Source organism: Pistacia vera, unplaced genomic scaffold (genome assembly GCF_008641045.1).
Source record: "Pistacia vera cultivar Batoury unplaced genomic scaffold, PisVer_v2 Contig347, whole genome shotgun sequence".
In the NCBI taxonomy this organism is placed as follows: domain Eukaryota; kingdom Viridiplantae; phylum Streptophyta; class Magnoliopsida; order Sapindales; family Anacardiaceae; genus Pistacia; species Pistacia vera.
The window spans coordinates 284,466-356,554 of record NW_022196165.1 but is presented as its reverse complement, the minus strand read 5'-3'; the positions used below and the strand labels follow the sequence as shown (position 1 = coordinate 356,554).

The following is a 72,089-nucleotide window of genomic DNA, read 5'->3' as shown; positions in this document are numbered from 1 at the left end:
GTGTGACGCGAACTATCTTGGGTGCCTGAACTGAAAGCAAGTGTTAAATGGTCGCCAAATTTTGCGAGCTCTGACACATGTTCGCTTTTATTTCAAGTACCCAGAAGCGAGCTATAACCATGTCTTCTTCCAACTGCTCCAAAGGTAGCAGACAAAAAGAGTGTCCTCGAGCCCCAGAAAAAAAGCCGATGAAGAAAACTCCCGAGCTGACTAGAAGCTCGAGGAAATTGAAGGCACCCGAGTAGCACAATAGCTTAGGTAAGAAGAAAGCAAACGAGCCTCTAAGGGGCTTGGGCAAAGAAAAGGTGGTCGAGCAGCAAGGTGGCTTGGGCAAAGAGGTCGTTGTTTAGGCTAGCGGCCTAAAGAAAACGACGGCCATAGACTTGGCCAAGAAGAAGTACGCTTCTGCGAGCGAGGCTGGCATTGTCGGGGGGAGTAAATCTGGCTTGTTCGGGTCAAAGAGCAAGAAAATGGATGAAGTGGCCCAAGCTGCAATCAACGCTCTGATCGATCAACTCCCAGACCATATCAGTGTTAGGGCCGCAACGGCCAGGGATGGAATCACTTCGCAAACCTTCATGGCCGTCAGAGATACTGCTCCTACCGATATCCTGGCCTTGGTGTGCAACTACATGGCGAAGGTACCGATAGTTCACTCTTCTTTTCTTTTATCATTACATGCTATCTTCGCTTTTTGTTAACTTTCCATCTTGTCCCTCTTTTCTCCCTTTTTTGTTAGGCTGCCATGGCGAGCAGGCTCCTTTATGATGAGTGCTATGCCACTTTGGAGGGCACTCACAAGGGATGGCAATTGGTGGAGATGGTGAAAGAGGATGTTCTGGCTAGAGCCGAGGTTACAGAGAAAGATAAGGCGACCAAGTAGGCTGAGTTCGAACGGCTCAAGGGGGAAATGACGACCTTTGGGGTCAAGGAAAAGGAGTTTCTTGACAAACTTAACATGAGCGAGGCTGCTCGAGCGAAGGCTGAATCTAAGGCAGTGGAAGTCGAGAAGAATTTGGCACAACAATGAGGTGCCAATAACAAGTTAAACTTTGAGCTTTTCTCAGCTCAGAAGGCTGCCTCGGACTTGGAGACCAAATCTAAGTAGTCTTTGCTCAACCTTGCCCAAGAGGTGGAAGGTAGACGGAAAGCCAAAGTTGAGGCCGGGCAACTTAGGCTTCAAATTGAGGAGCTGAACGAGGCCATCACTACTCAAGCCTAGTATCGGTCTTCCTCGTGAAGAAGCTATGGGAAGCCGATCCCTCGATCGACTTTTCTTTCCTTCCACGAGCTTACCAGAAGGAAGTCGAGAGGAAGAAGGTTGAAGCCTAGGGAATGGCCTATGTGTACTTGGATGACTTCAAGGATGATTGTGAGGGCCAAGAAGAGGTCGAGGAGGGCAAAGAGGAGATCGGGCTCAAGTTGAAAGTCGAGGATCTGATTGCCCTGTCTACCCTTCCCCCGAGCGAGGCTCCCAACCTTGGAGACACTGCTGCCATCCCTCCCATTGAAGAACCATCTCTTCCCATTGGTACTGATCTCCCTAGACCGGTCGAGGATGATCCCCCTACTCCCCAGCTGTTTGAAGCATCATACATTTTTTTTGTCTTTCTTTTGTTGTTGTTTTTCTTTTCTTTTTCTTTTTTAGAATGTAATAGAATTTCATTAATGAAAAAGAAATTTCTCAGCATGCCCTTATTGAGCAACGATTATTATATTTCTGCGAAGTCCTTTCATTCATCCTAGTTGGACTTGTAATAGAAGATCCGAATTCACTCTAAGTTATGCATAAGTCGCTTCTTGAAGAGCTTTTTCGGATGTGTACGAGAAATCCTTTGCGACAAGAAACTCCGATTCCGGATAGTTGTCCGCTTCTAGTTTTAGTCGCCAACTTAAGGCCGATTTCCTTCGATGTGTTTTTTCTTGATTTTTTTTTTCAAGTTTAACTTCGTCGATTTAGGACTTTTCATCCTTAAAGAGTTGGATTTTGGCGTGGCTTTTTGGGATAAGCTACCTTTTCCGGACTCTTGACTCCGAGTTCTCTTTTTGGAATACCATCGCGTAGGTCAAGATCTTTGAGGCGATAAATAAATGTTAAGTAAGCTAAAAACATTAATAGTGAACAAAGAGAAATCATGAATAATATCTCTTTTATTGATCAAGTGTTTTGGCCATAAGCGGCCTTACAACGAATAAAAAAGAGAAACATAAGTAGGACCCGAGCTGCTTATTGGTAATACCTTCGCAAATGCTCGGCGTTCCAGACTCACAGTATTGCTTCGTCATTGGGGCGTTCCAGGTGAAAAGACCCTAGTGCGAGCTTCTCTGAGATCTTGAAAGGACCTTCCCATTTGGGTCCAAGTACCCCCAAGTTTAGATTTTGGGTAACCTGGACGACCTTTTTGAGAACCAGGTCACCCATTTCAAAGTCTATGTTTTTTACTTTGGTGTTGAAATATCGTTTGGCTCGCTACTAATATGAGCCGAGCCTTAGTTCAGACATGTGTTAGTGTATGCCCTAGGAACCAATCATGTTGTCGGTTTTAGGACATTATATCTTGTAAATGTATGATGAATAAAAGAAAGTGTTCTTATTTCACATGTTGACTTACTACTTCGTTTATATTATATTTAATATTGCATGTGAAATGTCTGGATGACCCGAATCTTCAGAAAATCAAATCATCAAATAATTCCCTACGCAAGCAATGTTAATTGGGCAATAACATTGTATAGTAGGCATGCTGAATGTCTCCATTGAATATCATGTGATGGTATTAGTGTGGGTGATTATAAGAGGTATGTCCCTAAGGCATTAGCATGGATAAACGATTAGTGAACTGTTTATCAAATACGACCAATTACGATGAATCACATGGATGTGGTCAATGATGCATCGTGGGATCGTGCTAGTGTACCACTGATCCTTAGACCTGAGACATCACGATTGGAATCAATATAGGATGCATATGGTTAATATGGTGTATAAGCACGAGACTAGTCATGTCTTGTGTAATAAGTCAGTTTGGTCATATGTTATTCATGTGCGAGGACAAGTGATGTCAAGATGGGATCCGTTAACTCAAAATAGTCCAATCTCGAGTTCTAAGACGAATGTCAATAAACATTGGAAAAGGGAAATCTTTGGCCAGAGTATAATGAATGTTAGATGAAAAGTTGTTTCATGTTGATGAGTTCCATTGTATCGATTGACAATTCGATTAAAGATTAAGTTAGGGGTTTTGACATACCATTAACCATTCTTAATCGGGATTAGATGATGGAGGGATTTTACTACACAGTACGTACGATCAGAAAAGGTTCATTGGAGTTTACACTTCATTGTGGTTTAGGGGTTATGAAGCATTGCTAGACGTTTACCATAATCAGTGAGAGTTTTGATTATAAAGAGTTATAATGAAACATATCAGAATCCGATATTGGGCCCATGGCTAGATCACAGTGAACCAAAATGGTCACACATAAAACCAAGCTCAAGGAGAGGGAGTAATACATATCATTGATCAGATTAATTATGTTCGGATGTAAACAGTTGCATCCGAAATAATGTATTGGTGAAAAATGATTATCCATGGATAGCTATCACTTACCAAGGATAATAAGGATTTATTAAATATTATTATTAAATCGGATTCAATAATGGGAAAAAAAGTGCATTGGTTTTATTCTAAAGAGTTAGAATAATTAATAGGATTAAAATTTTGTTTAATTATGAATTAACCATAAAACCAAGGACTTGACATAAATGCTCTTTTCCATGATTAACTTTAAATTGTTTGAGAACTTCCCAAGATAATTTAAAATTACACTTTGTGCCCATGATATATAAATTAAGTATTATACCATTTTAATTCAATTACAACAATTGAAAACAAAAGCACTCTCTCGACTCTCTCTCATCTTTAGCTTGGGTGGATGTCATTTAGAGTTTCTTCATTCTCTTTTGAAGAATCTAGACTCCAAGTTTCAGCATCAAGCTTTTAATAGCAAAAAGAGTTGATAATTTTTTATCATTTTCTTACATTAATAAGTGAATGTTTTAATTGTTTGTTTTCTACTTTATGTCCATCATCTTGATCATCTTTTTCTCTTCATTTCCATGTCCAGAATGCATGAAACCCAATAATGGTATCAGAGCATGTTTAAATTCATGACATGAGAGAAGGCAAGAATTGGAGAAGACTCGGATTTTGCAGTTGGCCACTCATACACTTGATCCTTAGTGTTGCCCTTCAAGAGAATTGCCCTCGTGCGAAGATCCTTTACATGAAAAGAAGATGGTAAAAATTCAAAAGATGCATTATTAGTAGTACAAAATTGAGAAATAGGGATTCTTTTTTTTTTTTTTTTTTTTTTTGCATGTTTGGTATGCAAAGAACATCATTCAAAGTAAAGGTAGTAGTAGGTGTTGGAAGAGAGGCAGAACCGATGTGAGAGATGGAGAGATTTGTGCCATCACCAATCATAACGTCATCGAAACTAGTATAAGGTGCATGAAAAGATAGGTCGCTGTAGTCCGTAGTGACATGGTGAGAAGCTCCACTGTCCAGTAGCCAAGTTGGATTGTTGGAGGCGATGTTTGCAGCATAGTGAGCTTGTGGTTGCCAATGTGTTGTCGAGGTAGTGGATGGTAGAGCTCCTGGATTAGATGGTTGGATGGGTACAAGCTGAAACGATGGGTAGCGCTTGGCTGTGTGACCTTGAACTCCACAGATTTGGCAAAATCCTTGATATGGACGTGGTGGAGGACGATTGTTGAGAGGGGGAGCATTTGAATTGGTGGCCATGGGAGGTCGGCTAGTGTTGTTTGGATATAAGCACCAACCTATGTTACCTATAGGGGATGAATTAATTGGACGCCAGTTATTGTTGGGCTTGTGTTGCCGCCAATTGGTGTTGTTGGTATTTGTTCTGTTTGCAAGATTAGCAGTGATTGGGAGATGTGCCTCAGATTTGGAGTTGGTTGGAAGAGATGCTTCAAAGGATAAAAGTTTATCATGAAGCTCATCAAAGGTGATAGAGGCGTCAGGAGCTTGAAAAGCACGTACAAGCTCTTTGTAGTCATCTTCTAGCCCATCCAAAATCTTCTTTGTAATATCTTCTTCATCCATTGGTGCTCCTAGTATGGCCAGTTCATCTGCACAAGCTTTGATAGAATGAAGATATTCAGTGACATTCATAATCCCTTTGCTTGGATTTTTGAGAAGGTTCTTGACTTGTTTGATGCAACCACGAGATGGTTTGGCATATGTATTGGCAAGAATAGTCCAAGCTTCACGAGATGTGTTGGCACTAGCAATGAATGAGATAATTGTAGGAGAGAGAGAGTCGATGAGTGCATTAAGGATTAGTTTATCTTGCCGAATCCAAATATTGTAGGCAGGATTCGGTGTTGTGACATCGTTTGTAGTTAGAGTCTATGGTGGACATGGTTTGGAGCCATCAATGAACTCAAGGAGATCATAACCAATGAAAAGAGTCTGAAATTGATTCTTCCAAGAGACATAATTATTACCCATGATTTTGGGAGGGGCTTGAGCAGCAACGTTAATGCTGATTAAAGTGTTACTTGGCTCATTGGTGTTGTGAATTGATGGGTATGATGTTGCTGGAGCAGAGGAATTGAGGGTCGTCATAATGACAGGTGTAGAGAGAAACAAAAGGAAAAAGATGATAAGCAACGTAAATTATTACTAATATACATATATATTCAACCTTCAAAAAAAAAAAATCAAATAAAAAGTGATTTCCACAAATACTAATTTTCCTCAAAAAAGAAATATAAATAGTCAATAACAAAGATAGACTAACAAACGAATCTCACAAATTCAACGTTATAGTTAATAATTGGTTTTTGAAGAATTCATCAGACAAAAAATTCATCAAAACTTAATTATCAACTGTCACATTAAGTTTATGAAAAAAAAAAATTATGATATTCCTTTCTAGGTGTAGTATTATCTGCCCAATCAAATTTCATACCCAGCTTTATGTGTCTAAAATATTAGGCAATAAGAAAAAGTTAATAAATATACGCTTGACTTTTTCTATCCTTTTGTACTTTCTAGAAATTATTTGTTTTTCCTTAGTAACGGTGAGGGAAGACCAGCCAGGTCATCGTATGCGTCTTTGCCTAACATGGTTTCTATAATGTTAGGAATTCTGGGCGTATTGGCTTGTGCGTTTTTTAGTGGAGTTAAATACATTTTTCTCCTTTAGATTTGTTAAAAAGTCCTGTAAAATCTAAAATTAACACTTAGGTCTTTATTTGCTGACAACTGTGTGAATTTTTTTTTTTTTTTTTTTTGTTGTAAATTTAAAATACCCCTAATTTCGTAATTTTGATTTTCTTATAATTAAAGGTCATTCTAAATTTTTAATAGAATTATCAGTTAATGGCCATTAAATTTTTTTTTTCTATGATTTTGTTAATAGTTAATGTCTTACATAAGACAACATTAGGACTATTCTACCGGAGAGGCCGCACTTGCGTTTCAAGCAAAGTTTTTTTTTTTTTTTTTTTTTATTCTTTTTGGATACTCGTAACAAGTTCTTTGCTGGTAGGTAAAAACTTTATGTTTTTATATGAATGGACTGTAACTGTTAAATAATGCAATTGTCACGTGTCTTTAAATCTTGTTTTTTTTTTTATACTTGATTTCGAATATATTCATTAGAGATGGGTTTTAGACTTCAAAATCGTCGGTATCGTTTGAAGAAGGATTCTTGTATAAAAGAAGTGAAGAAAACTCGGTTTTCAGTTTTAAAGAAAAGAAAAGAGAGAAGCTTTTACAAGAGGAAGGATGAAAGATAAGGTTGAGTGTGATTTGAATAAGGCAATATTGTCCAAAACTAGTATCAAAGGTCTTGCGTACTAACCAAAACAAAAATGGGACTTTTAAAATAGGTTCTCTAAATAATTTTCTCATTTTTTTTGATACTCATTAGCGGTTGATTTCATCACACATGATGCTTCCTTAAAAAAACTCATAATTGTGGTTCCTCGCAATTCACCCTCGATATATATGATCATTTAGTTAATTTTTCTTCTAAAAACCTAAGAGTAAATTATGGTTCACCCATCAATGTCAAAATGTTGTAAATGTGACATCACCTACTTTATACATTTATGCAGGTTGAAAATAAATTTCAATCTTAAGGGGTTGACTAGTGGTCAAGGAGGTATACTCTCTTTGAGTCTCATTAAGTCACCTATCATAATACATTGTGATTATCTGGTCTTTTAGGTTTATAGAATGTTCAATAGACCCCAATATTAGTTGAGGTGCGAGTAAATAGTCTCCAAAATAAATAAATAAATAGTTTCTACTTTAGAAGTGATGGTCGACAAAGATAAGACATCTTCTATTTCAATGTTCAATAGTTGGTAACCCCACATATTAAATATGTTGTGCAAAATTAAAAATAGTATAAATTATACCAATTCTACAACAGAAGCACCAATAAAATATATGCAAGGAAAAAAAAAAAAAAAAAACTGAGCAAAATTTAAACTAGAGAGAGCACACAATTTTACTAGATTCGGCAAATGTGCCTACGTCCTCGGTTCATGATTCACTAATCACGAGAATTACAATTGTTTGGAAACTTTCTCTTACAAATTTAAAACATTCACTCAAAACATTAAAATGAGTAAATGTTTACAAATTTGTGGGACACTCAAACAAAAACTTAATCCCCCTTGCTATAGCGGCCGAACGACTTATACCTACTCAAGGTTTGGTAAAACGATGATTGATACCCAAAAGATTTTAAAATGACAAACATATACCTTTTGTTAGTGAAAAGACTAGAATGCCCTTTAAGAAATATTAGTCTATCTTTTTAATTACTTTTAGACCCCTTAAGTTTATTAATTCCATCAAATACCCCCAGAAAAAAGTTTAAAAATTAACAAAAACACCATCACCCACCATACTTGCTAGATTCCGATGACCACTACCGGTGGTAGTCGAAATCTGTCACAACGGTCTATGCCACCACCGTAAATGGCTAGTAATTCACAGATCTGGCCTGCCGGAAAAGGCCAGATCTACCATGGATATGACCGGAAAAGGCCAGATCTACCATGGATATGACCGGAAAAGGTCAGATCTGACGTGAAAAGGTCAGATCTGGCCGGAAACTGACGGCCAAAGAAATGGCCGGAAACTGACGGTCAAAGAAATGGCCGTCATTGACTGTCAACGATAGTCAAATCTTGGCCATTGTTGACAGACAATGACGGCCACATCTTTGGTCGTCGGCCAAAGATGGAGTGTTGCGGCCGTCGACGGCCAGATCTGGCCGGAAAAGGTCAGATCGGTGAATATTGTGACAGATTCCGGCTACCATCGGTGGTGGTCGCCAGAATCTGGCAAGTATGGGTGGGTGGGGGTATTTTTATTAATTTTTAAATTTTTTTCTAGGGGTATCTGGTGGAATTAATAAACTTAAGGGGTCTAAAAGTAATTAAAAAATAGACTAATATTTCTCAAAGGGCATTCTAGTCTTTTCACTAACAGAAGGTACATGTTTGTCGTTTTGAAACCTTTTAGGTACCAATTTGTCGTTTCGCCAAACCTTAGGTAGGTGTAAGTCGTTTCCCCTTATATAGCTAACAAAAACCTTAACCTTTTGTTAACCATGCGGGACTTCAAGAAAATTCCACTCTTTTATATAGCCCACCAAGACTTGACTCCTTAGTTTGCTAAACAATGTAGGATATAAGCAAAAAATATATTTTCCAATACTTAGTGTTTGAACCATATTTAATCAGCAATCTCCACCTTGGCGAGAAACACAATTCAACTTAACCTTGATAAGATTATTCATCCTTCAAATCAATGTTTTAAAACCAGGTCCGGCCTGGCTGGTTGAACCGGGAACCGGCCTCTAAGCCAAGTCGGGCTAACATAAAACCCAGAAAAGTGATTTCACTTGGAATAATCTGTGGTTGGACCGTGGTACTGTAGCAACCCGCCGGTCCAACCGGTTTTTGGAAAAAAACCGGGTCAACCATTACCTCTTTTTTATTTACTAAAATCCAATTTTTTTCACCAGTTTTCCCTAAATTTTCATTCCAACAAGCCCCAAACCATATTTTCACTCTCCCATTTTGCGATTTCTTCATTTCATCGATCTCTTCATTCCATCTCTCTTAACTTCTTCATTTCATCTCTCTTAACTCTTGGGTCTTCATTTTGTCTCTCTTACCTCTTGGGTCTGCTGGCCTGTTGGATCAATGTGTCAAAATCAGGTCAAAAAAATAAATCCCTAAAATCCAACTCTGCATCTTTGAAACCAGCAGCTAATTGATTCTTGATTCTTCAATCTTCATTGGAGAGGGATGGTGATGGTGAAACTGAGAAAGTCTACTTCGAGCCACGTGTTTTGTTTGATGATAGCCAACACATATTGGCTTTGAATGACTCTTCAACACCCAACAGTGCATCAAAATGTGAAACTAGTAGATACCTTACAAAGTGGAGAGGCCATTATGCGTATTAAAACAAAAGAGAAAACAAAGGAAGATAAAATGAAAAGAGAGAAGACGGAAAATAAAGAAAAGGAAAATAAAATCCAAGCCCTAGCACAGAGAAAGTGAGAGAGAAAGCGGTAAAAGTTTGGAAGAGAAGGCGGAAAGAGAGTGGGGGCTAAATTGATAATAAAAATTTGGGTTTATAAATGTTTTAATTCGCTGATGTGGTGTTGACGTCAGCAACGGTTTGACCCACCGGTTGAATCGGTTAAACCGCGACCCGGACTCTTGACTAGGTCAAAGACCGGGTTGGGTTTTAAAACATTGCTTCAAATAGTTTCCATATTCCAAAAATCCTCTCATATGCAAACTCTTCATCACAACCTTCCAAAAGTGCTCATTGGCATCAAGCTTTTAGGATATTGATCAAGTTCAAATAATGAGTGAACTTGACCCTTGTCACTACCTTAGTCAACATATACGTAAGATTATCTTCCGTTCCAATCTTCGAAAGAATCATATTCTCATTTTCAATATGATCCCGCGCAAAGTGAAACTTAATGTCAATGTGTTTCGTACATGCATGATAAACTTGGTTTTTGTCCAAATGAATAGCACTCTAGCTATGACAATACACTCGAATGTGTTTTAAAACAATTCCCAAGTTATCAATCAACCCTTGAAGCCAAATTCCTTCTTTTACAACCTTTGTAATTTCCATGTACTCTGCTTCTATGGTCAACAGAGCAACTATAGACTATAGAGTAGACTTCCAACTAACTGATCCTTTAGTAGCTGCAAACATATAACTAATAGCTTAACAACACTTATTCTTCTTTTGCAGCCTTTGTAATTGCATTGTACTCTGCTTCTGTGGTCAATAGAGCAACTGTAGACTGTAGAGTAGACTTCCAACTAACTGATCCTTTAGCAGCTGTAAACATATAACTAGTAGTTGAACAACACTTATCCAAATCATCGACGTAATTAGAATCAACATAACTAACAGCAAGCTGACTACGATCATCATCCTGCTCAAAAACCAAACCAATACTACAATACCTAAAATATACTATATAATCTATTTCACAGCTTGCTAATGTCCTTTATCAAGATCATGCATATACCTACTCACCATACTAACTACTTGTGAAATATCAGGCCTTGTATAAACCATCGCATACATCAAGCTAACTACCACACTGAAGTATGGAACTTTCTACATGTATTCTCATTCCATATCAGTACTTGGAGATAAAAATTCATTAAGTTTGAAACGAGGAGCAAATAGGGTACTTACAGGTTGTAAGATCTTCTACAAATACTGCTTTTAAGTCAAACTAACCTTGGCTCTCAATTTGTCTTAGCAAATCTCCATGCCGAGTGTCTTCTTGGCTTCACCTAAATCTTTCATCAATTTCAAACTCTTGATTCAATTGAGATTTCAATACATCAATCTCTGACTTGTTTTTAAAAGCTATAAACATATCGTCAACATACAAGAGTAAATAAATGAAACATATTGTAGTTTCCGAATGTATGTACAATGGTCAAACTAGTTTCTTGTGTACCCATGACCCATCATACATCGATCAAATCATTTGTACCACTGTCTGGGTGACTGCTTCAATCCATATAGTGATTTCTTCAATTTGTAAACCCAATTTTCCTTTCCAGTAACCCTATAACCATCTAGATAAGTCATGCAAATTTCCTTTTCTAAATCACAGTGTAGAAATGCAGTTTCCACATCAAGTTGAACTAGTTCGAAGTCAAAATGTGCCACTAAGGCTAACAAAATCTGAATGGAAGAATGTTTCACTATTGGAGAAAACATTTCATTGTAATCAATTCCTTCCATTTGAGTGTATCCCTTTTCTACTAATATAGCTGTGTGTCGAACATCTTCTTTGTTAGGAAATCCTTTTTTCTGTGTGACTTTACTAGTTCCCAAGTCTCGTTCTTATTTAGGGATCACATTTCATCATTCGTGGCTTGTTTCCATAATTCACAATTTGAACTTCTCACTACTTCTTTATAAGTAATAGGAATATCATCACATATGATTAGAAGTGCATAAGTCATCATGTCAGCAAAACAAGTAGGCTTGTGAATTTCTCGTCTTAGTCTATTACATGCAATCGATTCTTGTTGTTGTGGATATTCTTGGATAAAATCTTCTCTTCATCTTTAGTATCCAAATCAGTCACTTTAAAATCACTCTTTGTCTCGTAGACATTGTTTGGTTAAGCTTTGGTTTCAAACTCCACCTGTTGTGAAACTTTATTGGTCTTACTATCTTCTCCAAAATCTGTCTTTTCAACTTGTTTCTTTACCATGGCAAGTTCATCAAAAGTCATGCCCAGCTAAAAACAATCTTCTTTGTGTTTGGACACCAAAGACGATCTCTTTTAACACTAGTAATATGACCCAAGTACAATGCTTTCTAGGCCCTTAGATCCAACTTAGGTTCCTATACATGATACTATGCACTGGCACCAAAAATATGCAAGAAATAATAATCAGTAACAAGTTTTCCAAACCATACCTCAATTGGCGTCTTGCTTTCAGTTGCAGCTGATGACAAACGATTAATGAGATGACAAGCATATGTAACTGCCTCAGCCTAAAACTCTTTGCCTAACCAAGAATTGGACAGCATACATCGAACTTTCTGCAGTATAGTTCGACTCATGCATTCTGCCACCCTATTCTGCTACGATGTATTTCTGACTATGAAGTGTCTGACAATTTCTTCATCCTAACATACTTTCAAGAGCAGGTCACTCTTATATTCACCACCATTATCTAATCAGAGATGTTTAATTTTTTTACCAGTACAAGTCTCAATCATCTTCTTCCATATCAAGAAGATTTCTAAAACTTCACTCTTATTCTTTATAAAATACACCTAAACTCTTTGGGAAAAGTCATCAACAAAAGTAACATAGTAGTGCATATCTCCAATTGAAGCCACTCTAGTAGGTCCCATACATTTGTGTGCACATAATCTAGAATCCCTTTTGTTTCATGAATTGCAATAGGGCTGTTAGTTGTAAAACTTAAAAAAACTCAGCTCGAAACAAGCTGAGTTAACTTGGCTTGAAATCAGTATACAATCGAGCCGAGTTCGAGTAGCATGAGGCTCGGCCCGTAGGCTCGCGAGCTTGGCTCGCATACAAAGGATTAGGGGGCGATATGTAATTTTCTAGTTTTTAAAATTGACAAACACACCCCTGTTGACACCTATAAGTTTGAGATCTATCAATGGCACACTTGAGAAGTAGGAAGTGGGAAGTGGGAACTGTGTAGATGGCTAGTTCAGACTTTAGGGCTTGGGCTGCTATCGACCATCAAATCACTAAATAAATGTAAATATTTAAAATTTTTATTAATATATTTTAGCCTTGTCACTTGCGCAAAGAAAGTTTGACTCTCTCTCCCTTTTTTCTTCTCCCATTCACATCGAAACTCTCTCTCCTTTTTCTTCCTCCCCTTCACATCACATCACAGCCACTCATTCTTCACCCACTTTTCTCTCCAACACAGCACAAAAAGCTCATAATCTCTCCATCTTCATCTTCTTCCCTAGTGTCTCTAAGACAAACCATAAGCAAAAACAAACTGGTCTTTCTAGCAAGCTTCGACTAGTTCTTCCTCTTTGTAGACTTTCATTCTCAAGTTTTATTGAACTCAATAAGTTCAAGAATAATTAGCGCCTAGAATGATAATAGATTTCAGAGTTGTTGCTGATTGCTATTAATATTGTTGCAATTAAAATTTTAATATTATTATTGTTGTTGTTGATTGCTATTATCATACATAAAAAATCTGCTGGGTTTTTAAAAAAAAAAAATTACAGGTTTTCTAGTGGCTCGCAAGCAAGCTTGTTAAGCCGGCTCGCGAGCCAAGCTTGAATCTCCCCTCTCCTAAACTAGTTCGAGCCGAGTAAGGAAATTAGAGGCTTGGCTGGCTCGAACTCGTTCTCCCCCCCCCCCCCCCCCCCAATCGAGTCGAGCTCATTTAGCCTAAAACTCAGCTTGCTCGGCTCGGCTCGATAACAACCCTAAATTGCATATTCAAACTTTACTCTTGTTGTTTCCCTACGACCACAAATTCCAATTTGCAGCTTTTAAGTCATTCAATACACATGTTTCACCAAACCTTGCAATGTTTTCTCTCCTCGTTCTAAACGCATATGTCATAATCTAGTTGCTTTTGCATCCACATCCTTCTGAGAGACCATAGCTACTAATCCAATAATTTACTCTTCTTGAAAGTAGTACAAATTATTATTTCTTTTGATACCTTTCATCATCACAAGACGTGCCTGATAAAACTTTAAGAGCACCATCTCGCATATTAATACTTAGTTCTTTAGATTCAAGGACTCTTAATGAGATGAGATTCTTCTTCAAACCTAGAATATACTAGACATTTGTTAGAACTCTAATCAATCCATCAAGATTTTCCAAATGAATTGTATCATTCCCTATTATTTTATACGCACTATCATTGCCCATAAAAACTTATCCCCTAGCTAGTTCCTCAAAGCTAGAAAACCATTCTCTATTATAACACATATGATAGGTGCAACCCGAGTCTATAATCTACTCATCAGAATGAGATACCAAAGACAAACCAATCACAACAAAATCTAACTCATTTTTCTCAATTTTAGCCACACAAACATTTGGAAGATTTTGCCCTTATCTTTCTTTTGCGATTTAGGGTAATCCTTCTTCCAATGTCCTTTCTCACAACAAAAGGAACATTCATCTTTAGCAGGTCTTCCTTTAAACTTCAACTTGCTTCTATTTCTATCACCATATTTCTAACTATGAGATCATCTTCTAACAGTTAAAGCTACAATTAAAGCTTGATCTAATGAATCCCCATTTCCCTTTTGATCAAGTTTTCATTTTTCGTAATTCAAAAGGGCATTACAAACAGATTCATAAGACTTTATCTTTCTCGTGAATCAAAGTGGTGGTTAAGTACTCATACTCATCAGGGAGAGAACATAACATCGTAACAACTTTATCAATGTCTTTTACGATTTCATCTAAATTCAACAAATTAGTAATTATCTTATTAAAAGCATTTATGTGATCATTCATGGACATACATGGTCGATAGTCAAATCGAAAAAGCTTCTTCTTTAAATAGAGTATATTTTTAGTACTCTTTTCCAAATGCTTTTCCTCCAAACTCTGCAGAGTTTCCATGCAGACGTCTCCTTCACGAACGGATTATCCAACATGTCTAACGATTGATCTTTTCCAATATTCCATCCCTCATATCAATTGGTTTCTTTTCTTCAATGGCAGCCTCTAATTCCTGTTGGTATAGGACATCTGCCATATAGTAATGGAAAATTATCCATTGCTCACAACAATCCTTAAGGACAACAAAATTTGTCATCTTCTCCTTAAAAACATAAACTCAAATGTGAAACTCCAATAGCCCTAGGTTGAACTTGGCACTCTTATACCACTTGTTGTGCCCAAAACTAAACATTCACTCAAAACATTAAAAGGAGTAGATGTTTACAAATTTGTGAGACACTCAAACCAAAGCTTAATACCCCTATGGGGGTGTTTGGATCATATAATGTTTTATTATAGGAGTATATTATATTAATGGAAAGAAAGATCACCTTGAAGATTACTGAGATTGTTTAGAAAATGTGTTTGGTTGGTTTGAATGAGTTGGTGAATAATATATTTGGTTGGGAGGATAAATGAGTGGGTATGTTATGTAAATTACTAAATTTCTCTCCTTTTTAAATATTAATATAATAGTATTTTTTTTTTTTTTTTTATTATCATTTCTTCTAATCCCTTACATTTGAAATTTTGCTAAAACACCCCAGCCATATAAAACTTTAATTTGTAGCAAAATCACCCTCGCACACCATAAGCCACTGCTGGCAGCCAACCACCACCATCAGCTACAGCCGACAGTTGACGGAATGGCGCACGATTGGTCGTATATGGCCAACCATGTGCCAGTAAAGCCGAAAATGGTCATGGATCACAAATCCAAGACAAAAAAATAGCCAGATCTATGGCCATTTCAAGGCCGAAGATGTGGCCGTGAAACAGCCACAGATTTGGCAGTGAAAAGGTTAGATCCATAGAAATGCCAGATCTGACCATTTCCGGCGCACGACCAGCCATAGATCAATCCATGGTTGGAAAAAGCCTTACCGACGCACGACCAACCAAATCCTGCTGGTTGTGCACCATTACGGTGATTGACACCGACGATTGGCGGTGGTGAGTCATGGCCAGCGGTGGTCTTGGGTCGCTGGGGGTATTTTGTTAACTTTTAAACTTTTTTGTGGCTCAGGTGTTTTAGCTAATTTCTCAAATATAGGGGGGCTGGGATATTATTTGGTAGACATTTGAGAGCAATTGTGTCTGAAATGGTTTTTAATTAAGGGTAAAATAGGTAGAAAAATCAGATTACCCTAGTAATGTTTTAATAACACCCCCTAATAAAGTAATAAAATTATCTCCTATATTACCAATAGTAAACACTATTTGCAATAAAAGATTATCGTAATATTTTACTATTTGCAATAAAACATCAAAATCTTACAAAATAAATGAAGATTACCCTGTTATCTTATATACCTCTAATTAGTAATAATTAGTAAGAAAAAGATAAAAAAAGATAAAAAATGATAGAGCCACCGAAGGTTGCGCACCAAATCTGTGTACCGAATGACGTGGCAAAATCATGACCGTTGATTGATATTAACTGATAATAAATCAATGGTCAAGATTTTGTCACGTCATTCGGTGCACAGATTCGGTGCATAACCTTCGGTGGCTGTAGCATTACTCAAAAAAGATATCATAAAATATATGCTTTGACATTTTCTATCCTTTGGTATTTTTTTTTTCTCTTTTCGTTTAAAAAGAAATAGAAATTATTACATGTTAAGAACACTAGATTATAAAAGATTTAGCATTTTGTTACATTGAAAATTATATTTTTTTTGTTATTTTATGCATAATATTCATAAAAATAAGTAAATTTTTCGTCTTCTAGAGTTCTTAACTTGCTAAGACAATCCTCTAAAATATTATAATTTTGGGGTATGAGATTGCATTGTTACTACATGTTTCGTAGACTTTATTTTGGTCCTTGAGATTTGGTCTAAAGTCCAGTAAAATCTGAAAATAATATTTAAATTATTATCATCAGTTAACAACTATTTCAAAATTTTTGTTAAAGTCTACTCCAATTCTAATAATTTTGATTTTCTTATAATTTATCCTAAATTTTTAATAGAATTATCGGTTGACGGACGTTACTTTTACTTTTGTGATTTGTTAATTTTTATTGTCATTTACCGAACACAAAATGACAAGTATTATGGACTTTGAAAAAATAAACAGTAAACTGATAAGGATCTAAGTGTTATGTTTTTATTCTATCTTGCCTAAGTTACTTAGACCAAATATTAGGGACCAACATGTAATTCATGTTTCGTGTAATTATTTTTTTGCGCCAAAACATTAAAATATGATGGGAGCTGTAAAAAGCACTTATGAACACGATCTTTTCGAAGATAAGAAAGAATATAAAGATGAAATTTCTCGACGAAGATCCAATTCTCTGCCGTAGAGATCCAAGCCTCCATTTTTGACCAACCAAACTTCTTGACTCCTGTTACAATGTCAATTATATAGAACCATCAACCCACTGTCTCTTTCTTTCAATCGTAACTCAATTAACAGTTTAACTATCAATAAATAACTTTAAATTTTTAGAGTAGATATTTCGTTTGTCTTCATTTTCATACCTTAAATATTTTAGTTGAAGCAGATAAGGATTAAGGACTCTCTGTGATCATATCCTAAATCCAAGATCAACATGGCTGCGGCTCTGGCCGGAGATGATCTGGCAAGAACGTTGAGCAGTCGGCTAAGCTTGGGATCCACCAGTCTCCGGGAGGCGTGGAATGCTCCATCGACTGTGTTCAACCAGAGTGGAAGAGAGAGTAATAATGACGAAGAGGAGCTTAAGTGGGTGGCAATCGAACGGCTGCCAACGTTTGATCGGCTGAAGAAAGGGATGATAAAACAAGTTCTTGATAATGGAAAGGTTGTTCATGGTGAAGTAGATGTTACTAAGCTTGGAATGCAAGAAAAAAAAGTCTTGATGGAGAGTATATTGAAGGCTGTTGAAGAAGATAATGAAAACTTTCTTAAAAGTTTTAGACAAAGAATCGATAGGTAGTTAGCTTTTGAGTTTTTTTTTTTTTTTTTTTATTAATTTTCTATTTTTGAGTTTGATTTTGTTTGATGCAGAGTGGGAATTGAGATCCCAAAGATTGAGGTTCGATATGAGCAATTATCAGTGGAGGGAGATGTGTATGTTGGAAGTAGAGCTCTTCCTTCTTTGCTTAATGTTGCCTTGAACACAGTAGAGGTATTTTTATTTTTAATCTACTTATTTTAAAAGTATAAAAACTATTACATAAACAGAAATGGGGTTAGTGGGAGATCATTCTTTTTGTTTGTTAATCGCCTGAAATTCCAAAAACTGGATTGGTGTATTTACATTTTTATATTTTAATGTGGTTCACATTAGGGGTTACTTTTATGAAAGTTATTTTAATGTTGTTGACATTCTGGGTTTTTTTTCTTTTTTGGCAATTAATTTGTGTGTCTACTTTTTCATGGAAAACAGAGTGCTCTAGGATTGCTTCGGTTTGTCCCATCTAAAAAGAGAAAAATCCAGATACTCAATAGGGTTAGTGGTATTGTCAAACCATCAAGGTAATTTCATATTTTTAGTTTATGTTTGAGATGAGAAAGTAATTCTACCTTTTTTTTTTTTTTTTTTTTTTTTTCAACTAATTTGTTGGTGAAATGGAAATGTTCAGGATGACATTCTTCTGGGTCCCCAGGCGCTGGGAAAACCACGTTGTTGCTGGCACTTGCAGGGAAGCTTGACAGAGATCTGAGGGTCCGTTTTTTTTCATTGCCTATTTTAGTTTCCATGAATTATCTTGTATTATGTAATTGGAAATTCTCAATTGCACCTCAACTCATACATACAAGAATTCACTCTTGTTTACATGAGCTGATAATAGTTGGCAATATTTAGTTGTTTTCCACAATAATTATTGCATACAAAAGTTGAGGTTTAGATTTCAAAAAAAATGTGAACTTCCGTGGGAGGTAAAAACGGATTATGCAATCTCTTGATCACTTGGGAGTTTTGAACAGGCATCCGGGAAGATCACATACTGTGGCCATGAATTAAATGAGTTTGTTCCTCAGAGGACATGTGCATATATTAGTCAACATGATCTTCACTATGGAGAGATGACAGTGAGAGAGACATTGGATTTCTCAGGACGCTGTTTAGGTGTTGGCACAAGATATCAATTGCTGGCAGAACTTTCAAGAAGAGAGAAAGAAGCTGGAATTAAACCAGATCCTGAGATTGATGCATTCATGAAAGCCATTTCTGTTGCAGGTCTAGAAACTAGTTTGGTCACAGATTGTGTTCTCAAGGTTCGATCTCCATTCTCAAGTTCATGTGTTTTTTAGCCGGTTTCGGAGACCAAACATGTGACATTTTGTTTATGTCAACAGATTCTTGGCTTGGACATTTGTACAGATATTATTGTTGGCGATATGATGAGAAGGGGTATTTCTGGTGGACAAAAGAAGCGTTTGACTACGGGTATGTTATTTTTTCTCATATTCAGCAGCTTGGTGCCATCACCCCTTACCAAAAATTGTAGTGTCAATGTATGTTACATGCTTTTAGCAGCATAAAATTTTCATTCATCATTGTGATTTTATTTCTCTAACAATTACTTCTTTAAAGAAGAAGTTTAATTCCACCTATTTAAAGTGTCTCCAATAAAGGCTATCCAGAGCAATTGTAGTTACACAATGAAAGTATAATTAAAAAGTTATTTTCTAACTGAATGCAGGAGAAATGCTAGTTGGACCAGCAAAAGTTCTTCTAATGGATGAAATATCGACCGGATTGGATAGTTCAACCACTTTTCAAATTTGCAAGTACATGAAGCAATTGGTTCATATCATGGATGTAACCATGATTATTTCGCTTCTACAGCCAGCACCAGAAACATATGATCTGTTTGATGACATTATCCTACTCTCTGAAGGTCAGATTGTTTATCAAGGTCCACGTGAGAATGTCCTTGAGTTCTTTGAATATATGGGTTTCAAATGCCCTGAAAGAAAAGGGGTTGCTGACTTTCTGCAAGAAGTAACTTCCGAGAAGGACCAGGAACAATATTGGTTCAGGAAGAACCAACCTTACAGATTTGTTTCAGTGTCAGATTTTGTACAAGGTTTCGGTTCCTTCCACATTGGCCAACAACTTGCATCAGATCTTGGTGTTCCTTATGATAAATCTAGAGTCCACCCTGCCGCCCTGGTGACAGAGAAGTATGGTATTTCAAATTGGGAATTGTTTAAGGCATGTTTTGCCAGGGAGTGGCTACTAATGAAGCGCAATTCATTTGTTTATATTTTCAAGACTACCCAGATAACAATCATGTCAATAATCGCCTTTACCGTGTTCTTTAGAACCGAAATGCCTGTGGGTACTTTGCTTGGTGGAGGAAAGTTTTTTGGAGCATTGTTCTTCAGTTTAGTAAATGTGATGTTTAATGGGATGGCTGAACTTGCAATGACTGTTTTTAGGCTTCCTGTCTTTTTCAAACAAAGGGATCACTTATTCTTTCCTGCATGGGCTTTTGGCTTACCTATATGGGTTCTTAGGATCCCATTATCATTTTTGGAATCAGCAATATGGATCATTCTAACATACTACACAATTGGTTTTGCTCCAGCTGCAAGCAGGTAAGAACTGTTCAAATGCTTCCAATTTCATGACATTAATGACTTTATATGACATCAAATTGGTTGGAAAACAATTCAATGTTACTTTTTGTAAATATGTTTCTATGTTTTGTGTTTTTACATGCCTATAATCAACATCGCGAACAGGTACTAAAGTTTCTTTCACTAACAAATCTTTTCATTTTTTCCCTTCAGGTTTTTCCGACAGTTCTTGGCGTTCTTTGGAATACATCAGATGGCCCTGTCCCTCTTTCGGTTCATTGCTTCTGTTGGAAGAGTAGATGTTGTTGCAAGCACACTAGGTACCTTCACCTTGCTACTGGTTTTTGTGCTTGGAGGATTTATTGTCGCCAAAAGTAAGTAGTTTATCAATTTTTGTTATTTAAGTTATTCCCATTGCTACTGAAAGCTGCTAATAATCTAATTTCTTTTTTGTTTTTTCCTTAAACAAAATTTCATTTAAGAATTCTATTGCTTTAATTTTGTGTCTGCAGATGACATCGAGCCATGGATGATATGGGGCTACTATGTTTCTCCTATGATGTATGGACAGAATGCCATAGTTATGAATGAGTTCCTCGACAAACGATGGGACATAGTAGGATCTAATACACTTTGATCATTCTCTTTTCTTGTAGATAAACTATATATGGTGTGTCTTGTTTTCGAATCTCTCATGTTTCAAACTTATGCAGCCCAATAAAGACCCCAATGTTGATGCACCTACAATTGGGAAAGTACTTCTTAAAAGTAGAGGTTTCTTCACAGATGAGTATTGGTATTGGGTTTGCGTTGGAGCACTATTTGCTTTTTCTGTCCTATTCAACATCTTATTTATAGGAGCATTGACTTATTTAAATCGTGAGTTCTCCTATCTGATTTTGGTTTTGTTGTTTCTTGAATGGAAATCAAATTTCAATGTTGCCAACTCTTCTCATGTGGAATTGTTTTCAGCTTTTGGTGATTCAAAATCCATTGTTGTGGAGGAAAATGGAGAGAAAAAGAAAAAGAATCTAGCCTCTAAACAGCATGGAATAGAAGGTTATTTCATTCCTTTGTTCTTTCTTCCATTATTAATGTTGTTAATTGTACTCTTCAAATGCAAACAAGAGGTTGATCTATTTGTATGTAACCAAAAAGTAGGTGTTAAAATGGCTAGTTACATATATTTATGCTTTGTTTAGATAGGTTGTGAGGTTCTACGTTTAAAATTGCTAGTTAAAATGAGATATTGTAGGAGTTTCTTTTACACCAAAATTGTCAAGTTCTATTTGATACAAGAAAGCTGGTATGTTAAATGCATGAACATCTACTGAATATTGCATAAAGATCTAATGTTAGTATTTGCCTAAGAGAAACATGTAAAATTGCAGAGAATATCTTTTAGATTCTTATAACATGTTGCTGAGCAAAATTTTGTATGCACGAAGTTTGCATAAACTAAGTTGATATCATAATCTTCTAAATGCCTGAAATTTTGTGAACAACTACAGGAATTCAAATGACATCAGAAATTGTTGGGGTTGCTGAAACTAAAAGAGGAATGGTTTTGCCCTTCAAACCCCTTTCACTTTCCTTCAACCATGTGAACTACTATGTGGATATGCCTGCTGTAAGTACCTTTCATTTCTGACCATTTAATTTTCTAAGGTTTTACTATGTATGCAACCTTTCTTGTCAGAAAAGCCGACTTAATTCTAACTTTCTATGTAATTAATTCTTTGGCATTTTCAAAACCATGATTGAACTTTTGATTTATCTAGTAGATTAATTTCAGGCCTACGATTTTTCTTTTCTGGGAAAATGAGACCCTCTGAGAGTTAAAACGAGCAAATCAACATAAATCTAATCACGTGTGGATAATCATTAATGAATCTCTTCCATGCGATCACTAGTTGTTGAACTTTAGAAATACTTACATTGTATTATTCTAAATTACCAGTGATAATTAAGATGGTAGAATAGCTTTTTAAGTCTAAAAATAGTTTAATATTTTTTATTGACATTGTATTTAAATGCACGATTTTGTTGAAAAAGTTCTAATTCTTAAGAGTGAATGTTGAGATGAACTAGTTGATCTTGAATAATACCAGGAAATGAAGAATCAAGGAGTTGTAGAAGACCGCCTTCAACTACTAAGAGATGTAAGTGGTGCTTTTAGACCAGGGATTTTGACTGCACTAGTTGGTGTAAGCGGTGCGGGGAAGACAACTCTAATGGATGTACTAGCAGGAAGAAAGACTGGAGGGTATATTGAAGGAACTATTAACATTTCTGGGTACCCAAAGAAGCAAGAAACATTCGCTCGTGTGAGTGGTTATTGTGAACAAAATGACATTCATTCACCACATGTTACTGTGTACGAGTCTGTCATATACTCGGCTTGGCTTCGCCTTTCTTCAGACATAGATAAAAAAACACGAATGGTATGTTGATAAAATTCTTCTATGATAATCCCTTTTTATTTTCCTCATTTATTGTCAGATATTGAACTGTTAGCAAACGATCCCATTGTTGTCTGCTTCTTCTTTATATATCACATAGATGTTTGTTGAAGAAGTTATGGAGCTCGTAGAGCTCAAACCATTAAGGGATGCTCTAGTTGGCCTGCCGGGAAAAGATGGTCTTTCAACAGAACAAAGGAAAAGGTTGACAATAGCTGTGGAGTTGGTTACTAACCCATCTATCATCTTCATGGATGAGCCAACGTCTGGCCTTGATGCGAGAGCTGCTGCCATTGTAATGCGTACTGTGAGAAATACAGTGGATACAGGAAGAACTGTTGTATGCACAATTCACCAACCAAGAATAGACATTTTCGAAGCATTTGATGAGGTATTCTTAATTTTTATAGATTTAATTGATTTTTTATTTTTACTTTTTGTATTATTTACCATGCATGTATTCAACATTCGACTTGGTATTGTGCTTGGTGCAGCTACTATTGATGAAAAGAGGAGGGCAAGTCATTTATGTCGGACCCCTTGGTCACCATTCTCAACACCTCATAGAATATTTTGAGGTAAGCATTTTCTTTTAACTAATTTTGTGTTTAGTTATATTAAGTAGCAATATGTAATTTAACTACAAACTCAATTACTATGTTTGGTGTCCCAAATTGTATTTTTCATTCAATTGTTTATTTTCAAATTCTTAATGAGTTCTTGATTTTGAAAGTGCATCGTGAACTGAAATCTATTACAGACTATACCAGGGGTTCCAAAAATCAAGAATGGATACAATCCAGCCACGTGGATGCTTGAGGTCACTGCTCCTTCAGTTGAGAGTCATCTTGATATTGATTTTGCTGAAATTTATGCCAACTCCTCTTTATATCAGTAAGTTTGAATAGAATACTGGGTTATGTATTATTTGAATTTTCCCATATGGCTTAGGATTTCTAAGCATTGCCTCAAATCATTTCTTCCTTGACTCACTTTCAGGAGGAATCAAGAACTTATTAAAGAACTTAGTACTCCAGCTCCAGGCTCTGAAGATCTCTACTTCCCTACCAAATATTCACAATCATTTATCACTCAGTGCTATGCTTGTTTCTGGAAACAGCATTGGTCTTATTGGAGAAACCCCAAATATAATGCTGTCAGGCTTGTCATGACAGTGGTCATCGGTATTCTGTTTGGTCTTATCTTCTGGGACAAAGGACAAATGACGTAAGTTTTTTTCTTTAATTCATATTTAACTGATTAGGTTCTATGATTGTTACTTGTTAGTGTTACTGTGGTACAAAGTATTCGATCCTTTATGAGTTGCATATATGTTTCAATAATGTATTTGTTATACTGGATGATAGTTTGGTGTCCTTTTTCAAATTTAACTAAAATTATTTTGTGTATCAAACAGAACCAAACAACAAGATCTGTATAACCTTTTAGGAGCCATGTATTCTGCTGTGCTTTTCCTTGGAGCTACCAATGCTTCTTCAGTACAGCCTATTGTTTCAATTGAGAGGACAGTTTTCTACCGTGAAAGAGCAGCTGGAATGTATTCTGCCCTTCCTTACGCATTTGCTCAGGTAATGAAATGCCATCAATCTCTTCAGGTCTTCTTCATAAATGGGAACTTAATCATTTCCAAACTAAAAACTATATTGTTATGTTAAACTGGACATTCCTTTCTAATTAATGAGCTATTTTTAATTTTGAAGGTAGCTGTGGAGACAATATATGTGACGATTCAAACTATTATGTATACTCTTATCCTTTACTCCACGATTGGATTCGAGTGGAAGGTGGGGAAATTTTTCTTATTCTTCTACTTCATATTGATGTGCTTTATCTACTTCACACTATACGGGATGATGATTGTGGCACTGACTCCGAACCACCAAATTGCTGCCATACTCATGTCTTTCTTCCTCAGTTTCTGGAACTTGTTCTCCGGATTTCTCCTCCCAAGAGTGGTAAAGCGACTAGAAACTGAAATTATTCTCTAATCATCAGCTTATTCCAAATATCCCATAAGCTAAATATATATGCTTCATCTCGAATGTTTCAGCAAATCCCTGTGTGGTGGAGATGGTACTATTGGCTTTCGCCGGTGGCGTGGACACTTTACGGTCTTGTGACTTCTCAAGTGGGTGACAAGGATGATGTTTTAGAGATTCCTGGAGCTAATATGAACATGACAGTGAGGGAATTCCTGAAAGATGGTTGGGGATTCGATTATGACTTTCTTCCAGTTGTAGCTTTGGTTCATATTGGTTGGGTTCTCCTTTTCTTCTTTGTGTTTGCTTATGGCATTAGATTCTTCAATTACCAAACTAGATAGCCAGCCTTGAGCCTACTCTCAAAATATATCTTGTTTGTAATTTATTATTACTCATTACTTGCTCATAGTGATAGGGAAAACATAATAATATATTTTTAATTTCCTTGTGTATTGTTGCTCTTCTACTCAATAGGTTGTCATAATGTAATTCAGTTGTATATCTATGTCAATTTATGACTAATATATTCATTGAGTCTATTAATGCCAAAGCTATTTTGGGAGGGTCTTTCTTCTTTCCTTATAATTAAAAAATATCTCGATTTCGCTTTGTGAAACCGAGTTTGATTCTACAATATTTGAGAAGCAAAAAATAACTATATATAGATTATGGTATAATATTACATTTATGAAATGATATCTTAAATTCAAATAATGTGTCGTTTTTAAGTGGTTTCCATCAGTAATAATATGCCTTGGGATAAAAAAAATATATTTTAAATATTAAACTTTAATTTCAAGAGTGGGGTCGAGAGATATTTGTTTGTCTCATACGGCAAAATATTGCATCTAATGCGACAGGTGGGCAAGACTCCATCATTTTCGTTTTGATGATGTCGTCGATCTATAGGCATTTTTGGTATTATGTTTGGGTCTTTCTCACCCAATCATCAATCAGAGGTATTTTCGTTAATTTAAACATTAATTGGACTTTGTAGTTTATATTTATAAAAATAAATAATACCAAGGCAATGTTTGGTTTACAATTTTGTGTTTGTGGGAAAAGTTTTCTGAAAAAAGTTAAAAAATTTGAATTGGACGGGTATTACAATGTAGGATTTATAAATTTAAAATACCCCCTATATTTGTTTTTTTACAAAACACCCCCTATAATAAAACATTAAAAGTTAACAAAAACACCCCTAACCCACCCTCAAATACGGACAGCCGGCCACCACCGCCGGAGGGTGACCGAAGTAGCCGTATCGGCACATGACCGACTGGATCTTATCGGTTGTGTGTCGCTATGGCCTTTTCCGGCCAGATCTACGGCTAGATCTAGTCGTATTTGCTCGTCAACGACAGCCAACAAACGATAGTCGTTGATGGTCAACGACAACCGTTTGTTGGCCATCGTTACTGACTGGTTACGGCCAAAGATCTGGCCGTCAACGGCCAGATTGTTGGCCTTTTCCGGAGGCTAGATCGGCGCACTACCGGCCAGATTCAGCCGGTAGTGCGCTATCCTATCAGATTCTGGCCATTTTCCAGCAGTGGTGGTCGGAATCTGGTAAATGTGGATTGTTGGGGTGTCTTTGTAATTTTTAAAAAAATATTTAGGGGTATTTAATTAAATTAATAAATTTACGGGGTTTAAAAAAAATTGAATAATATTGTTAGTTTTTAAGTATTTTAGTGTTTAACTTTTTTTGGGAATACTAAAAATAGTCTATTCCTAAAAACCAACCAAATCGAAGCCCAAATATCTCAAAATATCTATATATATTATATATGTATAAATCAAACGGTGATTTGACAAACGATTTTACATCACTTGACATAATTTTTTTTAAAATACTGTATTTCATGAGATGATCAGAATTATTCTTTCACAACGAATTTTTATAAATAGGTTTTATAATTTCCAATTTTTTATTTTAAAAATTATATTAAACATATTCTCAAATATAAAAATACAAATTTTAATTGAACTTTTAATTCATTTTACCAAAATCATTACATAAGATATATTTAACCAACAATGGGTTGATCGAGTGGTAAAAGTTTGAGACGGTTGCTAATATTGTTGACCACGGACCGTAGAATTTGTCCTGTTTTGAAAACCTTGTTTGGGATCAGGAGGATTAGTTGGTCCGAACACCTCCGATAACCAAAAAAAAAAATCATTGCATAAAAACAACCTAATAATCCCTTAATTACTCAAAAACCATCCACATAGTTCTCAAATTGTAGCAATTAAGTTAATGAAATTGCAATTAGGTATTGAAGTAATGGACAACACATAAATTGGGTAAATCAGTCAATTAGAACCTTCCAACTTAATGGGACGAAGAAAATTATTCTTCTTCCCAATACTTTGAATCACCTTACATACTTATTATTACTTGATAAAAGTCAATACTAATGTCTTTATCACTAATTTTAATTATAAGGGTAAATTGGGTATTAACTTTTAAAAAAAAAAAAAAAAAAAAAACTAAAGGATGTATACCCAGTATCCACACCCAAGTAACTTCATCTCCTCATATACTTTTTTTTTTAATATATATTTTTAATAACTGAATGAAAAAGATTCTAGAGAAAAATAACAATTTGTCCATGCAGCTGGTTCCTATCTTTCGAGTCCAGAAAACTGTTTTAGTATTATCCTTATAAAGTAAGTATTGTTATCCCCAATAAACGTTATAAGAGCATTTTTTTTTTTGTCTTTTGTTAAATAAAATTTAGAACTGTAAATCACATATTTTTAAATTATAAATAAAATCAAAAGATTAAGAAAACGCTAAAAGAAAAAAGAAAAAAATAATAACATTTTTTAAAATATCCTGTTGAGATTCTCTTTCTCCGTACTTTTAAAGAAGACAATAAGACTACTTTGTTATCAAAAGAAAGTAAGAGTTTTTTTTTTATGAATTTTGTGTTTTTTTCTATTTTTTGAAAATATTGAAAATGATATAAAATATAAAAATAAAAAACGCATTCAGTATTTTATTTGAAATTAATATTTTGAAAATCAGTATTTTTTCTTATTTTTGCTGAAATTTTGCTGAACAGCCCTTAATCCAACAGGGACAATGTGTTACTAAATATTCGCTGAACCTAATAGTGATCCCTAAGGGACGAAACAGTTATTTTACATTCTAGAGATAGACCATAAACAGTAGAGGAAAAGTGTGAGGTCGAATAAAAAATTATTAAACTACTTCTAGAAGAACCGCCATCAAACGAAAATTCACACATGACTGGTCTTTAATTCATCAAGTAGCCGGCAGCTGTAACCTCTTGACCCTTTGTTAGTTGTATAAGTCATTCCTCCACATCTCGTAAATTACTCTTTTACTTATCCCTTCTTTCAAAACCTTCAAGGAAATCTCACCCACGGTCTGAACTTAGTCTTTTTTATAAAATTTTCATATCTAGTTAGGTAACTGTTTTCTTTCGCTAAATTTTCAGCCACATTTGAAGTAGTGATTGAATTGATAAATTGTGACAAGATGGCTGCGGTTTGGCCGGAGAAGATCTAGCGAGGACGATGAGCCGTCGCCCGACGATGCGGTCGGGGAGTCGGCGGAACTGGATGGCGTCTGCAAGTCTGGCGTCAGCGAGCATCCGGGAGGCGTGGAATTCACAAACAAATGTGTTTGCACAGAGCCAACGGCAGGATGATGAAGAGGAGCTAAGGTGGGCGGCAATCGAACGGCTGCCGACGTATGATCGGTTGAGAAAGGGGATGCTGAGGCAGGTTCTTGAGAATGGGAAAATTGTTCACGATGAGGTGGATGTGACGAGATTCGCCATGGAAGATAAGAAGAAGTTGATGAATAGTATATTAAAACTTATTGAAGTGGACAACGAGAATTTTCTTAGGAGACTTCGAAACAGAACTGATAGGTAAAATAATTAAATTAATAAATAAAATTGGTCTAATAATTTCATTTTAGTTTTTTATTATTATTATTATTATTTGCAGAGTGGGAATCGAAATTCCAAAAATTGAAGTTCGATATGAGCATTTATCAGTTGAAGGAGATGTCCATGTTGGAAGTAGAGCTCTTCCCACTCTACCCAATTCTGTTATTAATGCAATTGAGGTGAAATTTTTTATTTCCAATCTTCATCTTATTAGTTATTTTACTCTTGTTTCCTTCAAAAAATAGCAGTTTTAGAATGTGATTTTTTAACATAAAATCTTAATTTAAAATTTTTATACAAATTTATATAAATTTTAAATACATTTAGGTGGTTAAGGGAATCGATAAAGATTTAAGGGGTCTTAAATTTAAATTTTTTCTCACTTATTAATATAGGTAGTTATCAAAGTTATGATCGGATCAATAAATCTAAGGTTTTGAAAAATTAATTAGATGAATGAATATCCTTAATCATTAAAAATATATATAAAAAGAGTGGTTGAAGTCCAGATTTCTAAAAATAAGATGTGGTCAACAAAGTTTGCTTTGGGAGTCAACATGGACTTTTAAGCCAAGAGAATGGTACAATCATGACGTCAAGAATATCTAGATTGGTTTGAATTTTGTGAAGCCGGCGAGGTCAATTCATACCAATTTTTATCTGTTAATGACATCATACTCTTGTTTTCATAAACCAAAACAAGTAAAGCCAACACGCTATGCAACAACATATATCACTTTGAAAATCATACGACATTAAGTATTATTATATTTTTAAAAAAATATATTATAAACTTTTTTCCTGGAATCTTATATTTTAAATTTTTTTGTTATACTTATTTTATAAATCCTCGGTAATTCTCTATTAATTTTGTTAAATATTTAATGAATCTGCATTATAAATATCGTTTCAATTTAACGTATTCAAGAATGCATTTAATTTTGTTTAAAGAAATCTTTTATATTCTAAATTGCCGCCAACAATCCATTTGTTTAAATGGGCTCCGTCCGTTTAAGATTTTAGAATACTATTATATTGTGAACAGAATTTAATCAAGATAGGATTCTAGAATGGATTTAATACATTTTTAGAAAATATTGATTATTTTTTAACTTTTTCATATTTATTAATTTAATTAAACACTTCTATAATAAAAACTTATAAATTAATAAAAATACCTCTATCTATCCCATTATTGCTCATAGTCGACTGCCGGTAGTCGGGAGTTGCAAAAATGGAGCATAATTCCCACCACAAAATTAAGGGAATTATTCGTAATTTTACCAAAGACCATGAATTGAATTTGTATGTATTCAACTCCATTCAAATTCTGGTCAGTTTTAAGATTCTTCTCACTAATTCTCAATATTCAAGTTTATTTTACAAAACCTAGCTTGATTTTCTTATTCAAGCCAACTTTATAGATTTTAGAAGCGGCAGAAGAAAATCTCATGCTAACATTGAAATAAAGTCTAATTATTCAAGTTCAGGGTAGTTATTTTGTAAATAGAAATGGGACAAAGTTAAAATTTATGCTCTTTGTTGGCCATATTTTATGGGTGGAAAATTTCATCAATGGAAAATAAAATAAAGAGTTTGTTTTTGGTTGATTTCAATTTTTTCACATCTGATTTTGAAATCGTTAACAATTGGATTGAGGTTATTCCTGAATAATTAAGTTTTGTGTCTCTAATTTTGATTTTTCATGGAAAATAGAACGCTCTGGGATCACTTCGTCTTGCCCCATCTAAGAAAAGAAAAATCCAGATTCTCCAAGATGTTAATGGAGTCCTCAAACCATCCAGGTATTTTCATGATATTTAATTATGTTTTGTTTCACCAAATCAATTATATTGTTTTGTATCAGACTATCAGTAACTAAAATGGGAAAAAAATATTCCAGGATGACACTTCTTCTGGGTCCTCCAGGCTCTGGGAAAACAACATTGTTGCTGGCTCTTGCCGGCAAACTCGATAAAGAACTAAGGGTCAGTTTCTTATTTCCTTCCATCATTACTTCTTTTGCATGAACTAGTATAATTTTGTCGTTATTTAAGAGAATTTGAGATAACTTATAGTACTGAACAGGCAATTGGGAAAATCACCTACTGTGGGCACGAATTACGTGAGTTTGTTCCTCAGAGGACTTGTGCATACATTAGTCAACAAGATCTTCACTATGGAGAGATGACTGTTCGGGAGACATTGGATTTCTCCGGGCGCTGTTTAGGTGTTGGCACAAGATATGATATGCTGGCAGAACTTTCAAGAAGAGAGAAAGAAGCAGGAATTAAACCAGATCCTGAGATTGATGCGTTTATGAAAGCCACGGCAGTAGCAGGTCAAGAAACTAGTTTGGTTACGGATTATATTCTCAAGGTTTGTTCTCCATTGCAAGTTCGCTCGTTATTTATTTTATTTTATTTTCTTGTAGCTCATTTCAAAGACCTCACATTTTACAAATGTTAACAGATTCTTGGCTTGGATATATGCGCTGATACTATGCTCGGTGATAACATGAGAAGGGGTGTTTCTGGTGGACAAAGGAAGCGTGTGACTACTGGTATGCTTGCCAGGACAAGTCCTGATATTCTTATTTTGTCGCATATAACTTTCTCCTATAGTAGCAGCTTGCTAATTATCAACAGCATGAACCCTGAATTTACATCTTCATTATACTCCTCTATTACTAATTTTGGATGGTGTGCGAAGTAAAACTGATCACATCTACTTTTTTTTTTTTTTCCTATTGATGCATCAAGTACCATTATTCATTCTATAAATGATTCTTTACTGCTCTGTTCTCTCTGGACTTCAAATTTGATTATCATCAGTGTTTCCAGTCACTCATTTGGCATATATAGTGCTAACGTAGCATTAAGCTTAATCTAACTTTTAAGACATCTGAAATGTTTTTTTCTTTTTCTTTGCTCTGTCTTATGTGTAATAATTTCTTATCATACATTGCAAGTCTAAGAAGTTACAATTCTGAGTGCAGGAGAGATGTTAGTGGGACCAGCAAAGGTTCTTCTAATGGATGAAATATCAACAGGATTGGACAGTTCAACCACTTTTCAAATTTGCAAGTTCATGAAGCAAATGGTTCATATTATGGATGTAACCATGATTATTTCTCTTCTACAGCCAGCACCAGAGACATATGATCTATTTGATGACATTATCCTACTTTCAGAAGGTCAAATTGTCTATCAAGGTCCACGAGAGAATGTCCTTCAATTCTTTGAATACATGGGTTTCAAATGCCCAGGCAGAAAAGGAGTTGCTGACTTTCTGCAAGAAGTAACTTCCAAGAAGGACCAGGAACAGTATTGGTTTAGGAAGAACGAACCATACAGATTTGTTTCGGTTTCTGATTTTGTTGAAGGTTTCAATTCTTTCCACATTGGCCAACAGATTGACTTAGATCTTAGGGTTCCTTTTGACAAATCCAGAGCCCACCCTGCTGCATTGGTGACTGAAAAGTAGGCATTCCAAATCGGGAATTGTTCAAGGCATGTTTTGCAAGGGAGTGGCTGCTAATGAAGCGTAATTCTTTTGTTTATATATTCAAGACTACCCGATACAATTATGTCATTAATAGCCATGTCCGTGTTCTTAGATCAGAAATGGAACCTGGCACTTTCTTTGGTGGAACAAGTATTTTGGAGCATTGTTCTTCAGTTTAGTTAAGTGATGTTTAATGGGATGGCGGAACTTGCAATGACTATTATGAGCTTCCTGTCTTCTATAAACAAAGGGATCACTTATTCTATCCTGCATGGCTTTTGCCTTACCTATATGGATTCTTAGGATCCCTTTATCGTTTTGGAGTCAGCTATATGGATTGTTCTGACATACTTCACAATTGGTTTTGCTCCCTCTCCTAGCAGGTAAAGCATTCATCTAGTTCCATTCAGTCCATATAATCACCTGCTGAAAACTATTGATGTTATATTTGTAATTATTGTTTCTATGTTTTGGGTTTTGTCATACCTGTTATTAGAACTAGATCAGCTACTAGAGTTCTTTTCCAATAATCCTTTTATTTTTTCTTCTGTAGGTTTTTCCGACAATTCTTGGCATTACTTGGTGTACATCAGATGGCTCTGTCCCTCTTTCGATTCATTGCTGCTCTTGGAAGAACAGAAGTTGTATCAAAGTTGCTGGGTACCTTCACCTTGCTAATGGTTTTTCTGCTTGGAGGATTTATTATTTCCAAAGTGAGAATTTAACCCTTTTTGCCATTTTAATTTATTTTTTAAGCAAAACCTGTTTAATCCAATTTATTATGCCTAGTATTGGATGGTAAATATTACTAAATAATTAGGTTCATGCTAAGATACTTTTTATTTAAACAGTGATTCATTTTAAAAATCTTTTGCTTTTTTTCCTGAAGATGACCTTGAGCCATGGATGATGTGGGGCTACTATATGTCTCCTATGATGTATGGACAGAATGCACTAGTTATGAATGAGTTTCTTGATAAAAGATGGGACACAGTAAGTTCTATTATGCTTTGATCATCTTCTTTTTGATTCGAATTGCAATTTTCACTTAGCTAACTATGGTGTATCTAGTTTCCTGTCCTTAACTCATCAAAAAGATCTTATAAGTTACAATCTCATGTAGCCCAACATGACACCAGCATTGATGCGCCTACAGTTGGGGAAGCACTTCTGAAGGCTAAGGATTCTTCACCGATAGTATTGGTTTTGGATTTGCATTGCAGCACTTTTTGGATTTTCTTTTCTCTTCAACATTTATTTGTTGGCGCTTGACTTATTTGAGTCGTAAGTTATTGTATCTAATTTCATCTCGGATATCTTGTACAGAGTTCAAGTTTCAATGTTTAATAACACCTCTTCTCTATTGGAAATTGTTTTCAGCTTTTGGTGAGTCAAAAGCAACTGTCATAGAGGATAATGGAGAGAAGAATAAGCAAGCCTCTGAGGAACATGGATAGAAGGTTTATGTTTTTGCTTTTTCCTATTTTTCCTTGTGAGCCTGTTAATCCTGTTAAAATGTGATCATAGAATGGCCAGCAATTTTTTGTTTTCAATTAGATATTATATGTATGTAGCAACACTGTAGGTATAAACTTTTTAGCTGTATTTTTTTTTTTTCCAATGGAGATGCTAGCCTTGCTAGGAGATTTTAGGAGTTTTCTACGCTCAATTGTTTGCTATTAGATAATGTAGGAACTTGTCTTACAGTCTCATCTGTCTGCCTCTCAACTGATTCCTTCCAACTTTTTCTCCTCCAGTTTACCAAAGTCAAGTTTTATTTGTACAAGAATTAAAGCTGGTATATCAAATGCATGAACATGAATGAAAACTGCATTAAGTAGGGCTAAATTTTAGCAGAAATATGTATCTTGGAAATTTGTTATTTACCGGTACCAGTCAAGAATCATATTCCAGCTTTTTTCCACAAACCTTCATCCACCTCTTTAAGATTTCAATAGAAAAAAACTGATATGATGAACATATAAATAGTTATGTTCCAAAGCATGTATGGAACGGTACTTATCTTTCAGATTGTTATGTCATGTTCCCAAGGAAAATTCTTATTCGTGTCCTGTGTAAAGTCCATTGATATTATTTTTGTCTAAATACGTTGACTTTGACAAACAATTGCAGGTATTAACTTGGCAGTGAGAAGTTCATCAGAAATGGTTAACCTGGCTGACTCTAAAAGAGGAATGGTTTTGCCTTTCCAACCCCATTCACTTGTATTCAACCATGTGAACTCTACGTGGATATGCCTGTTGTAAGTCTTCATCTCGAAGCTATATTTATCTTAAGTGTTTATATAGATTTTTTTTGTCCTAGAAGCTTCCCTGATTATTGAAATTTAACCCTCTGACATTTCCAAACCATAACCAATTTCCATATCATTGAACCTGGAAATCTTATCATCCACACAAAATTAACCACTTACCATTGCTAGTCAATGATGATCTGTGCCAAAACATCATGAGGATGAAATAAACACTAATAACTAGGTTGCTTGACCTTTAGATCTCTTCTGTGCTATAGCATAAGGTCATGGAATTTGGGAGATCATTCGGAACAATATGTATTGTTATTCGTAACACATTTTCATTTTCGTTTACCACCTCTAAAAAAATTAGAATGGCTTCTTTTAATCCATAATGTACTAACATTTTTTTAAATTGTTAGACCATTTAAATGAATGATCTTGTTAAAATGTTTTGATTCTCACAAGCATATGCTGAGATGAATTAATTATCATTGCTTACAGGAAATGAGACCCAAGGGATTGAAGAAGATCGTCTTCAACTGCTACGAGATGTTAGTGGTGCTTTCAGACCAGGGGATTGACGGCACTAGTAGGTGTAAGTGGTGCGGGGAAGACAACTCTGATGGATGTCTTGGCAGGAAGGAAGACCGGAGGGTATATTGAAGGAGTATTACATTTCGGCTACCCAAAGAACCAAGAAACTTTGCACGTGTGATGGTTATTGTGAACAGAATGACATTCATTCACCTCATGTTACTGTTTATGAATCACTCCTATACTCAGCTTGGCTTCGTCTTCCTTCAGAAATAGTACAAAATCACGGAAGGTATGCTGAAATCTTGTATAATATGATTCCCAACTCTGAGGAACTTCTCCATATCTTCATACTTTGAACTTTATTAATGATGCCATTATAATTTAATTCACCTCAATGTATCATGCAGATGTTTGTCGAAGAAGTTATGGAGTTGGTTGAGCTCAAACCATTGAGGAATGCTTTAGTTGGGCTTCCAGAATAGATGGTCTTTCAACAGAACAAAGAAAGAGTTGACAATAGCTGTAGAGCTGGTTGCTAACCCCTCCTTATCTTCATGGATGAGCCAACATCTGGTCTTGATGCTAGAGCAGCTGCCATTGTCATGCGTACTGTGAGAAATACAGTGGATACGGGAAGCCTGTTGTATGCACTATACACCAACCTAGCATAGACATATTTGAAGCCTTTGACGATGTAATGCTCAACTTTTATGACTTCCCTTGGTGTTTTCTTTATTTTATGCTTTCTTATTTGTTTACATGTTTTAACATGCACACGGTATTGTGGTTATTACAGCTACTATTGATGACGAGGTGGACAAGTCATTTATCAGGACCCCTTGGTCGCCATTCTCACAACCTCATAGAATATTTTGAGGTAAATATTTCATTTTCGTTGTCTATATGATTGATTTGTAACGCAAATACCAAAGAATAGACTCTAATTATTTTAATTTCATGTCCCCCACATGATTATTCTTTATTTTAGAAAAATCCTTATGAATTGGTGGATCGGAATTGCACTGAGACCTAATATTTATAACCTATTTCAGGCTGTCCCAGGGTTCCTAAAATTAAGGATGGATGCAATCCAGCTACTGGATGCTTGAGGTCACTGCTCCTTCAGTCGAGGCTCAAATGGACGTGGATTTTGCTGAAATCTATGCCAACTCCTCTTATATCAGTAGTTGGAGTGTATCAATACATAGTTTTCCATTATTTAACTTTTTCCATGTGCTTAGAATTTTAAGTATTGTTCTAAATGATTCTTTTCTTGGACACTTTCAGGAGGAATCAAGAACTTATCAAAGAGCTTAGTACTCCACCTCCGGGCTCTAATGATCTCTTCTTCCCAACCAAATACTCACGATCCTTTTTTACTCAGTGCAAAGCTTGCTTCTGGAAACAATTTTGGTCTACTGGAGACACCCTGAATATATACATCCGGTTTATCCTAACTTTATGTATTGCCTTCTTTTTGGTCTTATCTTCTGGGATAAAGGTCAAAAAACGTAAGTTAACTTTTCCCCTATGTTTAATTAATTTTACCATAAAGGGTCAGCAAAAAAAAAAATCTATAAATAATTATGTTTTTCTAAAATTTTAGATGTTATCATACAATTCCATTAGCCAACAATAACATTTCTTTGTAAATAATCATTGATTCAAGTATTTTGCTTGTTGAAAGAAAATGGATGAAAGCATCCTCTCTTTTTAAGTTCTTTGCTTTATCTACATCTGGATGAAATATAATAATTTGGTGTTGTGTGGACCTTGATTATTTATTTATTTATTGTACAGAACCAATCAGCAAGATCTGATTAACTTTTTAGGAGCGTTGTATGCTGCATGACTTTCCTCGAGCTTCCAATGCTACTGGTGTGCAGTCCGTTGTTGATATTGAGAGGACATTTTTTTACCGGAAAGAGCAGCTGGATGTATTCTGCACTACCTTATGCATTCGCTCAAGTAAACAATCTCATCTCTTGAAGTTACATTGTTTTTGTATTTTCCCCTTCTAATGGAACATTGAACAGGAGCTTATTTCTTTCAAATTAGAAACTGTAAATCAAATAATCACGGAAAATTCCTTTATAAGCCCAAACTCGAAAAGCTAATATTATTTTGTGTCGTCAAAAGGTAAAGTGCATGTGAAGCCACTGATACACTGACTATTTACTTTCCTCATTTTCCAGGTACTCATTGAGATACTGTACGTGTTAATTCAAACTATCATGTACACCTTATCCTATACTCTATGATTGGATTCGAGTGGCAGGGGGGAAAATTCTTCATTTTCTTCTACTTCATATTCATGTCTTTATCTACTTCACATTGTACGGGATGATGGTTTGGGCATTGACGCCAGCCACCAAATTGCTGCCATTTTATGTCCTTCTTCTTAAGCTTGTGGAACTTGTTCTCTGGTTTTCTCTTTCCTCGAGCGGTATGACTTCAAACTAAATAATTTTTCTGCATTGTGATACCCATCAACATAACGCAAGGATTGTACATAATTCCAATTCTTTTCAATACTTTTACTCATTCCCAGTTTTCCCAAAACATTAATATTTGCTTTAGAAACATTTAGAATTTGTGAACTATAACTGACTTGAAAATCTCGTACTTTTCTCAAAATATTTCTAGTTTAATATCATTTCTCTCTTTCATAAAAAATTCACATCCTTACATACTGCAGCAACTTCCTGTGTGGTCAATGTGGTACTACTGGCTTTCCCCTGTCGCTTGGACCATCTATGGCCTTGTGACTTCTCAGTTGGGAGACAATGTGAAACTGTAGTTGTTCCTGGAAGAAATTCAACAACTGTGAAACAATACATTAAAGACAATTTGGGATATGACTATGATTTCCTTCCTGTGTTGCGTTGTCCATATGGCATGGGTTCTGGTCTTCTTCTTTGTGTTTGCCTATGGCATCAAGTTCCTCAACTTCCAAAGGAGATAACCAACTTCAATCTTGAATTAGAGTTACGTAAAATATAACATAGGAATTTTTTTCATGTAATCAGTCTGAATGAGAAACAGAATTTCCTGTATTATTATTGGTTTTTCAATTTTATTATTATTCTTTAATCCTGATTTTTTTTTTTATAAATATAGATATCCTTTGTACTCATAATTATCAATCTATGCCTACAGTTATAAATCTATCTTTGCCCTGACAGGGCCTTGTTGCCGAGGAATATGTAAAGATTGTGAATTCAACTTTTCTTGGAAATCTCTGGTGACCAAGATTCTGATCTTCTACGTTAGCAGTTTAATGTTTGATGTGTTGCCCACTTTCAATATCAAGGATAAGCATGTTAGCATCCTAGTAAAGATAAAAAAGTCTGTATGTTTGACACGTGACATTGTTAGATTAAGCAAATTATGTAATACTAAACAATGTTCTGAAAATGAACCGGACTCTAAACTAGGGATGGGCACAAAGCCCGGCCCCATGGGAACCGTCTTGAATGGGGTGGATTTTCCTCAAATCGTTTGGGCTTTGGGTTGGGATAGCCTAAGATTAGCCCCGGAATTCGTGGGCGGGCCGGGATAGGCCCAACTCGTTTTGGCAACCGGTCAAGCGGGTACACTCGCGGGTACCCATTTGTTTTTTTTTTAAAAAGAAACCCTTTCCCCGTTTCATTTTGCCCCAAATCGCAAAATCCCGAACCTAACTCAAACTCAATCTCTCATCAGCCTTCTCTCAAACTCATCGTCATCAAAATCCCTAACTCCATCGTCGTCACTTCTCCTGTCTCCGCTTCTCATCAGCCACGTTTGTAGTCTCCACTGTCGGCGCAGCAAGGTATGTGTATCACCGTCACCGATTTGATCCCATCTCCTTCGTCTTCACTCTTCATTCTTCAGCAGCTCTAATTCTTGGAGTCGATTCTTTGGCGTCTTCAGCTTCTCCTCGGCTACAATCTAGTAATATTGATGGTTGCTCTTCTTGCTTTATTCTTATTGTTCTGCAGATAACAGATGTCAATCATGTGTATTCCTTTGGAAACCACTGTAACATGAATCAAACTAAATCTAGGAGTTTTTCTAATTTGTCTTGTCTCCATTTACTGTACTTAGTAGATACTTTCTAGCTTGTGCTGCTGTTGCTTTTCTTGTGTAAATTTTTTTTTTTTTTTTAGATTTTTTTATGTGGGTTTATTTGGTTGATGAGGAATGAGAGGACAATCAATAAAGTTTTTTATCTTTTTCTTTGTTAGGTTCTAGGTTTCTGTTTGGTTGGTGAGAAAAGTTGGGAGAAAATAATGTAAGGGACTTTTTTTTTTTTTTTTTTTCAAAGATGCATCATGTAGCGAGTGAAATAAACACTAATAACTAGGTTGCTTGACCTTTAGATCTCTTCTGTGCTATAGCATAGAGTCATGAATTTGGAGATCATTCGAGAACAATATGTATTGTATTCGTCAACATTTTCATTTGCGTTTACCACCTCTAAAAAAATTAGAATGCTTCTTTTAAGTCCATAATGTACAAACATTTTTTAAAATTGTTAGACGCATTTAATGATGATCTTGTTGAAAGTTTTGATTCTCACAAGCATATGCTGAGATGAATTAATTATCATTGCTTACCAGGAAATGAGTCCCAAGGGATTGAAGAAGATCGTCTTCAACTGCTACGAGATGTTAGTGGTGCTTTCAGACCAGGGTATTGACGGCACTAGTAGGTGTAAGTGGTGCGGGGAACAACTCTGATGGATGTCTTGGCAGGAAGGAAGACCGGAGGTATATTGAAGGAAGTATTAGCATTTCGCTACCCAAAGAACCAAGAAACATTTGCACTTGTGAGTGGTTATTGTGAACAGAATGCCATTCTTTCACCTCATGTTACTGTTTATGATCACTCCTATACTCACTTGGCTTCGTCTCCTTCAGAAATAGATACAAATCACGGAAGGTATGCTGAAACTTTGTATAATAATAGATTCCCAACTCTGAGAAACTTGCTCCTATCTTCATACTTTAAAACTATTATAATGATGCCATTATAATTTAATTCACCTAATGTATCATGCAGATGTTTGTCGAAGAAGTTATGGAGTTGGTTGAGCTCAAACCATTGAGGAATGCTTAGTTGGGCTTCCAGGAATAGATGGTCTTTCAACAGAACAAAGAAAGAGGTTGACAATAGCTGTAGAGCTGTTGCTAACCCCTCATTATCTTCATGGATGAGCCAACATCTGGTCTTGATGCTAGAGCAGCTGCCATTGTCATGCGTACTGTAGAAATACAGTGATATACGGAAGAACTGTTGTATGCACTATACCCACCACTAGCATAGACATATTTGAAGCCTTTGACAATGTAATGCTCAACTTTTATAGACTTCCCTTGGTGTTTTCTTTATTTTATGCTTTCTTATTTGTTTACATGTTTTAACATGCAACACGGTATTGTGGTTATTACACTACTATTGATGAAACGAGGTGGACAGTCATTTATACAGGACCCCTTGGTCGCCATTCTCACAAACTCATAGAATATTTGAGGTAAATATTCTGTTTCGTTGTCTTATGATTGATTTGTTAACGCAAATACACAAAGAATAGACTCTTATTTTAATTTCATGTCCCCCACATGAATTATTCATTTTATTTTAGAAAAATCCTTAATGAATTGGTGGATCGGAAATTGCACTGAGACCTAATATTTAAACCTATTTCAGGCTGTCCCAGGGTTCCTAAATTAAGGATGGATGCAATCCAGCTACTGGATGCTTGAGGTCACTGCTCCTTCAGTCGAGGCTCAAATGGACGTGGATTTTGCTGAAATCTATGCCAACTCCTCTTTATATCAGTAAGTTTGAGTGTATCAATACATAGTTTTACCATTATTTAACTTTTCCATATGGCTTAGAATTTTAGTATTGTTCTAATGATTTCTTTCTTGGCACACTTTCAGAGGAATCAAGAACTTATCAAAGAGCTTAGTACTCCACCTCGGGCTCTAATGATCTCTTCTTCCCAACCAATACTCACAGTCCTTTTTTACTCAGTGCAAGCTTGCTTCTGGAAACATTTTGGTCTTACTGGAGACACCCTGAATATAATACATCCGGTTTATCCTAACTTTATGTATTGGCCTTCTTTTTGGTCTTATCTTCTGGGATAAAGGTCAAAAAACGTAAGTTAACTTTTCCCCTATGTTTATTAATTGTTACCATAAAGGGTCAGCAAAAAAAAAAAATCTATAAATAATTGTTTTTCAAAATTTTAGATTTTATCAACAATCCATTAGCCAACATACATTTCTTTGTAAAATAATCAGTTGGATTCAAGTATTTTGCTTGTTGAAAGAAATAATGGATGAAAGCATCCTCTCTTTTTAAAGTTCTTTGCTTTACTCTACATCTGGATGAAATATAATAATTTGGTGTTGTTTGGACCTTGATTTATTTATTTATTATTGTACAGAACCAATCAGCAAGATCTGATTAACTTTTTAGAGCGTGTGTATGCTGCATGACTTTCCTCGGAGCTTCCAATGCTACTGGTGTGCAGTCCGTTGTTAATTGAGAGGACAGTTTTTTACCGCGAAAGAGCACTGGGATGTATTCTCACTACCTTATGCATTCGCTCAAGTAACAATCTCATCTCTTAAGTTACATTTGTTTTTGTATTTTCCCCTTCTAATGGAACTTGAACAGGAGCTTATTTCTTTCAAATTAGAAACTGTAAATCAAATAATCACGGAAAATTCCTTTATAAGCCCAAACCTGAAAAGCAATATATTAATTGTGTTCGTCAAAAGGTAAAGTGCATGTGAAGCCACTGAATACTACTTGACTAATTTACTTTCCTCTTTTCCAGGTACTCTTGAGATACTGTACGTGTTAATTCAAACTATCATTACACCTTATCCTATACTCTATGATTGGATTCGAGTGGCAGGGGGAAAATTCTTCATTTCTTCTACTTCATATTCATGTGCTTTACTACTTCACATTGTACGTGATGAGTTTGTGGCATTGACGCCAGGCCACCAAATTGCTGCCATTTTTATGTCCTTCTTCTAACTTGTGGAACTTGTTCTCTGGTTTTTCTATTCCTCGAGCGGTTGTGACTTCAAACTAAATAATTTTTCTGCATTGTGATACCCATCAACATTAACGCAAGGATTGTACATAATTCCAATTCTTTTCAATACTTTTAACTCATTCCAGTTTTCCCAAACATTAATATTGTGTTTAGAACATTTAGAATTTGAACTATAACTGACTTGAAAATCTCGTACTTTTCTCAAAATATTCTAGTTTAATATCATTTCTCTCTTTCATAAAATTCACATCCTTACATACATTGCAGCAACTTCCTGTGTGGTCAATGTGGTACACTGCTGCTTTCTCCTGTCGCTTGGACCATCTATGCCTTGTGACTTCTCAGTTGGGAGGACAATGATGAAACTGTAGTTGTTCCTGGAAGAAATTCAACAACTGTGAAACATACATTAAAGACAATTTGGGATATGACTATGATTTCCTTCCTGTGGTTGCGTTGTCCATATGGCATGGGTTCTGGTCTTCTTCTTTGTGTTTGCCTATGGCATCAAGTTCCTCAACTTCCAAAGGAGATAACCAACTTCTTTGAATTAGAGTTACGTATAAATAACATAATTTTTTTCATGTAATCAGTCTGAGATGAGGACACCAAATTCTATGGTGTATCTAGTTTTCCTGTCCTTAACTCATCAAAAAGATCTTATAAGTTACAATCTCATGTAGCCCAACAATGACACCAGCATTGATGCGCCTACAGTTGGGGAAGCACTTCTGAAGGCTAGAGGATTCTTCACCGATGAGTATTGGTTTTGGATTTGCATTGCAGCACTTTTTGGATTTTCATTTCTCTTCAACATTTTATTTGTTGGCGCGTTGACTTATTTGAGTCGTAAGTTATTGTATCTAATTTCATCTCCGGATATCTTGTACAGAGTTCAAGTTTCAATGTTTAATTAACACCTCTTCTCATATTGGAAATTGTTTTCAGCTTTTGGTGAGTCAAAAGCAACTGTCATAGAGGATAATGGAGAAAAGAAGAATAAGCAAGCCTCTGAGGAACATGGAATAGAAGGTTTATGTTTTTGCTTTTTCCTATTTTTCCTTGTGAGCCTTGTTAATCCTGTTAAAATGTGGATCATAGAATGGCCAGCAATTTTTTTGTTTTTCAATTAGATATTATATGTATGTAGCAACACTGTAGGTATAAACTTTTTAGCTGTATTTTTCTTTTTTCCAATAGAGATGCTAGCCTTGCTAGGAGATTTTAGGAGTTTTCTATGCTCCAATTGTTTGCTATTAGATAATGTAGGAACTTGTCTTACAGTCTCATCTGTCTGCCTCTCAACTGATTCCTTCCAACTTTTTCTCCTTCAGTTTACCAAAGTCAAGTTTTATTTGTACAAGAATTAAAGCTGGTATATCAAATGCATGAACATGAAATGAAAACTGCATTAAGTAGGGCTAATAATTTTAGCAGAAATATGTATCTTGGAGAATTGTGTTATTTACCGGTACCAGTCAAGAATCATATTCCAGCTTTTTTCCACAAACCTTCATCCACCTCTTTAAGATTTCAATAGAAAAACAAACTGATATGATGAACATATAAATAGTTATGTTCCAAAGCATGTATGGAACGGTACTTATCTTTCAGATTGTTATGTCATGTTCCCAAGGAAAATCTCTTATTCATGTACTGTGTAAAGTCCATTGATATTATATTTGTCTAAATACGTTGACTTTGACAAACAATTGCAGGTATTAACTTGGCAGTGAGAAGTTCATCAGAAATGGTTAACCTGGCTGACTCTAAAAGAGGAATGGTTTTGCCTTTCCAACCCCATTCACTTGTATTCAACCATGTGAACTACTACGTGGATATGCCTGTTGTAAGTCATTCATCTCGAAGCGTATATTTATCTCAAGTGTTTATATAGATTTTGTTTGTCCTAGAAGCTTCCCTGATTATTGAAATTTAACCCTCTGACATTTCCGAAACCATAACCAAATTTCCATATCATTGAAAACCTGGAAATCTTATCATTTCACAACAAAATTAACACTTACCATTGCTAGTCAATGATGATCTGTGCCAAAAATCAGCCTGAGTGATGAAAAACATAAAACTAGGTTGCTGACCTTTAGATCTCTTCTGTGCTATAGCATAGAGTCATGGAATTGGGAGATCATCGAGAACAATATGTATGTCATGTAACAACATTTTCATTTTCGGTTTACCACCTCTAAAAAATTAGAATGGCTTTCTAAGTCCATAATGTACTAAACATTTTTTTAAAATTGTTAGACGCATTATAATGAATGATCTTGTTGAAAATGTTTTGATTCTCACAAGCATATGCTGAGATGAATTAATTATCATGCTATCAGGAAATGAGGTCCAAGGGATGAAGAAGATCGTCTCAATGCTACGAGATGTTAGTGGTGCTTTCAGACCAGGGGTATTGACGGCACTAGTAGGTGTAAGTGGTGCGGGGAAGACAACTCTGATGGATGTCTTGGCAGGAAGGAAGACCGGAGGGTATATTGAAGGAAGTATTAGCATTTCGCACCAAAGAACCAAGAAACATTTGCACGTGTGAGTGGTTTTGTGAACAGAATGACATTCATTCACCTCATGTTACTGTTTATGAATCACTCCTATACTCAGCTTGGCTTCGTCTTCCTTCAGAAATAGATACAAAATCACGGAAGGTATGCTGAATCTTGTAGAATAATGATTCCCAACTCTGAAGGAACTTGCTCCTATCTTCATAATTTGAACTATATATTGATGCCATTATATTTAATTCACCTCAATGTATCATGCAGTGTTTGTCGAAGAAGTTGGAGTTGGTTGAGCTCAAACCATGAGGAATGCTTTAGTTGGGCTTCCAGGAATAGATGGTCTTTCAACAGAACAAAGAAAGAGGTTGACAAAGCTGTAGAGCTGGTTGCTAACCCCTCTATTTCATGGATGAGCCAACATCTGGTCTTGATGCTAGAGCAGCTGCCATTGTCATGCGTACTGTGAGAAATACAGTGGATACAGGAAGAACTGTTGTATGCACTATACACCAACCTAGCATAGACATATTTGAAGCCTTGACGAGTAATGCTCAACTTTTATAGACTTCCCTTGGTGTTTTCTTTATTATGCTTTCTTATTTGTTTACATGTTTTAACATGCAACACGGTATTGGGGTTATTAAGCTACTATTGATGAAACGAGTGGACAAGTCATTATAACAGGACCCTTGGTCGCCATTCTCACAACTCATAGAATATTTTGAGGTAAATATTTCATGTTTCGTTGTCTGTATGATTGATCTGTTAACAGCAAATACACAAAGAATAGACTCTAATTATTTTAATTTCATGTCCTCCACATGTATATTCATTTTATTTTAGAAAAATCCTTAATGAATTGTGGATCGGAAATTGCACTGAGACCTAATATTTATAACCTATTTCAGGCTGTCCCAAGGGTTCCTCAAATAAGGATGGATGCAATCCAGCTACGTGGATGCTTGAGGTCACTGCTCCTTCAGTCGAGGCTCAAATGGACGTGGATTTTGCTGAAATCTATGCCAACTCCTCTTTATATCAGTAAGTTTGAGTGTATCAATAATAGTTTACCATTATTTAACTTTTCCATATGGCTTAGAATTTTAAGTATTGTTCTAAATGATTTCTTTCTTGGCACCTTTCAGGAGGAATCAAGACTTATCAAAGAGCTTAGTACTCCACTCCGGGCTCTAATGACTCTTCTTCCCAACCAAATACTCACGATCCTTTTTTACTCAGTGCAAAGCTTGCTTCTGGAAACAATTTTGGTCTTACTGGAGACACCCTGAATATAATACCATTCCGGTTTATCCTAACTTTATGTATTGGCCTTCTTTTTGGTCTTATCTTCTGGGATAAAGGTCAAAAAACGTAAGTTAACTTTTCCCTATGTTTAATTAATTGTTACCATAAGGGTCAGCAAAAAAAAAAAAATCTATAAATAATTATGTTTTTCTAAAATTTTAGATGTTATCAGACAATTCCTTAGCAACCATACATTTCTTTGTAAAATAATCAGTGGATTCAAGTATTTGCTTGTTGAAAGAAATAATGGATGAAAGCACTCTCTTTTCAAAGTTCTTGCTTTACATCTGGATGAAAATATAATAATTTGGTGTTTGTTTGGACCTTGATTTATTTATTTATTTATTGTACAGAAACAATCAGCAAGATCTGATTAACTTTTAGGAGCTGTGTATGCTGCATGACTTTCCTCGGAGCTTCCAATGCTACTGGTGTGCAGTCCGTTGTTGATATTGAGAGGACAGTTTTTTACCGTGGAAGAGCAGCGGGATGTATTCTGCACTACCTTATGCATTCGCTCAAGTAAACAATTCATTCTTGAAGTTACATTAGTTTTTGTATTTTCCCCTTCTAATGGAACATTGAACAGGAGCTTATTTCTTTCAAATTAGAAACTGTAAATCAAATAACACGGAAAATTCCTTTATAAGCCCAAACTCGAAAAGCTAATATATATATTGTGTCGTCAAAAGGTAAAGTGCATGTGAAGCCACTGATACTACTTGACTAATTTACTTTCCCTCATTTTCCAGGTACTCATTGAGATACTGTACGTGTTAATTCAAACTATCATGTACACCTTATCCATACTCTATGATTGGATTCAGTGGCAGGGGGAAAATTCTTCATGTTCTTCTACTTCATATTCATGTGCTTTATCTACTTCACATTGTACGGGATGATGGTTGTGGCATTGACGCCAGGCCACCAAATTGCTGCCATTTTTATGTCCTTCTTCTTAAGCTTGTGGAACTTGTTCTCTGGTTTTCTCATTCCTCGACGGTTGTGACTTTAAACTAAATAATTTTTCTGCACTGTGATACCCATCAACATTAACGCAGGATTTTACATAATTCCAATTCTTTTCAATACTTTTAACTCATTCCCAGTTTTCCCAAAGCATTAATTTTGCTTTAGAAACATTTAGAATTTGGGAACTATAAGTGACTTGAAAATCTCGTACTTTTCTCAAAATATTTCTAGTTTAATATCATTTCTCTCTTTCATAAAAAATTCACACATCTTACATACATTGCAGCAACTTCCTGTGTGGTCAATGTGGTACTACTGGCTTCTCCGTCGCTTGGACCATCTATGGCCTTGTGACTTCTCAGTTGGGACAATGATGAGACTGTACTGTTTTCTGGAAGAAATTCAAACACTGTGAAACAGTCATTAAAGACAATTTGGGATATGACTATGATTTCCTTCCTGTGGTTGCGGTTGTCCATATGGCATGGGTTCGGTCTTCTTCTTTGTGTTTGCCTATGGCATCAAGTTCCTCAACTTCCAAAGGAGATAACCAACTTCAATCTTGAATTAGAGTTACGTATACATATAACATAGGAATTTTTTTCATGTAATTAGTCTGAGATGAGGAAACAAGAATTTTCCTGTATTATTAATCTTTAAATCTGATTTTTTTTTTTTTTTTTATAAAATATAGATATCCTTTGTACTCATAATTATCAATCTATGCCTACAGTTATAAATCTATCTTTGCCCTGGCAGGGCCTGCTGCCGAGGAATATGTAAAGATTGTGAATTCAACTTTTCTTGGAATCTCTGGTGGCCAAGAGTCTGATCTTCTACGTTAGCCGTTTAATGTTTGATGTGTTGCCCACTTAATATCAATGATATAAGCATGTTAGCACCTAGTAAAGATAAAAAAGTTACTGTATGTTTGACACGTGACATTTTAGATTAAGCAAATAGTAATACTAATTTATACAATATAATGCTCAGTACAAAATGAAAATTGTAGTTAAATATATTTTATTACTATAAATGTTTATTAAAGAATCTTAAATATTACATATCTTTTTAATTGAAAATAGCATTATTTTTTTAACAAATGATTTTTTGGTAAGGAATAAAAATAATGCAATGCAATTTATACACCAACAAAGTACTGTATAAAATAATACAATGCAATTTTTATCAATCATACAACATTTCTATAACATTATAAATATAATACAATGCTATGCTTGTAATGTAAATAGTACATTACAATGTCGCATGCCAATGTATTCTTAAAGTTCATTATATAAAATAGGGGTTAAGGTGTGTTTACTTGTTGGAATTGTACTGAAAAGGAAGACGAAATGGAAATGATAGATATTCAAATAGTGAATCGACGGTGGAATTATTGATTCCATTATTTAGTTTTAAGATAAAATAGAGGAACGAATGAATATGTGATAAGTGACAAAAATACCGCAACATTAAATATTCATGTTTTAAAAGTAATAATTATACTTTTTAAATAAAAAACTAATTATGTAAATATAATAAAAAATTTATATTTTAAATTCATTATTTGTTTTTACTTTAACAATAAATTTTCTAACTAAAAAAATTAAAACTTAATGGCTGCTCAATGCTAGTCAATATTGGTCAATGCTGGTAAACGAAATCAACGTTCAATCAATGTGTAACGACTAGTTAACAAGCCAACGTTCGTCATGACTGGTCAAGTGGTCAACTATTCTACAAAGTCAATATTTAAAAATACTTATTTAGTAATTACTAAATTATAAAATAATAACATTAAACTAAAATCTAAAAGAAAATAAAAAAATTTAAATTCAAAATAGGTCAAAAATCAGTGCCCCGATATTTCATTATTAAAGTTGAAGAATTGATTTTTCTATGTGGGTGTACTTGAAAGAAATTAAACTTTTTAGGGTGTTGTGGTAGGAAATAAGAAACTGATAGAACCAATTAGTAACTGTGACAAGGGGACTTGAGTGCAATTGAAGGTGCAAATATGGCCACTATACAAGCTTACCAATATTGAGGACCCCTAAGGGCTTGGATGGGAGATCGAACTGAGGAATCAAAGAAGAGAATTTCCGCACTAAAAGTGTGGTATTGTAATGTTATGGGACATAGCAAGAATCTAGTAAGGAAAATATAACTGATGCAAATAAAATGAAAAACATTAGGTGCGAGATAGAGTCTAGATTGAGCCCCCTCATGAGTGAGGAAAAGGGTTCTCGAAGCTCTATTGACTGGATTTGAAACAGAACAAGCAGTATTGGGTGATGGGTTAACTAGAGTTCCTCTAGCGAGTTTAATATCAAAAGATCTTTCAAATGCTGAAAGTCTAGGGGATTAAGCTCACTCATGCAAGTGAAGGAACTCCGGAGAATAAAATGGTTCAACGTCCCCACAAGACCTACTAATTAGACCGTGCAAAACGGGTTTTGGATGTGGTCGATCCTAAACCCTGGTAAAAAATATAGGGTGTGGGTCTTTAATATTGGACCTATTTTTCTTCTACCCGTACCGACCCAACCGTTTGGCAACTAGTCAAGCGGTACAACCCGCGGGTGCTCGTAGGTACCCATTGTTTTTTTTTAAAAAAGAAACCTTTTGCCCTTTTCATTTGCCCCAAATCGCAAAATCCCAACCTAACTCAAACTTAATCTCTCATAGCCTTCTCTCAAACTCATCATCATCGAAATCCCTACTCCACCGTCGTCGCTTCTCCTGTCTCCGCTTCTCATCAGCCACGTTTGTAGTCTCCACTGTCGACGTAGCAAGGTATGTGTGTCGACGTAGCAAGGTATGTGTATCCCGTCGCCGATTGATCTCATCCCTCGTCTTCAATCTTCACTCTTCAACAGCTCCAATTCTTGGAGTCGACTCTCTGGCATCTTTAGCTTCTCCTCGGCTACAAATCAAGTAACATTGAAGGCTGCTCTTCTTGCTTATTCTATTGTTCTGCAGATACAGATGTCATCATGTGTATTCCCTTGGAAACCATGTAACATGAATCAAACAAATCTAGAGGTTTTTCTAATTGTCTTGTCTCCATTTACTGTACTTAGTAGATACTTTCTAGCTTGTGCCGCTATTGCTTTTCTTGTATAAATTTTTTTTTTTTTTCAGATTTTTTTATGTGGTTGATTTGGTTGTGAGGAATGAGAGGACATCTATAAATTTTTTTTATCTTTTTCTTGTTAGGTTCTAGGTTTCTGTTGGTTGGTGAGAAAGTTGGGAGAAATAATGTAAGGGACTTTTTTTTTTTTTTTTTTTAATTGGGGTTGCTGTCTGGGTATGGTTTTGATTCGTGATTGGCAGCATAGAAACTAAGGAAAAGGATTCTAAATTGTGGGAAAAAGAAAAGAGATCAATGATTTATCTAAATCTTGTGTTAGCCGCGTTCAATCAAATTAATTATTTAAAATTTCAGTTATTTTCTTTTATGTTAAAGGATTCAATTTACATCTAAAATTGGGGATTAGAGATTTTTATTTGGTTTAATCCGATTCTCCTTATTCGTTCTGATGATAATTTGAATTATTATAGAAATTTGGATATGTTTTTTCTGAACTAAAACTGTATTGGGTATAAGAGTATTTTTGTTTGGACTTGAGAAAGACAAATTTTGCTCAAGAATCAAGATTTTAGGAAGATTTGGGGGTGTAACTGCAAAAATCTAAAACTGGAGTGAACAGTATTGGCACCCGCAGGTCCACTCGTACTCGAATAGGGTAGGGTGTTTGGACCCGTTTAAATCGACCCGTTTTGGGCCCGTACCCATGAGACCCGCACTCATTTAGACTCGACCCATACCCAACCCACTCGCATGTTTTGCCAGGTTTACTACTAATGTTACATTGCCACATCACGTATAATGGGAATCGAACCCAAATATTCCAGCTAGTACCCCTCACGAATAGAATAAATGATGACTTTTAAACATAAGCATATATATATAAGAGAGAGAGAGAGAGAGAGAGAGAGAGAGAGAGAGAGAGAGAGAGGGGTTGGAAAGGCCTAGGCCTAGTTGGTCTTGGGCTTGGGCCCAACTAATCAAGGACCAGTCTTGGGCCCATGAGATTTCTTTGGGGACCGATCTTATGGGCCTGGACAATTTTTTTTTTGTAAAATTTCATCTTAACCCTTATATTTATTGTCAATTTCATATTAAATAAAGGGGTTTTAGATATTTTACAAGGGTTTTGAGGAGGGGGGTTTGGGCCCTGGCCTTGGAGGAGGGACTGACCCTAGGCTTGAGCCTTGGAGGAGGGACCGACTTTAGGCCTGGGCCCTCCTGGTTTGGTCCTAGAACTGGTCCTTCCAAGGACTGGCCCTAAGACTAATTTTTTGGGCTATGTTGTTTGGGTCAAGGCCTAATTGCCACCTCTCTCTCTCTCTCTCTCTCTCTCTCTTTCTTTATATATATATATAAATTTCATTAAGTAAACTACATTGGTTGGGTTAAAGGTTTAGGAATTCTCATTTTTAAAGGTATGACTACATTAGCTAATCCCCAATCCCCTGGTATAGTTATTTGGTTCCAATTTATTGTTTTAGGAACTGTTATGTTTGATCTTGTTAAATCAGTTTAAAACAACACTGTGTGGCCTATTTGGTCATGATTAATGGCTCTAGTTTCAAAAGCAGGTTGCATTACTTTGTATTGGATCCTATAAATGGTTGCTATAGGGATGGTTCCTGGTTTTAAGTCATAATTAAATGTTTTAATATTTAAAGTTAAAACATCTAGTATATTTTGGTCATCTAAGTAGACTGTGAAATCAGGATAACAATTGAAATAAATTGATCCATTGGATAGGCTGGATTCTATTGTTCCTAATAGAGATTCTCTAAATCTTAGCCATCTACAATCTTTTAAACAGGCAAAGATGGCAGTATCCATGCCTTCAATGCTTAGAGGTTTGATTCATATTTGGACTAATCCTATATGAAGATAATTATAACTCTTTTTGTATTTTTCGACCATTTCCTTAGATAATAATTGAGTTATTTGAGTTGAATTGTTTACCTTAAGAGTCTTTTCTTCTGTTTTAATTATGTATTTTTGATTTGTTTAAAGGGTTTACTCTATTGAGACTTGATAATTTTCCTTCTTTGTAAACATCTGTTACAGAAATTTTGGGAATGTTCCATTTATCAAAATGTTTTTGTAAATCTTGAGGTCTTATGACCTGTTTTTCTTTTTGTGTACAAGCATGACTTGTTTCAATTATGTTGTCATTTTGATTTATACAAATCTCTTCTTGATGAACAATCTGTTCATCTCTAGTGTTTAAACTTGAAGTAGACATTGATCTAGAAAAGTTTTCCATTTTGTTTATCAATTATTTCTTTCCTTACAGTGGTTGATCTAAGGGACTTACAACGGTTACATCCTATAGCCCTACACAACCCAAAAAGACTCGATACTCAAAATAATTAATAAACAAAATTTTAACAATCCTAAATCCCTGCCTCCTCCTTGGCTCTGATACCAGAGGGATCATTGGATCGTTGCACACAAAGAGGAGATATGCAGAGATTAAATAAAACTTAAATAAACATTAAATTAAATAATCTTACAAATTAATAAGATAATGGTGACATAATCACACTGAAATTGTATTAAGAAGTGAGATTAATTCTTAATTAGGTAACGGTAGCAGTGCCGCACTGGAACCAAATTAAGTGATGAACAAAAATTTAAAGAAACAAAAAACACAAATAAAAACTTGAATAAACATTAAAATCAAACATGATGAATGATAAATGATTATAGAGAATAATTAAAGAACTGAAAGATTAAACATTAAAAGATTATTGAAAAATTTAAGAAATTTGAACTTATAATAAAAGCTTTCTTTTTGGAGAGCTTTGAGAGGTTACATGAAAAGAGAGTGAGGGAGGAGAAAGTTTGAGAATTGGTTTTCCATTGCTCTAGGCGAGATTGATCGAGGCACTAGAGCTTTGGTTAGATTCTTCTTCTTCTTCATCTTTATCTTCATCTTGGAGTTGTGAAAGAATAGTCTTAAGGTGGTCTTTAAGTTCTTGTTTTGTTTTGGCTCCTGCTAAGGATATTGATGCCACAGTCTTTTTCTATAAAAAATTGGCGACTTCAAGGGTAATTACCTGAGTTGGATGAGGTGATTAATTTCTTTCTTTGACGTTGAGTATTCTTGGAGAGTATTAAGATTTTTTTGGATTAGTTTGTGTATACATTTGAAGTTATTTATTTATTTTTTTTTTTGTTTGGGATTGGGTATCTTATTCATCTTAAGGCTGTATTAAGAGGTTTATAATTTATGACAAGTCTTGGAACTCCTCTTTCAAGTTCAGCATTTTTCTAAACATAAAAGGCCGAGCAACTCCAAGGAGACTTGCTTTTCCTAATTAATTTTTTTCTGTAGAAGATCATTGATTTCCTTTTTACAATGTTCTAATTCTTTATGCATTTGTATTTTCTTTGTTGTATTTGAGAGGATTCTTCCAAAACTAAATTTGGGGCTGAAGCTCTTGGATAATACATTTTTGGGGTTTTTTTTCCAATTCATGTTATTGATTTGAATAGAATTATCACTTGAGGATGTATTTTGATCATCAGTTTCTAATGATTCTGATGAATCTGTTTTGCCAATAAAATTTATATGTCTAGAAGTTTGTGGGGTTTCTAGTACGACAATGCTAGAGAATTCTTCTTTTATTTGGTTGAGTTTTTTATTTATTTCTTGCATAAATTCTTCTTTGTTGGTTAGAGTTTTAGTGTGTTTTGGAGGGATCTCGTGTGGAACAAATAAAGGTTTATTATCTACAATTTTTAGTGGTTTTGACCTTATGTCAATGGGTTTTAGGATAGGTTTTTCTACAATGTCTTCAATTCTATTTAGTTGTTCGCCAATAGTATTCAAGCATTGGTTTGCATAATTATTTTGTTGGTAAATATTTTTTATACCATTTGTTGATATTTCACTTAAATTTTCTTTGACTTTAAAAGGTGAAGCCTTAATTTATACTCCTTTATAGGGAATCGTTACTTCTGCTAAAGGTGGATGAATTGACTCTATTTCTTTAATATCTTTTCCTTTTGTGATTTTCGATTGTTTTGCTTTTGTTTGGACATTGATTGTTTTTTCACTATCAAACCATTGAAATAAAGGTATAAGAATTTGGTGTGTTTTCATAAAGTTGTAATAATTTTGTTGAATTATATCTCTTTCTTTTTTATTAAAGTTTTTGAAGAACGTTTCTCTTAATTATTGATTTTCTTTTGAATAAAAATCTTTTTTTAAGAAGGTTTTATCTATTTCAAAATTTTCAATCATATTTAATTCTGACAAATCTGTCATTTGGGAATAGGTTAGAGACATTCTCTGTGATGTCTCTTCCCCATCTTGTTGGGAAGGTGTTTGAACTGAATAATAAGGTTGTGGTATGTTGAGGAATTATTTATTCCTTGAATATTTGTTTTAACTTGGCTAGGTCTAGGGGGGTCTCTTATTGAACAAGAACATCTTCTTTGTTCAAGAGGTTCTTTGGGATTTAATCCGAATGAGGATAAGTGTGAGTCATCAAAACTTATTCTTGGAGGCCTATTAAACCTAATCCGAACACTTCCATCAGAATTTTCAGTTATGTTTTCAATCTCTGTATTTGTTAGGCTCTGAGAAGAGCTTATTAGAAGGTTAAATTTTTGGTAGGATTATGTTGGAGTAGATTGCTCGTCGAGGGAGAGGTGAACCTACCAGTTGAAAATGGAGCACATGATGTTGCATTTGCTGTAGGATCTTATCGTTTGATTTTGCCGATGGGCTTGTTTCTTGGAACTTGTGGATTATTATGATATTTCTTCAGTTTCTAGAAATTATATTTCTGTGTCCACTTAGGACAAATGAGAATATTACTTTACTAATGTATTATTGTCCTTAAGTGTAAATAATATTCTTTATAGAACTGTTTCATAATAATATGTTCTTAAGATAGACAATAAGGATAATCTCAAAATGACAATTATGTCAACTGTGGCAAGTTGAGCTAAACCTACCTGAAGGAATGTGGAATAGTATTAAAACTCGCATCTCCATGTACACTCTAGTATAATGGTGTATCTAAAAGAGGGGATTAGGACCTTACTTGAATTTCTATTCACTTTAATTCACATAACATTGTACTTATATAGTGCACATAAAACCCTATTCCAATAAGGAATAGACTTGGGCTTCAACCCAAACAGCCCCTATGTCCAAACACTCCCAATCATGATTTTTTAATTATAATTATTATCTGTATTATCTATATCGTGATCTTGGTTTAGAAAGGAATCGATCTATGCTTGTTTTTGTTTTGTTTTCCGCTACGCTGGGTTAGATCATTTCCTTACAGATTACCCAACATCTTAGCTGAAAAGGTTAGAGAAAAAATTGGGAAACAATATGATGGTATTATCCCTATGGCAATTTAACTTATGGACAATTGCATAGTTTTGCCCAGAAAGTTGGAATGAAAATTTGCAAAGATGAAAAACTTGTCTACCAAAGGCAAAAACAAAGAAAATAGTTAGGAAAAGAATTAGGAAATTTTTGTCAACAATTTGACAATCATCACAAAAATTCATTTAGAGGAAAGAAAACCAAGAAATCAATAACCTGCAAAGGTCAACGTGATAAAACCATGAATAATTGTAATAAAACCATGAATAATCATAAGAATCATACATACAAACCCATATTTAGGAAAAAACCTTTTCAACAAAGCAAATTTTCTAAAATAAACAAACCCACAAAACAATTCACGTGCTTTAGATGCGGTAAATAGGGTCATATCGCTAAGTATTGCAAAATTAGTAAAGGAATTAAAGAATTTAACCTTGATGAAGAAATCATACATAAAATAGAAATGTTAATGATACAATCATCTGATTCAGATTCAGGTGAAAAAGAAATGTCTGATGACAACCAAATTGATGAAATCGAAACCTTAAGTGAAAATGAAATAAATGTCTTAACCAAAGACCAAGAATTCCTCTTAGAAGCTATAAAATTGATGATCCTCTTTTGAGAAAAGAGTATCTAGAAAGACTAAAAAATACCTTCGAAAAAACTGATAGGAAAATAGAAACCCATAAAGCCTATACTTTTCAAAATATTATTGACAAATTCGAAAAACAAGAAAAAAAGGAAATTAACACTTGAAGATTTAACAAAAGAAATCCAACAAATAAAAATTGAAGTCTGCTCCAGTATTAAATGGAGCAATTGTTTCTAGGATAAATTCATCATTGATTAAGAGTTTTATTTGACTATGCCATTTTTGATAAGTTATTTGGGTTAGCATATTTTTAAAATCTTCATCATGATCTTCATGATCTTTAGATTCTTCAAATTTATCTTTTTCTTTAGCAATGAGTAATTTCGAATGTTGTTTTTGTTGTTCTTTTAATTCTTTAACTTTAATTTTTATTTGTTTTATCTTTGAGCGGATATCATTCTGTTGAAGTTGAGATTTGATTATTTTAGTTTTAACTTCTTCTTGGAGGAAGTGTATGTGTTTTTGTTTGTTTAGCATAAGGTGATTAATTTCTTTCTTTGACGTTAAGTATTCTTGGAGAATATTAAGGTTTTTTTGGATTGGTTTGTGTATAAATTTGAAGACAAGAACTTCGCCCATTATTTCTGTGGATATCCCTAAGTCATCAACACTAAATGGTTGTATTAAATTAATGAAGGGTGTTCCTAATATTATTCTTCTTCTCAAATTTTTTACTAATAAAAGGAGGGTTTTAAACAAATGTTTTGATTACAGACTTTAACATCTGATAATTTGTAATTGATAAAAAAGGTTGAGCCATTGGCTGACTTATCAGATTTTAGTGTTTTTTCATAGTATTTTGTAGGGACTAATCCTCATACCAAAGGGATCACAGGATCGTTGCACACAAAGAGGAGATATGCAGAGATTAAACAAAACTTAAAAAGAAATTAACTTAAATAATCTTACAACTTAATAAGATAACAGCGGCAGTGCCGCACTGAAATCGTATTAAGAAGTGAGATTAATTCTTAATCAGGTAACGGCGGCAATGCCACACCGGAACCAGATTAAGTGATGAATAAAAATTTAAAGAAACAAAGAACACAAATAAAAACTTAAATAAAAACTTGAATAAACATTAAAATCAAACATGATGAATGATAAATGATTATAGAGAATAATTAAAGAACTGAAAGATTAAACATTAAAATATTGACAGATTTAAGGAATTTGAACTTACAATACAAGCTTTCTTTTTGGAGAGCTTTGAGAGGTTACATGAAAAGAGAGTGAGGGAGGAGAAAGTTTGAGAATTGGCTTTCTAAAAGCTTGGTTTACAATGAACGAGTTCTCCAATTTATAGAAATCTTTTCTTACTATAGCATCACATGAATACTATTGAGAGAATATATTCCAATTTTTGTTGTAGATAACATTTTCAACAGGAATGACTGCAGCTTCTTCAAGTCAAATGATTGCTCAACAGCCCTCTACAACAAGTTTAGTGAAATGAATATTACTATGCTAAATTTAGGGGGTGTTTCTCTGAGTTTATAAGCTCTAAAATTAAGTTGACCTATTTGTTTATAATTTTTTTGGCTTACAAGCAAAAAAAAAACAAAAAAAAAAAAAAAAAAAAAAAAAAGGAACCAACTTTTTTTTTTTTTTTTTTTTGCTATAAGCACTTTGACAAGTATATTACCACATTATCCCTATTCATTATATTTGTTCATATTATTTTGTATAAAGAATCTAAAAATTATTCATATAAATTTTTAATAAATATATGTCTATAAGTATTTGTATTTATTCTAAATTAAATTAATTTGTAATATGATCGATATATTTGATAATATTATAATAAAAATTGAGTTGATATAATTTATGGTTTGATAAATAATGTAGTACCATTTTTAATCATTTATAATAAAATATACTTATAAGCCTATTTTATCAAACGTATCAACTACTTATTGATCACTTATTAATATTTTAACCAAACCGTAACGGCTTAAATTTAAATATTATTAGCTCAAATTACCTTATAAGCATATAAGCTCGCGCAACTAGTTCTTATATTCCTCTAAGTATGAGTTAAGTGATATTTGGTTAGTTATTATAGAGTTCCATAATGATTCATCAATGCCCTTTTCAAGCAAAGTGTCTGCTCATCAGAGTCTATTAGGCACTTAAATTAATCTTATTAATAATAGGTCATAGAGCAGTGGACACCTAGAACAATCAATGGATGACGGCATGGTTATTTCTAATGCAACAATTGATTGGTTATTTTTTTTTGTGCAAACTTATAAGTTGTTTGGATAAATAGCGAGTGAACGACTTTTTTTCATCTAATTAATGGTTTAATATCACTTTTTCATTTAAGAATTTTTAAAAATCATTTTATTATCTAAAACATAATTCTGTTAATAATTTTGTTGTGACAAAAATTATGATGATAAAAAAAAAAATTGTTATAAATAAGGACATGGTGGTATTAACTTTTACATATAAAATTTAAATTTAAATTAAAGTGTGGATTTGTAGGGCTAAATGATTGCCACGTGTTTCTTATTAATCAAATCTGAAACGAAAAATGATTAAAAAAAATCTGAAACGTTTATTGAAATCTCAAATCAAATCAAATCTCTCTCGAGAAGAAGTGATCAAATCTGCCCCTACTCGAGTTTACTTCTCCTACTCATCCCCACACACAAGGGCTATGGCATTTTCTGGTGTTTCAACGGTCTGAAACAAAATAGGCTTAAGCTCAACCCACTAAAAAAATCTTCTCACTTTCATGGAATTATCTCTTCGTTGTCGACACTTTCTTCTCACTAATTCCCAATTTTATTTTTTAAATTTCTTTCAATAAAAAAAAAACATTAAACCCATTTGCATATCTATCTTGTTTCATTATTACGGGTAAAATCTTGTCAGGAAGTTCGGTTCGAAGAATTTTGGTTAGAGAGGCAAACACTATGCTGCCATAGCCCTTGTTGTGGGGATGAGCACAGAAGTAAACTTGGTAGTTGTGAGAAACTGAGAAGAGTGATTAAAAAGACAAAAAAGAAAATGAGAAAGAACTGATTATAGAAAAGAGAAGAAAATGTAAATAAATGGAGAAGAGTAACGAAGAAAGAGAAGAAGAGGAGAAGAGATGGATATAAACGAAAAAGAAAAGAAAAGAAAAAACATAGATTGTGTTTGATTAGGGGGAATAAGATATTATTGAGTTAATTTTATCTTAATTACTGATTATCATATTTAATTGTCAGTAATATATAATCTTCTAAAACCAATTTTTTTTTGTTTGTTATAATTTTACCCCTTAGTTATATCTTATTTTTGTTATAATTTACTTCTTAGTTATTAATAAAATTTGAGAATAATACCCGGTTTTAAAAACAATTTACAAAAAGACTAATTGACTATTTTATCCTTATATACAAGTTTTTAGACAAAAATACCACTAAAATTTAAAAATTACCCAAGGGTGGTGGCCGGATCTGGCCACCACTGCCGGTAGTGATGGAATGGTGCAAGAGCAAGAGTGAGTCTAGAGGTGGAAAAGCAACCCGTCCGGCCCGGCCCGGCTTGACCCGTGCGGGTTGCTGTAATGTGGGTCGGTCCTGCCCGCCCGTAACATTGCAGGCCGGGTTAGGCCCGCCAATGTTAGGGAATTGGCTGGCCCAACCTGGACCGCCAACCCTAACGTCGGGTTAGGTCACGGGTTGGCCGGGTTACCCTTTTTTGTTTTTTTTTTTGATTTGTTTTGTTTTATTTTGTTAAGTTTAAATGTTTAATTACTTTTCAAATAAATAATTAACAATTTATAAATGAATAAATGTATGTTTTTAGTTAATTGTTAATTTCTTTTCAAATACAATAATAATTAAATTAATTTATTTTTTTGTTAACATTCCAATATTATTCAATTTTAATACATTAAAATTGTAATATAAGAATAATTAAATTTATTCTTTATTAAAAAATAAATAAGAAATATAATAATTATTGCCTCGTTAAAAACCTCACCAAAAAAACCCAATAGGACAAAAACTTGGTAAGGAAAAAAGAGTGCAATAATTGACAATTAATTTACAATTTACAAAACAACTAATTTTGGGGTTCACTAGGACCTCCCTCATCCGTATCATCTATATTACAATTGAAATGATTCTATTAAAGTATCGCGCGCCTTGTATTGACCTTGTTGGCGTGACCGTTCCCAATCTCGAAACATGTGAGGACTTCAATCATTTGTGGTGAAAGTTTAGTCCTCCTTTCATTTAAAATTCTTTCACTTGCAATAAATGTTTGTTTGGATGAGACAGTTAAGACAGGAACAGCGAAAACACCAAGGCAAGTCTTATATACCGGAAAAAATCATTTTCTGGCTCTCCAATAGTCTAGAGATAAATGTTGCTCTCTGTGTGGATCTATTGGTAACATTCAGGGGTTGCCAAATATTGTTGAGCTCATTACTCTGCGATGTATGGAAGACAATACATTAGTTGTTGTTGTTGGTGGAGCTTCTGAAGAGGAGGCTGTGCTTCGGATTCGGGTCTTCTTCGGCCTATTCAGTGCACCCCAAGAGTATAGTCTTCATTTGTTTCTTCTGATGCAGCTTCCTTGGATGTTTCGCCTCTTTGCAAGTTCCCATACCTGTTTTCATACTGAAATATACTTCGAAAAATGTATTTTTTACCTCTCCTATTTGATTGACATATGCTTCGTTTGTAATTTTCACATAAATTGTCAAAACTATTTTCTAAACCTGCTAATTTTTCTAGGACAAATATACACTACGACCAACATAAAGAAAAAGAAGGGTTCCCAATATTTAAAAAAAAAAAATTTCCATTGCCTTTATTAGTGCATTTAAAATTACATTGTCTTTATTTTTATAAATAACTTAGAAATTTTTATAATTGTATGTATTACCAATGGACGTAAGATAATACACACCAGAAAGTTGTAAAGTGGATTAGTAAAAAGTTTTAAGAAAAGAATGAAATACTTTAGCTATTTGCCAATAATTTTCTACCAAATATGAGGACCTCTATTTTGCTACAATAACTAATTAATTAGCATAAGGTAAACATGAATCAGCATTAAATAAGTATTATTCCACTAACTCATGTCTAATGCAAAAGTTCTAACAGACATATTTGATTTTATACAAGCGTCTTGAAATTCAGCATTTCTTTTATTACTACTAGTAATCCAAGCTAAACAATCTCTAATTCTATTAAATTTTCTTTAATTATTTTCATACAACTTTTCACAATTAAATTAATAACATGGCATGCACAACGTTGGTGAAAAAACTTCAAATTGTTATTAAAGGATAATTACTTTGAAAATAATCTATAGCTTTACTATTAGAACTTGCATTAGCTAAAGTTAACTTATCACTTTACTAACAATATCATAATCTTCTAAAACTTCAACAATTTTATTATAAATTTGTTCACCACTATGATCAACATCCATTATCTAAATCCTAATAAGATTTATTTAATTTACATTCATTATCAAATATGACTAGTCCACAAATATAATCTTGTTTAGCTCTACCACTCCAAATATCGGCAGTTAGAGCCACAAACATGACAAGTATGTATTTTATTTTTTAATTCTAATTTCATTTTTTTAACAATTTTATTAAATCATTTCTAGTTGCAGTTTTAGATAACTTTTAAATCCTGGAAAAAATGAATTTTGACAAATCTTTCAAAATATTATCTTCAGCCTATTAATGGTTGATCAGTTGTAGCAATATAAAGCTAACTGTTCCCTATATACATCAGAATTATAACGCTAATTAGTCCATATAGTTATTTGAGTTTGATTGCTTTCTCTATTTCCATGTTGATTAATATGTTTATTAGCATGCTTTTTAAAGTACTAGTACCATTACCTGAATCAGCTTTATAAATATTTTCACAGTATTTGCATCTCGCTTTCTTGACTTAACGCCATTTTTGTCTCGTAAAACTTGTCGAAATGCGCCCAAACGTCTGATGTGTGTCTATCTTCGCTTTCAACGTAGTTGATGATCTCGTCCAGCTTGAGAGAAGTTGGACGAGCACGACGATTACGGATGACTTCTAGAACCACCGAGAGCTGTTGGAATCGGGGCATATTTTGAGGTGTATCGGATTCTGAGAATAGGAAAGCGGGACTATTTGAATCTCCTCTTGCATTTATGTTAGTAAATCAGCGGGCTAGGACTAGATAGTAGTTTCCTTCATCATTGTAATTGATGGGAGAGAAATATCTATCCTTGTAGTGAAAAAAAAAAATTGATGTAGAAGAATAAAAATTAAAGAAAGGAATTGGAATATGGAAATTGGAATTTGGAAAATTGGAAATATGAATTAAAAATTGCAAAAACTAATAAAAATTAAAATACGAGCAAATTGATAACAAAGAGATTAAGAGAATAAATGAATAATTGAGAGATTAGAGATTAGAGAATATGAGAGAATGAGAGAATTTGAGTTGTGAGAGTTTAGGGCCAATTTATAGAAAAAAATGGGAAAGAAAAATGACGAAAAAGACCCCTCCAATGGCTATAACACGGCTATATTTCAGGGGTAAAGGGGTAATTTGAAAAAAAAAATTAAATTTTTTATTTTTTTTTATTTTTTTCAGCCAACCTGTCGGGTTGGCTGTTGTCAACCTGACGGGTTGGCCGTTATTCCATAACAGTCAACCCGTCGGGTTAGCGGGTCTCTTTTAAAAGAGACAAAACAGCAACCCGCCGGGTTGCGGGTTGCCATTTTGCAACCCGGCCCGCCCGGGGGTTGCTACCGGGTTAGGGTCAACCCGGACCGCCATATTGGCGGTCTGGGTTCAACTCGCTTTGTTACAGGCCGGGTTAGGGTTGACCCGCCTAACCTGGCCCATTTGTTCCAGCTCTATGCAAGACTGGCCGAATTTGGCTAGCCGTGCGCCGCTAAGGCCGTTTCTAGTATGATCCATGGCCGGAAACAGCCAGATCTGACATTTCACAACAAGATCTGGCCTTTCACGGCCAGAGATGTGACCATGAAACGACGACCGTTTCATGGCCAAAGATGAAACAACCACAGATCTGACTGTGAAAGTCTAGATCTTTGGCCGTGAAATGGCCATCATTTCATGGCCAAATATTTGGTTTTTCATAACCAGATCTCCATTGTCGACGCCACCGCCAGTGGTGGCGGGCCGTCGGTAGTGGCTTGGAGTGGGTGGGGGTGTTTTTATTAAGTTTTAAACTTTTTTGGGAGGGAAAAAGTCAGTTTACTCGATAAATAGCACATATACTAGGATTGTTTTGATTTGGTACAGGGAATGGACAACTGTTGTAAAATTGTTTCTTGGTATGATCCGTAGCTATAATGGTTATAATCTATGTATTACTTAGATCACAATCTCATCATTGAGTACTTTCTTTTGGTCAGTGTTGACCTGAAACACTTTGTTCTAAGTGTAGCAATATTGAAGATTATGTTCCCATTAAATGCATGATGGTTGTTTTTAAGATCCTAGTTTATTGTTTAAGTTATCTGCTTACTGTCTATTTTGTTCATTTATCTTCTGAATGAGGTGGTTACCATATATTTAAAACATTATCAAGGACAATTTCTATCTCACATTGCATTGCATATTTTAACAACATTAGTTTACAATGTATTAGATGAAAATGCCTAGAATAAACATGCAACACATCATCTTTTTCTTCCATTTCTCTAAACTCTTTAAACACAACCCCCCCCCCCCCCCCCCCCTTCCCTTCTAAACTCTCAAAAGCTTCCAAAGTTACACTTGAATATTCGTCTTAACAGCTTCCATGTCTTGTACATTAACTGTCACAATTTTAACAACTTCCAAATACTCAAACCTGGACCTCATAGACATAAATTCCCTTTTTTTATTTTATTATTATTATTATTTATTTTGCCATTGGATGTTCATCCTACTGTTTTATTGAGAAGCTCTCGAACCAATTCAACTATTTCTTCATCATATTGCACCCAAATCCACACAAATTTAAAGGGCAGTAAAAGCATAGCATTAGATCTCTTAGATCGCTCAGATTGCATGCTCAAGTTATCTTCAAAATACTGAAGCCTGTTCCGGATCAGAGCTCTCAGATCACATGCACCAAATCTCTTAGACTTCTCAGATTGCGCGCTCATATCACTTTGATCTTCAATGTCAGATTGCGCGTCCAAATCACGCGCATCAGATATCTCAAATCGTGCGCATTAGATCTCTGAAATCATTCGCACTAGATCTCTCACATTGCACACATCAGATCACGTGCAATGCTTTCTTTCTAGCTAGTATACTCGTAAAATAATCACTAAAACTCATTAAAAATACATATATAAGAAAATACACACATATATATGAGTAATAAAGTATGGGCCCATATTTAATTTTTCTTTATATACAAATATTTACAAAATGTTCTCAAAAATAGCAACTTGACAGTGTAGCCCAACCCTTCCACTGCGTGACGTTTCGAGCGACCGCAACTCACCTATTACCTGCAAAACATTAAAAACAACGGAGTGAGCACTAATGGCTCAGTAAATGAACCCGCTATGCTACCCTTCTCTCTCCGTTGCTTAAATCCTGAATTTGCTTTCCTTAAAACTCATTTCCCAAGTATTCTCTATTCTTTCTCTGTTTTCTCTCTGTTCTTTCTCTATTCTTTCTTTGTTTTGCTTTCTGTTTTTCTCTCTGCTTTCTAATTTTTTTCACTACCCATGATAATGAGCATGGTATTATGCATAGGGCTGCTTAACGAACAGAGCCGCTAGCGAGTCGGCTCGGCTCAAGTCGGGCTTGTTAACGGCTCTGTTCGTTTGATAACGAGCCAGCTTGACTCAGCTCATGAGACAGAATGAGCAGAGTTCGAGCCATGCTCAGCTCGGTTTTTTGAGATTTTTTGAACTATTGGGATTTAATTGAAAATAATGCAATACAAGTTTTAAAAAATAACAAAATGGCCCCCGTTCTTAAAATCCCCAAATCATCGAAATCCTTCGCCAGTAGAACCCTTGTCGTAAAAGTTCAAACTTCAAACTCCTCCCAAACTAATGATTTTTTTCTCCATCATCAGCACAAATTTCCGTCGCATTTTGGTGGGATCTTCTTCATCTTCGTCGGATCTTCATCATCTTCGTGGGATTTTTGTAGAATTTTAATCGCTGAGTAGGGGGTTTCTTCAAACTGTATGGTTGTTTGTTTGGGGTTTGGGGTTTCTTCAAACTGTATGGTTGTTTGTTTGGGGTTTGGGGTTTCTTCAAACTGTATGATTTTCGTCAGATTTTAACTTGTTTTTTCATGAATTGTTTGTCTGTAACAGGGGGCTTTTTTCGGTGAAAGAATTTAGGAAGAGCAGATCATTTACAGTTGTGGTGGTTGACCGTGGTGGTGTTGCTGTGAAACCCATACAAGGTTAATGTTTGTGTACTATCTATGAAGAGCAGTGTCGTGTATTGGGTCTGTTTCACCGTTTGTTTAAATTGCTTTACTGAAATTGAAATTATTTGTGAATTGTGATTGTGGTTGTGTTATGGAGTTGTGGGACAAAATTTAAATTGCAAAGGAGTTTGTTAATGGTTGTTAATTTATAAATTTGTTTGTGGGAATGTGGTTTTGCATTTGGTGGTAGGGACTGGCCAACTGGGCAATTTATAAATATGTTTGTGGAAATGTGGTTCTGCATCTGGTGGTGGGGACTGGGCAATTTAAAAATTTGTTTCTGGCTTGTGGGAATGTGGTTCTGCATTTGGTGGTGGGGACTGGCCGACTGGACAATTTATAAATATATTTGGGAATGTGGTTCTGCATTTGGTGGTGGGGACTGGGCAATTTAAAAATATGTCAGCTCATTTTGTACCAGTTTTGGGAAGCTGTCGAGCCAATACCATGTATTCCTTTCATAATCCATGGTCATATTGATAGAAGATTGAATCTAGCTTGAAATCACACCACAATTTCATCTAATTTAATTTAATTAATTGTAATTAAAGGAGTCATTAATCCACCCAAAAACACTTGTGGTATAGATCAGTAATCTGTTTTTAAGATTTTATGTCGTATAATGGATAAATATATGACATAAATGTACTGTGTAGAGTGTACAACAATTAATCATTTCCTTCAGCATCTTAAATACAAGTAATTAAACAGAGATTTAATTAATTAAAAACTTCAAAAATTATATATAAAATGGGTTTGAATGAATAAATAGAACATTTAATTCTTCAACCAATATCTCTAATTAAAGAATAAATGAATGCTGGGATGTATTGGTGACAATTAATATTGGTGTGCAATGTATAATGTATTGGTTTGATGTGTGTGCAATGTAATAGTTTGACATTATTTCATATTGGTTTTGCATTAAATTGCTGATTTTTTTTTTTTCCATTTATAGGTTTGTAAACGGAGGGTAATTCCTCAAGTACCCCTGCAATACAAGATATAATTACCGATACACCTGGCGGTAACCTTAACTTGAATGCAACCACAATAAATACGGAGCAAAGTATTAGTAGCCTGGATAATGGTGATGAAAATCAAAATCCGATTTAGAAGCAAAAAAGAGCGAAGACATCAGTGGTATTGACGGAGTTCAAGGAGGTGGTACTCCCTAATGATACTAAAAAGGCTGAGTGTATCTATTGCAAAGTCAAGTTGTGTATTAATGCCATCGAAAGCACCACCCAGTTCAATAGACATTTAAGCCGGTGTTTAAGGAGAAAAACTTCCATGAGGCAACAACATATTAGTTTTCCGAGTGCCGGTAATGATGTTGCAACTACTATTTTGCCAGCTTTAAGTGGGAAGTTTAACATGTCAAAAATGAGGGAATTGATCGCCCATTGGGTGCTTATGCATGAGCATCCATTTATAGTTGTAGAGGAAGAGGGCTTGAACAATATGATGAAGTATGGGATTCCTGGATGGACTCCGGTTTCCCGCCATACTTGTAAAAAAGATTGTATGAAGGTATATGAAAGTGAGAAGGCTAAATTAAAGACTTTGTTGAAGAGCGTGACAAAAATCAGTTTGACTACAGACTTATGGAATTCAGGGAATCAAAATATGGAGTATATGGTGTTGACCGGGCATTGGATATATAGTACTTGGAGGCTTAATAGACGTATCATCAACTTTGTTCGTCTACCTCCTCCCCGGACTGGTATTGCTATTGCAGACGGCATTTTCAAGTGCCTAATGGGATAGGGAATTGAAAATAAGGTATATACTATTTCTATGGATAATGCTTTAAGTAATGATGTTACGATTAAGGTTTTGAAGGAAAATTTTGAAGTTTCAAGGAAACTCCTTTGTGGAGGTAAACTATTTCATGTGAGATATTGCGCACACATTTGAACCTGATTGTTCAAGATGGACTTCATCAAATTAGGCACATCATTGACGACATCTATGAGAGTGTGTTGTTTATCAACAGTTCAGCAGCAGGCTGAAGGTATTTTCTGAGATTGTTCAACAACTTAAATTGCCGTATCAGAAACTTATTCTCCATTGTAAAACAAAGTGGAATTCTACCTATGAAATGTTGGCAACGACAATTAAGTTCAAAAAGGTTTTTCCAAGATTGAAAGAGAGGGATATCAATTATCATAATAATCCAAGTGACGAGGATTGGGAGAAAATGGAGAAAGTCTGCAAAGTTTTAAATTTATTCAGTGGTTTAACCAAACTCATTTCAGGAAGTGATTATCCGACGTCTAATTTATTCTTGAAGGATGTGTGTGCAGTGAAATGTATGTTGGATAGTAAAAGTGAATCTAAAGATGATTTTATTAGAGTAATGGTTAGGAAAATGAAACAGAAGTTTGATAAATATTAGGGGGAATGTAATGTGTTGATGTCTGTGGCTGCTGTATTGGATCCTCGGTTGAAAATGAGGGTTATTCAGTGGGCATTCCTTAAGATGTATTATGAGGCAAAAGGACGGGCAAATATGATGACGGTCCGCGATGCATTGCATGAGTTATATGGGGAGTATATTCAAGCTAACCAAGGTGTGACTATCGCCCGTGCTTCTACATCACAAAGGGATGGACATGGAGCCATTGGTGAGGTGGTTGCGGTTGAGGGAGCCGAGGCTTGGGATGATTTTAGCACTTTTCTAGACGTGGTTGAAACTATTGAGCCTAGTAAGTCTGAGTTGGACTGTTATTTGGGAGAGGGATGCCATAAGTGTGTGGGGGATCATGACTCATTCGATACCTTACAGTGGTGGAAGGCAAATTCAACCAAGTTTCCTATATTGTCTACGATGGCTCGAGAGATACTAGCCATCTCAATCACTACGGTTGCTTCAGAGTCTGCATTCAGTGTTGGGAGCGGGGTTATTGATAGTTACTGACTTCTTTGTCACCAGTTATGGTGGAGATGTTGTTATGTGGATGTGACTGGTGTTGCACTTTGAATGGAGTGAAGAAAAGGTGCAAAGTAAGTTCCATTGCTTACATGTTTTGTTTAATTCAATATTTAAAATTACTTTATTCTAACCTATAGATTATTTTTATCTTCTTTTAATTTTAGAAAAAGGAGGATGAGGATCACTTGGAGATTAAGCTTCTTGTTCTGTCAGGTGATGGGAGTCAGCAAATTGGTTGATTCACTTGTGAGTTATTGGTTGTGGCAGTAGGATTCTGCAGGTCTATATTTATTACTTTTGTATTCAGGTTTGCATTTTCATCTTTATGGTTTATATAAAATGACAATTGTACTTAATGTGTTTCACATTAATTTGTTTGTAGGAGGAGTGGGGCTACAATGGACATACATCCAATTATCTTTAGTTGTTATATATATTTTTTGATGGATGGGGATGTCACTTAATGTATAGTTATGCTTATCCCCCATTTTGTTTTGATGAAAACTTAATTAAGTCAAGTGAACTAAACAAAAATATTTAGTTCACTTAACTTAATTTGTGGTACATACAGTATGTTGAATGATAAATTGTTAATAGCAATAGCATTTCATTTAATGTTGATTTTAAGTAGGTTTAATTGTTGGGTGATGTATGAGGACATGAGAAGACATTCAGACAACCAGATTCAGACCTGCGTGCTGCCCAACAAATTAAAAAAAAAAATGAAAAGTGAAAATTTAGAATTTAGAATTTAGTTTGACTGTTTGAGGATGGTGAAAAATTAATGAATCAGTTTGACAAAATAAATGAAAAGTGGAAAATTTAACAAAAAGCATCAGACATTAGTAATTCTTCCTCTACCCAGCAAATTAATGAAAAGTGAAATACATCAACAATTCAGACAATCCACAATCAGATGCACACTACTGCCTAACAATTTTTTTTTTTTAAAAAAATTGAATTTAAAAAAAAAAATAGAATTATTTGGAGTTGGCTCGCGAGCCGGCTCGAAATGTGTCAAAACTATTAACGAGTCGAGCCGAGCCATATAATTTATGGCTCGGCTCGGCTTGTACTCGGCTCGTTAAATCTTCCTTTTTCATGAGCCGAGTTCGTTAAGCCGAAAACTCGGCTCGGCTCGATAACACTCCTAATTATGCATATTCATGATGCAAATGAACAAATGCATAAATTATGCATTTTCTTTTCTATTTTTCTTATTCTGTTTTATGTTTATTTTTCTTTATTTCTTTCTTTCTTTTCTAGTCTTTCTTTCTATTCTTTCTTTTCTTTCATTCTATTCTTTCTTTCTTTTCTATTCTTTCTTTCTTTCTTTCTATTCTTGCCGATCAGACTCGGTTGAGGCATGGATTTGGAGCCTTGGCAGTGTGAGTGAATTCTCTAATTCTGGGTACAGTCCTCATCCACACACACTTCAAACGGACTGTACAATTCTTCTTTCTGAATTGTGAGGCCGCTCACTAAAGGCGGCATGCACGTGGGACTATGTCAGTCACGGCTCCCCATCACAACAACCTGCTCTTCTTTTTATCTTTTTTTTCACAACAACCTGCTCTTCTTTTTATCTTTTTTTACGCTTCTTTAAGAAAATCCAGATTTAAATATCTTTAATATCTTTGAATATCTTTAATATTCTCACTTCTTTCTATTTTCTCTTTACCATATTTTAGGGCTTTTTCATGCTCTTATGAATATGTATGCATGTTGATGGTTTCATGCTTATAATTCTTTATAAATTCACATATTTAAATGCAATTATGCATTATGGAATGTAAAAATGTCATTCTCTACCATCTACAAACTCATCACAAAGTAACACATAATCATTCTTATACATGCCCTTCTCTTTGGCATTTCATCAAATAATTCATGTGCACAAATCAACACTAATTTGGCTATACTTTTATCTCTATTTTAGGCCACCAAAAATTTGGAATAAACTGCTCCATAATTAACACCAAATCTGCCCAAAATACAATCTTCAAAATTTTCACTTCAATTCTTCCAAATCTCATCCAAACATTCATCAAATAACAACTACACCAACACAACTTCTCATGGATATGTTCTAATCATTATTCAACACCAAATCCATCAACAATTTTACATATAACACATATATATACATAAAGAAATTTCTCTACACAACATAACTTAAGTCATACTTAGGGTAGGATTTACTTACCTTGTGCTTGAGTAATTCCACTAGAATCTCTCTTTCTTTGGTAGACTTGTTCTTTCTCTAAAACCCTAAGCATAAACACTATAAGAATTCAACACTTTAAAAATTAATCTCACATCTATTGCAAGAATTCTTACCTTTGGGTGCTTAGGATCAAATCTCTACCAAAATCCAACCAAAAGCCCTCTAAAATCCCTTGGAAATTTGATGAAGAGATGAGAGAAATTGAGAGTGATGTGGCATGAGAGGGAGTAGAGAATGATAGGGTCTTTTTGCTTGAACTCTTAATATCTCATATTAATATGCATACTTTCCCATTTTGCCCTTGCACTTTCTTTAAAATTTCATCTATGTCCCTTAGTCAATTACCATAATGCTCTCATTTTTAATACATTCTCCATGAAATTCTACCTCTTTTCACTCCCCACTTTTTTAACTAATTTTGAGTGAAAAGACCATTTTATCCTTAATGTAAGTTTAAGGCATTTTCTTCACATTTTCTCAAAATAACTTTAGCAACAAAATCAACTAAAGGTATAAGAGCATAAATTAAATTACGTACCTCCATGTGGGCATTACATGAGAGATCTGATGCACCAGATCTCTCAGATCACATGCACCAGAGCTCTTAGATTGGGCGACTAGATCTCTTAGATCGTACGCATCAGAACTCTTAGATCACATGGCTAGATATCCTAGATCGCGCTTTCGAAGGCCAAGATCACCTTTCTAAGCGGCCAAATCGCGTTTTCAAGTGCCAAGATCGCCTTTCTGAGCGGCCAGATCGCATTTCCAATTGCCAAGATCGCCCTTCAAAATTCGAGGTCTATAGCTTAAGTAATCTTCAAAATACTGAAGCTTGTTCCAAATCAGAGCTCTTAGATCACACGCATCAGATCTATTAGATCGCGAAGATCGTGTGCTCAGATCACTCTGATCTCTGATCTTCAGCTTCAGATTGCACGTATCAGAGCTCTCAGATCACGCGCATCAGATCTCTCAAATCGCGCAAACAGATCTCCCAGATTGCACACATAAGATCTCTTAGATGGTACGCATCAGATCTCTCAGATCGCATGTATTAGAGCTCTCATATCGCGCAGCTCGATCTCTCAGATCGCACGGCTAGATCTCTCAGATCACACGGCCAGATTTTTTAGATCGTGTTTTTGACTGCCAAGATCGCCCTTTTGAGCAGCCAGATCGTGCGCTTCAGAGCGTAAAGACTGCACTTCAAAATCCAATGTTTACAGTTCAAGTTATCATCGAAATACTAAAGCCTGTTCCTGATCTAAGAGATCTGATGATCAAAGCTCTCAGATCATGTGCATCAGATCTCTTAGATCGCGCGTATCAAGCTCTCAAATCGCCGGCTAGATCTCTTAGATTGCGCGATTAGATCTCTCAGATCTCACGCATCAGTGCTCTCAGATCAGGCAGCCAGATCTCTCAGATTGTGCTTCTAAGCTCTAAGATCGTGCTTTTGAGCGGCC

The 72,089-nt window shown here is 34.9% G+C and overlaps 2 pseudogenes; both read left to right on the top strand.

Moving 5' to 3' along the window:
- The first annotated feature begins 17,261 nt into the window (after nt 1-17,261).
- Nucleotides 17,262-25,309, top strand: LOC116139083 (annotated as a pseudogene).
- A 2,769-nt stretch (nt 25,310-28,078) lies between these two features.
- On the top strand, nt 28,079-47,619 carry LOC116139093 (annotated as a pseudogene).
- The last annotated feature ends 24,470 nt before the right edge of the window (nt 47,620-72,089 follow it).